General features: G+C 65.5%; 3 protein-coding genes across 6 annotated transcripts in view; all 3 read right to left on the bottom strand.

Annotated features, from left to right (window-relative positions):
• The window catches only part of LOC132321122 (myosin-6), an 18,708-nt gene extending 6,305 nt beyond the window's left edge, over positions 1 to 12,403 (bottom strand). Inside the window, exons 1-25 of the mRNA XM_059834689.1 lie at positions 12,212 to 12,403; positions 10,137 to 10,280; positions 9,066 to 9,222; positions 8,885 to 8,912; positions 8,688 to 8,796; positions 8,512 to 8,604; positions 8,349 to 8,412; positions 7,194 to 7,292; positions 6,936 to 7,039; positions 5,653 to 5,791; positions 5,296 to 5,564; positions 4,159 to 4,329; positions 3,735 to 4,044; positions 3,564 to 3,637; positions 3,359 to 3,446; positions 3,165 to 3,282; positions 2,951 to 3,074; positions 2,725 to 2,861; positions 2,505 to 2,631; positions 2,258 to 2,386; positions 1,926 to 2,168; positions 1,619 to 1,795; positions 1,372 to 1,517; positions 1,197 to 1,287; positions 77 to 466 (exon numbers count right to left, since the gene is read on the bottom strand). Of these exons, the coding sequence (XP_059690672.1) occupies positions 77 to 466; positions 1,197 to 1,287; positions 1,372 to 1,517; positions 1,619 to 1,795; positions 1,926 to 2,168; positions 2,258 to 2,386; positions 2,505 to 2,631; positions 2,725 to 2,861; positions 2,951 to 3,074; positions 3,165 to 3,282; positions 3,359 to 3,446; positions 3,564 to 3,637; positions 3,735 to 4,044; positions 4,159 to 4,329; positions 5,296 to 5,564; positions 5,653 to 5,791; positions 6,936 to 7,039; positions 7,194 to 7,292; positions 8,349 to 8,412; positions 8,512 to 8,604; positions 8,688 to 8,796; positions 8,885 to 8,912; positions 9,066 to 9,222; positions 10,137 to 10,280; positions 12,212 to 12,403 (3,723 nt within the window). The remainder of the gene's footprint in view (positions 1 to 76; positions 467 to 1,196; positions 1,288 to 1,371; positions 1,518 to 1,618; positions 1,796 to 1,925; positions 2,169 to 2,257; positions 2,387 to 2,504; positions 2,632 to 2,724; positions 2,862 to 2,950; positions 3,075 to 3,164; positions 3,283 to 3,358; positions 3,447 to 3,563; positions 3,638 to 3,734; positions 4,045 to 4,158; positions 4,330 to 5,295; positions 5,565 to 5,652; positions 5,792 to 6,935; positions 7,040 to 7,193; positions 7,293 to 8,348; positions 8,413 to 8,511; positions 8,605 to 8,687; positions 8,797 to 8,884; positions 8,913 to 9,065; positions 9,223 to 10,136; positions 10,281 to 12,211) is intronic.
• A 3,661-nt stretch (positions 12,404 to 16,064) lies between these two features.
• Positions 16,065 to 35,753, bottom strand: LOC132321123 (myosin-6-like). Of its 4 annotated transcripts, none has more exons than XM_059834690.1 (38): positions 35,562 to 35,753; positions 33,492 to 33,635; positions 32,483 to 32,639; positions 32,302 to 32,329; positions 32,090 to 32,198; positions 31,914 to 32,006; positions 31,749 to 31,812; positions 31,135 to 31,233; positions 30,877 to 30,980; positions 29,317 to 29,455; positions 28,960 to 29,228; positions 27,977 to 28,147; positions 27,553 to 27,862; positions 27,382 to 27,455; positions 27,177 to 27,264; positions 26,983 to 27,100; positions 26,769 to 26,892; positions 26,543 to 26,679; positions 26,323 to 26,449; positions 26,076 to 26,204; positions 25,744 to 25,986; positions 25,437 to 25,613; positions 25,190 to 25,335; positions 25,015 to 25,105; positions 23,934 to 24,323; positions 23,717 to 23,843; positions 23,518 to 23,636; positions 22,237 to 22,433; positions 21,786 to 21,969; positions 21,535 to 21,700; positions 21,329 to 21,453; positions 20,938 to 21,246; positions 20,600 to 20,803; positions 20,296 to 20,421; positions 19,912 to 20,187; positions 16,402 to 16,497; positions 16,183 to 16,317; positions 16,065 to 16,085 (listed from the first exon to the last, which is right to left on the bottom strand). In XM_059834690.1, the coding sequence occupies exons 1-38, from the start codon at positions 35,751 to 35,753 to the stop codon at positions 16,065 to 16,067; spliced, it is 5,808 nt and encodes a 1,935-aa protein (XP_059690673.1). The 4 variants fall into 4 exon arrangements, with proteins under 4 accessions (XP_059690673.1, XP_059690674.1, XP_059690675.1 ...); XM_059834691.1 differs by having other exon boundaries at positions 16,065 to 16,082; XM_059834692.1 differs by having other exon boundaries at positions 27,382 to 27,443.
• A 3,404-nt stretch (positions 35,754 to 39,157) lies between these two features.
• LOC104255027 (myosin-7-like) lies at positions 39,158 to 58,280 on the bottom strand. The gene is given in 52 exon segments (XM_059834695.1): positions 39,158 to 39,178; positions 39,286 to 39,336; positions 39,339 to 39,422; positions 39,509 to 39,529; positions 39,531 to 39,605; positions 42,505 to 42,563; positions 42,566 to 42,779; positions 42,888 to 43,013; positions 43,191 to 43,394; positions 43,529 to 43,837; positions 43,920 to 44,044; positions 44,125 to 44,289; positions 44,360 to 44,401; positions 44,404 to 44,549; positions 44,815 to 45,011; positions 46,184 to 46,302; positions 46,406 to 46,532; positions 46,623 to 46,831; positions 46,834 to 47,011; positions 47,721 to 47,811; positions 47,922 to 48,067; positions 48,170 to 48,346; positions 49,095 to 49,337; positions 49,408 to 49,475; positions 49,478 to 49,535; positions 49,653 to 49,693; positions 49,696 to 49,778; positions 49,863 to 49,977; positions 49,980 to 49,998; positions 50,087 to 50,210; positions 50,301 to 50,424; positions 50,566 to 50,647; positions 50,751 to 50,818; positions 50,902 to 51,211; positions 51,325 to 51,495; positions 52,104 to 52,169; positions 52,171 to 52,242; positions 52,244 to 52,255; positions 52,360 to 52,448; positions 52,451 to 52,477; positions 52,577 to 52,715; positions 52,790 to 52,893; positions 53,013 to 53,114; positions 54,380 to 54,443; positions 54,560 to 54,652; positions 55,791 to 55,902; positions 56,172 to 56,191; positions 56,274 to 56,281; positions 56,332 to 56,486; positions 56,844 to 56,892; positions 56,895 to 57,006; positions 58,080 to 58,280. Coding segments are annotated over 52 exon segments (5,817 nt in total).
• Positions 58,281 to 65,998: the final 7,718 nt, after the last annotated feature.

Raw genomic sequence — 65,998 nt, 5'->3', positions numbered from 1 at the left:
GGGCGGAGGGGAGGGGTGAAGCGGGGGGCGGAGGGGCGCGGCGGGGGCGCGGCGTCCCCCCGCGGCCTCCTCCCACCTTGGCCTTGATCAGCTGCTCCGTGCTGGAGCCCAGGTCGTCCAGCTCCAGCTTGAGCTCGCTCTTCTCCTTCTCCAGCTTCTGCTTGACGCGCTGCAGGTTGTCGAGCTGCTCGCTGAGCTCGGCCACGCTGTCGGCGTGCTTCTTGCGCAGCGCGGCGGCCGTGGCCTCGTGCTGCAGCGTGGCCTCCTCCAGGTCCCGCCGCATCTTCTGGAACTCCGCCTCCCGCTTCTTGTTGAGCTCGATCTGCACCGAGGTGGCGCCGCCCGCCTCCTCCAGCCGCTCGCTGATCTCCTCCAGCTCCCGCGACAGGTCCGAGCGCAGCTTCTCCACCTTGGCCCTGCCCGTCCGCTCCGCCTCCAGCTCCTCCTCCAGCTCCTCGATCCGCGCCTGCGGGCGGGGACGGGGATGGGGACAGGGACACTGTCATCGGCCTTGGCTCCACCCAACTCATCCGCCCAACTCCACCCGGCCAGCGGGAGGCTCTTCAACCCAACTGGTTGGAGACTCTTCCACCCAACCGGCTTCAGGGTCTTCAACCCAACTCATCCCAACCAGCTGGAGACTCTTCAACCCAACCCAACTGGTGGGAGACTCTGCAACTCAACCCAACGCAACCGGCTGGAGGCTCTTCAACCCAACTGGTTGGAGACTCTTCCACCCAACCGGCTGCAGACTCTTCAACCCAACTCGTCCCAACCAGCTGGAGACTCTTCAACTCAACTCAGTCCAACCCAACCAGCTGCAGACTCTTCAACCCAACTGGTTGGAGACTCTTCCACCCAACCGGCTTCAGGCTCTTCAACCCAACTCATCCCAACCAGCTGGAGACTCTTCCACTCAACTCAGTCCAACCCAACCGGCTGCAGACTCTTCAACCCAACTCATGCCAACCAGCTGGAGGCTCTTCAACTCAACTCAGTCCAACCCAACCAGCTGGAGACTCTTCAACCCAACCAGCGAGAGACTCTGCAACCCAACTGGTTGGAGACTCTTCCACCCAACCGGCTTCAGGCTCTTCAACCCAACTCATCCCAACCAGCTGGAGACTCTTCAACCCAACCCAACTGGCTGGAGGATCTTCAGCCCAGCCCACCTGGGCGGAGACCCGATCCCTCACCTGCAGCTCTTTCAGCTTCTTCTGGAGCTGCAGGGCCAGCGCCTGCTCGTCCTCCATCTTGCTGTTCTGCTGGTGGATCTCAAAGTCTTTCCTGCAGAGGAAGGCGGAGAGCGCTGAGGTCGCTGCCTGCGCCCCCCCGGGGCGGGGCGGACCGGGGAGGGAGGTCCAGCCTCACTTCTTGAGCTTCTCCTCCAGCTGCTGCTTGTCGTTCTCCAGGTCCATGATGTTCTCCTGGGTCAGCTTCAAGTCGCCTTCCAGCTTCCTCTTGGCCCGTTCCAGGTCCATCCGGATCTTCTTCTCCTGCTCCAGGGAGCCTTCGAGCTGCGTGGGAAGGCAGAAACGGGGCGAAACCTCAGGTGCGCACCATCTCCGCCCCAGGAAGCTCCTGGGCAGTGCCCGTGGTGGGACCGGCCCGCACTCACGTCGTCCACTTGCTGTTCCAGCTTGACCTTGGCCTTCGTCAGGGTGTTGACCTTGTCTTCCTCCGCCTGCAGGTCGTCCAGCGTTTGCTGGTGAGCTTCTTGCAGGGCCTTCTTCTCCTTCGTCAGCTTGGCGATGGTCTCGTCCAGCCCGGCCATCTCCTCCGTGAGGTTCTTGACCTGCCGAGGAGCAACGTCAGCCCTCCGGCTCAGTGCCAGAGGTGGCCTTGGGCTCTCCTCCACCCGACCCAAGCAGGCCAAGTTGCCTCGAGTCCCCCAGCCTGCGGTCGAGGCCTCTCCCCACCCTCACCTTGTTCTCGGTGGCGTGTTTCTCCTTCTCCACCTTGGCCAGAGTCAGCTCCAGGTCGTCGATGTCCTTCTTCAGCTCCGAGCACTCGTCCTCCAGCTTCCTCTTCTTGGCCGTCAGCTCGGCGTTCATCTCCTCCTCGTCCTCCAGCCGCTCCGTCAGCTCCTTCACCTTGGCCTCCAGCTGGATCTTGTTCTTGATCAGCTGGTCGCAGCGCTCCTCCGCGTCGTTGAGGTTGTCCTGCTCCTGTGTCGGGGCGGCGGGTGAAGCGGGGTGGCCCCGGGAGGGGCGGCGGTCACCCCCTTGCCGTGGGTTTGGGGGGCGGCCTCACTCACGGCCTGCACTTGGAGCTGGAGGTCGTTCTTCTCCTGCAGCAGCGAGACCATCTTCTCCTCCAGCTCCTTCCGCCGGGCCTCCGACTTCTCCAGGGCCTCCTTCAGCCGCCCGAACTCCTCCTTCATGGTCTGCGCCCGCGCCGGGAGACCAACAGCCACGTCCGATCCCCTCCGTCCGTCAACCCCGCCCGCCCCACGCCATCGGGCGCCCCGCCCCGCCCCGCCCCGCCCCGGCGCCTCCTCCCACCTGCATCTCCTTCTCGGTCTCGGCGCTCTTCAGCAAGGGCTTGATCTTGAAGTAGAGCTTCATCCAGGGCCAGTTCTTCACCCCCATGAAGGCCCGGATGTTCCACTGGATCACCAGCAGCGCGTCCCTACGGCGGCGGGGACAGGGACGCTGCCACCCCACGGAGCTGGTGACCCACAGGAGGTCCCTGCCCCGGGAGAAGGACCCGTCCCCCTCTCACCGGCGCTCCAGGATCTTCTTGAACTCGAGGCGCATGAGCTGCCCCCGGGCCTGAGCCTGGATGCGGGTGATGATGCGGGAGAGGCGCTCGTCCCGCATCTCCTCCAGCAGCCCCAGCAGCCCGGCCTTGAAGAAGACCTGGGGGAGGAAGGAGGTGGGTGAGGAGGGGGCGGCGGGAAGGACGGACGCGCGGGCGGCGGGAGCAGGAGGAGACGCCGCGCCCTCACCTTGGTGTGCCCGAACTTGTACTGGTTGTGGTCGATGTCGAGGGAGCCCAGGAGCTTCTCGGCGCCCTTGCGGCTGTCGATGAACTGCCCCTCGGGGATGGCCGCCGGGTTGAGGATGCGGTAGCTGGGGGCCGGAGGGGAGGGGCCGCCCCAGGGTCAGCCCCGCCGGGGTTGCCCGCCCCCTGCCCGCCCCTTCCCCTCCCTCCCCGCCTACCGCTGGCGGAAGTCCCCGTAGAGGATGCGGTTGGGGAAGCCCTTGCGGCAGATGCGGATGCCCTCCAGCACCCCGTTGCAGCGGAGCTGGTGCATCACCAGGGGGTTGTCCATCTCGCCTGCGGGGCGGGGCAGAGGGGCGGGGTCAGCCAGCAGCCACGCCCCCGCCCCCCCCGGTCCCCGCCCGCTCCTCACCCGGCGCCTTCCGCTCGTTGGGGATGAGGCAGCGGACGAAGTGGGGGTGGGTGGTCTTGAGGTTGGCCATCAGCTTGTTGAGGTTCTCCTGGCGAGGGGGGAGGAGAGAAGGGGCTGAGCAATGGGGCCGGCCGGGGGGCGGTCCTGCGTGCGGGGGGCGGTCCTGCCTCTGCCCCACGGCGGGGCCGCCGGGTAGCTCCCTCACCCGGTGCAGGGCCGAGACGGTCTGGAAGGAGGAACCTTTCTTCTTGGCCCCTTTGCCCTTCCCTCCGTCACCGCCTGGGGAAGAGAGGGGCGGGTGAGGCGGGAGAGGAGGCCGCTCGTGGGGGCACGCGTCTTCTCCACCCGCCCGTCCCTCCCGCACCCCTCCACCCACCGGCCTCCGCCCCGGCGTAGTTGGAGAAGAGGTTGGCCAAGAGCTTGAGGGCCGACTTCTGGTAGAGCCCCACCACCGTCTCGTTGAGGGGGTCCTTGTTCTTCTCCAGCCAACCCAGGATGTTGTAGTCCACCGTGCCGGCGTAGTGGGTGAGCGAGAAGTGGGCCTCCGCCTTCCCCTTGATGTTTCGGGGCTTCCCGAAGTTGGCCGACTTGCCCAGGTGATTATCGAAGAGCTTGGCCTTGAAGGTCATGTCCGAGGCCTTGGGGAACATGCACTCCTCCTCCAGGATGGACATGATCCCCATGGGCTGGGGAGGAGAAGACCTCGTTGGCCGCGGAGGACACCGGGCGCGAGCCCCGGCGCGCTCCGGGTGGGAGGATCCTTCTCCCGGAGCCCCCGCGGCCCCCGGGGGAGGCGGCACCTTCTCGATGAGGTCGATGCAGGCCTGGAGGTCCATGCCGAAGTCGATGAACTCCCACTCGATCCCCTCCTTCTTGTACTCCTCCTGCTCCAGCACGAACATGTGGTGGTTGAAGAACTGCTGCAGCTTCTCGTTGGTGAAGTTGATGCAGAGCTGCTCGAAGCTGTTGAACTGGGGAGGGAGAGCGGGGACGGCCGGCGGGGTCAACAGTGGGGTCAACAGAACGCCCAATGGGATCAACGGGGTCAAATCAATGCCCAATGGGGTCAACAGGATGCCCAATGGGATCAATGGGGTCAACAGAACACCCAATGGGATCAATGGGGTCAACAGAATGCCCAATGGGATCAACGGGGTCAACTCAATGCCCAATGGGTTCAACGGAACACCCAGTGGGATCAACGGGGTCAACTCAACACCCAATGGGGTCAAGAGAACAGCCCCATGGGACGAAGGGGGTCAACGTAAAGCTCCATGGGGTCAACTCAACGCCCAATGGGGTCAAGAGAACAGCCCCATGGGACAAAGGGGGTCAACATAAAGCTCCATGGGGTCAACTCAACACCCAGTGGGGTCAACAGAACGCCCAATGGGGTCAACGGGGTCAACTCAACGCCCAGTGGGATCAAGAGAACAGCCCCATGGGATGACGGGAGTCAGCGTGAAGCTCCATGGGGTCAACTCAATGCCCAGTGGGGTCAACAGAATGCCCAATGGGATCAACGGGTGCAACTCAATGCCCAATGGGGTCAACAGGATGCCCAATGGGATCAATGGGGTCAACAGAACGCCCAATGGGATCAACGGGGTCAACTCAACACCCAGTGGGGTCAAGAGAACAGCCCCATGGGATGACGGGAGTCAGCGTGAAGCTCCATGGGGTCAACTCAATGCCCAGTGGGGTCAACGGAGTCCCCTCCACACCCGGGGGGTCAACAGGACGCCCCATGAGATCGGGGGGGGCCGCCTCGACACCCCCGGTGCTGGACGCCGCACCCGCCGAGGCCCGCGTCCCACCCCCGGCCAACGCGCCGCTTTCGGAGGCCGCGGCGGCACCCAGCAGGAGCAAGCCCACCCCGAGAGCACCGGGGCGCCCCCCTCCGCCTCCACCGCCGCCGCCGCCCCCTCCGGCCTCACGTCGAAGATCTCGAAGCCGGCGATGTCCAGCACGCCGATGAAGTACTGACGGGGCTGCTTGGTCTCCAGCGAGTTGTTGATGCGGGTCACCATCCAGTTGAACATCTTCTCGTAGACGGCCTTGGCCAAGGCCCCGATGGAGTAGTAGACCTGCCGGACGTTCTGCCCCTTGGTGACGTACTCGTTGCCCACCTTCACCCGGGGGTGGCACAGCCCCTTGAGGAGGTCGGCCGAGTTCAGCCCCATCAGGTAGGCCGACTTGTCGGCATCTGCCGAGCGGGAGGAGAAGCCCCGCGGTCAGGCTCGGGGGGACGCCGGTGACACCCCCCTTCAACCCGCCGCGCCCCCCCGACCCGCCTTCGGTGCCGTCCGGCTCCGCCTGCTCCTCCCGTTGCTTCTGCTTGAACTTCATGTTGCCGAAGTGCATGATGGCGCCCGTCAGCTTGTAGACGCCGGCCTTCTCCTCGGCGGTGAAGCCCAGGACGTCGAAGGCGCTCTGTGGGGCAAAGCCGTGGGTCGAGGTCCCCGGGGAGCGCCGGTGGGGCGGGCGGAGGGAGGGGGGGCGGAGGGGGCATGGCCGCCGCCGGGCCGAGGGCGCGTCCGGCTGCTGGCCGCCGTCCGTGTGGCCCTCGGCCCTTCCTCGTCCTCAGCCTGTCCGTCCGGCCGAGGGCTCCTCCATCCATCCGAGGACCCTTCTCCATCCAGGGGCTCATCCATCCACTCATCCATCCTCCTGAGGACCTTCATCCACCCACGGACTCATCTCTCCATGGATCCATCCATCCATCCATCCATCCATCCTTTTGAGGACCTTCATCCATCCATGGACTCATCCATCCTTCTGAGGACCCTCGTCCATCCATGGACTCACCCATCTATGGATTCATCCATCCATCCATCCATCCATCCTCCTGAGGACCTTCATCCATCCATGGACTCATCTATCCATGGATTCATCCATCCATCCATCCATCCATCCTCCTGAGGACCTTCATCCATCCATGGACTCATCTATCCATGGACTCATCTATCCATGGATTCATCCATCCTTCTGAGGACCTTCATCCATCCATGGACTCATCTATCCATGGATTCATCCATCCATCCATCCATCCATCCATCCTCCTGAGGGCCTTCATCCATCCATGGACTCGTCCATCCATCCTTCTGAGGACTCATCCGTCCATCCATGGACTGATCCATCCTTCTGAAGACCTTTGTCCATCCATGGACTCATCTATCCATGGATCCATCCATCCATCCATGGACTCTATCCATGGATCCATCCATCCATCCATCCATCCATCCATCCATCCATGGACTCTATCCATGGATTCATCCATCCGTCCGTCCATCCATCCATCCATCCATCCATCCACGGACTCTATCCATGGATCCATCCATCCATCCATCCATCCATCCATCCTTCTGAAGACCTTCATCCCCCCACGGACTCATCCCCCCCCGGATCCATCCCTCCTCCTGAGGACCCTCACCCCCCCACGGACTCCTCGCCCCCCCGAGGACTCGCCCCCCCGCCTCCGCCTCCCCCCTCCCCTCCGCCCACCTCCTGCCCCGCCCCCCGGCGCCCCGCCCTCCCCTCGGCCCCGGGCCCTCCCCCCGCCCGCCCCCCCGCCTACGTCGGTGGCCAGCAGCTCCTCCGCGTCGTCGATGGAGGCCACGGTCACCTCTCCTTGGGAGACGTAGCCGTAGTCGTAGGGGTTGTTGGTGACCAGCAGCATCTCTGCTCCGCGGCGGCCGAGGACGGAGACACACAGGGAGCGTTGCCGGCGGCCCCACGGCCCCGGATCCTCCGCAGCCGCCCCCGGGAGGAGCGGCCGAGCGGAGGGAGGAGAAGAGCGGCGGCCGAGGGCGGCGCCGCCCCCCGCCCGACTCACCCAGCAGCTCCGGCTTCTTGTTGGAGAGGATCTGGTAGAAGATGTGGTAGTTCCTCTCGGCCTTCAGCTGGAAGATGACGCGGGACTTCTCCAGGAGGTCTGGGGAGGGAGAGGAGGGGGAGGTTGGGGTGGGGAGGGGGAGGTTGGGGTGGGGAGATGGAGGTTGGGGTGGGGAGGGGGAGGTTGGGGTGGGGAGATGGAGGTTGGGATGGGGAGATGGAGGTTGGGGTGGGGAGATGGAGGTTGGGATGGGTATGAGGAGGTTGGGGTGGGGAGATGGAGGTTGGGGTGGGGAGATGGAGGTTGGGATGGGGAGATGGGGGTTGGGATGGGGATGAGGAGGTTGGGGTGGGTATGAGGAGGTTGGGGTGGGGAGATGGAGGTTGGGGTGGGGAGATGGAGGTTGGGATGAGATGATGGAAGTTGGGATGGGGAGATGGAGGTTGGGATGAGGAGATGGAGGTTGGGATGGGGAGATGGAGGTTGGGATGGGGAGATGGAGGTTGGGATGGGGAGGGGGAGGTTGGGATGAGGAGATGGAGGTTGGGATGGGGAGATGGAGGTTGGGATGGGGAGGGGGAGGTTGGGATGGGGAGGGGGAGGTTGGGGTGGGGAGATGGAGGTTGGGATGAGGAGATGGAGGTTGGGATGGGGAGATGGAGGTTGGGATGGGGAGATGGAGGTTGGGATGAGGAGGTTGGGATGGGGAGATGGAGGTTGGGATGGGGAGATGGAGGTTGGGATGGGGATGAGGAGGTTGGGATGAGGAGATGGAGGTTGGGATGGGGAGATGGAGGTTGGGATGGGGATGAGGAGGTTGGGATGAGGAGATGGAGGTTGGGATGAGGAGATGGAGGTTGGGATGGGGAGATGGAGGTTGGGATGGGGATGAGGAGGTTGGGATGGGGAGATGGAGGTTGGGATGGGGAGATGGAGGTTGGGATGGGGATGAGGAGGTTGGGATGGGGAGATGGAGGTTGGGGTGGGGAGATGGAGGTTGGGATGGGGATGAGGAGGTTGGGATGGGGAGATGGAGGTTGGGATGGGGATGAGGAGGTTGGGATGGGGAGATGGAGGTTGGGGTGGGGAGATGGAGGTTGGGATGGGGATGAGGAGGTTGGGATGAGGAGATGGAGGAGCCCTCCCCCCACTCACAGGTCTCGATGTCGGCCGACGCCAACTTCCCGGTGGCCCCGAAGTGGATCCGGATGAACTTCCCCTGGGAGAGCGGTGGTGTGAGGCGGAGGCGGCCGCCCCCCCCGGCAGGCCCCGCCCCCCCCCGGCCGGCCCCGCCCCCCGGCCCCGCCCCCGCACTCACGAATCGGGAGGAGTTGTCGTTGCGGACGGTCTTGGCGTTGCCGAAGGCCTCCAAGGCGGGGTTGGCCTGGATGATTTGGTCCTCCAGGGTGCCCTGGGGGGGCGGGACAAGGTGTGGGGCGGGGCCGGGCGTGGCCAGCGCCGGCAGGGGCTGTGTGGGCGTGGCCGGGGTCCCACCTTGCTGCTATTGGCCGCCTCCTTCTTGCGGTCGCCGATGGCGGCGATGCTGGCGAAGTACTGGATGACCCTCTTGGTGTTGACCGTCTTCCCCGCCCCGGATTCTCCGCTGGGGGGTGAGGGGGCGGAGAACATCATGGCGGCTCCTCCGCCCCACACCCGCGCGGGGGGCGGGGCCCGGGGGGGCGGGGACTTACGTGATGAGGATGGACTGGTTCTCTCGGTCTGTGGGGGAAGAGAGGGGTCGGGGGGAGGGAGCTGGGGGAGCTCTTGGGGGTCTCGGGGTTCTCCGCCCCCCAAGTGGGGCCCGGGCCCAGGTCAGGCCCCGCTCTGTGGGGTGGGCTCTCCCAGGTGGGGGTCCCCGGGGGCGGTCCCTACCCGTCAGCATGTTCTGGTAGGCGTTGTCGGAGATGGAGAAGATGTGGGGCGGAGCTTCGCTCCGCTTCTTGCCCCGGTAGGCGGCCACCACCTCGGCGTTGTAGACGGGCAACCACTTGTAGGGGTTGACGGTGACGCAGAAGAGCCCCGAGTAGGTCTGGAGAAGGGGCGGGTGGGGGTCAGGGCCACCCCACCGGGAGGGGACGTCCCGGTTCCGGGTGGCCCAAGGGGGCGGGTGAAGGGACGTCCCGGTTCCGGGTGGCTCAAGGGGTCGGGGGGTGGGACAACTGGGGTGTAGGTGGCCCCAGAGGGCTGGAGAAGGGACATCCAGGTTCTAGATGGCCCAAGGGGTCTGGGACATCTTGGGTCATGGTGGCCCAAGGGGGCTGGAGATGGGACATCTCAGGTCTGGGTGGCCCAAGGGGTCCAGGGATGGGACATCTTGGTTCTAGGTGGCCCAAGGGGTCTGGAGATGGGTCATCTTGGTTCTAGGTGGCCCAAGGGGGCTGGAGATGGGACATCTCAGGTCTGGGTGGCCCAAGGGGTCCAGGGATGGGACATCTTGGTTCTAGGTGGCCCAAGGGGGCTGGAGATGGGTCATCCAGGTTCTAGGTGGCCCAAGGGGTCCAGGGATGGGACATCTTGGTTCTGGGTGGCCCAAGGGGGCTGGAGATGGGTCATCCAGGTTCTAGGTGGCCCAAGGGGTCTGGTGAAGCGACATCCAGGTTCTAGGTGGCCTAATGGGTCTGGGGGTGGGACGTCCAGGTTCTAGGTGGCCCAAGGGGGCTGGAGAAGGGCTGTCCGCGTTCTGGGTGGCCCAAGGGGTCTGGGGCCGGGACCCCGTGGGTCTGGGTGCCCCCCGGGGTGGGACCTCGTGGCTCTGGGTGCCCCCCGGGCTCCGGAGAAGCCAGAGCGGGTTCCAGGTGCCCCACAGCCTCCGGGGAAGGCCCCCGGAGTTCTGGGTAGCCCAAGAGCTTTGGGGCAGGGTGAGCGTCTCCCGTCGGCCCCACAGGCTGTGGGGCAGGCCCCGCCCAGTGGCGGGCGGCCCCAGGGGCTTGTGGGAAGGCTCACGTAGATCATCCAGGCGGCGTAGCGCTCCTTCAGGTTGTAGAGGACGGCGGGCTCGTGGAGGAAGGTCAGCATGGCCATGTCCTCCATCTTGTCGAACTTGGGGGGGTTCTGGGGGTGGACGTCGGCCTCCTTCACCGTCACCGTCTGGGGGGCGGGAGGGGACAGCGGGGGGGTTGGGGGGCGCCCCACGGCTCGGGGGGGGCGCCCCGGGGGAGGGGGGGAGCGCCCCCGGGGGTGGGGGTTCGCTCGTGGAGGGAGGGGTCTCCTGTGGGGTGAGGGGTGTCCTATGGGTCGGGGGGTCTCTTGTGGGTTGGGGGTGTCCTATGGGTTGGGGGGGGTCCTATGGGTCGGGGGGTGCCCCATGGTTTGGGGGTCTCCTATGGGTCGGGGGGTGCCCCATGGGTTGGGGGGTCCTATGGGTCGGGGGGTGCCCCATGGGTTGGGGGGTCCTATGGGTCGGGGGTGCCCCATGGTTTGGGGATCTCCTATGGGTCAGGGGGTGCCCCATGGGTCGGGGGGTGTCCAATGGGTCGGGGGGTGCCCCATGGGTTGGGGGTCTCCTATGGGTCGGGGGGTGACCCATGGGTTGGGGGTCTCCTATGGGTCGGGCGGTGCCCCATGGGTTGGGGGTCTCCTATGGGTCAGGGGGTGCCCCATGGGTTGGGTGGTCCTATGGGTCGGGGGGTGCCCCATGGGTTGGGGGGTCCTATGGGTCGGGGGTGCCACATGGTTTGGGGATCTCCTATGGGTCAGGGGGTGCCCCATGGGTTGGGGGGTCCTATGGGTCGGGGGTGCCCCATGGTTTGGGGGTCTCCTATGGGTCAGGGGGTGCCCCATGGGTTGGGGGGTCCTATGGGTTGGGGGTGCTCCATGGTTTGGGGGTCTCCTATGGGTCGGGGGGTGCCCCATGGGTTGGGTTCAGGGGTGTGGGTGTGTGTCTCCCAAGAGTTTGGAGGGCGCCCCCCATGGTTCAGGAGGTCCCCTTACCATGGCTTGGGGGCAGGGCGCCCCCTATGGGCCCGCTTGCCCCATCGCTGCCCCCGTGCACCCCAAACCTTCCACCCCACCCCCACCGCCCCCCACCCGCCCCCATTAACCCTCTGCCCCCCACGTCCCCATCGCCCCCATTAACCCTCTGCCCCCCACGTCCCCATCACCCCCATTAACCCTCTGCCCCCCACGTCCCCATCGCCCCCATTAACCCTCTGCCCCCCACGTCCCCATCACCCCCATTAACCCTCTGCCCCCCACATCCCCATCGCCCCCATCAACCCTCTGCCCCCCACGTCCCCCCCACCCCATTAACCCTTTGCCCCCCACGTCCCCCCACCCCATTAACCCTCTGCCCCCCACATCCCCATCGCCCCCATTAACCCTCTGCCCCCCACGTCCCCATCACCCCCATTAACCCTCTGCCCCCCACATCCCCATCGCCCCCATCAACCCTCTGCCCCCCACGTCCCCCCCACCCCATTAACCCTTTGCCCCCCACATCCCCCCCACCCCCATTAACCCTCTGCCCCCCACGACCCCCCCACCCCCATCAACCCTCTGCCCCCCACGTCCCCCCCACCCCCATCAACCCTCTGCCCCCCACGTCCCCCCCACCCCATTAACCCTCTGCCCCCCACATCCCCCCCACCCCATTAACCCTCTGCCCCCCACGTCCCCATCACCCCCATTAACCCTCTGCCCCCCACTTCCCCCCCACCCCATTAACCCTCTGCCCCCCACGTCCCCCCCACCCCCATCAACCCTCTGCCCCCCACTTCCCCCCCACCCCATTAACCCTTTGCCCCCCACATCCCCCCCACCCCATTAACCCTCTGCCCCCCACGTCCCCCCCACCCCCATCAACCCTCTGCCCCCCACGTCCCCATCACCCCCATTAACCCTCTGCCCCCCACATCCCCCCCACCCCCATTAACCCTCTGCCCCCCACGTCCCCCCCACCCCCATCAACCCTCTGCCCCCCACGTCCCCATCGCCCCCATTAACCCTCTGCCCCCCACGTCCCCACTGTCCCCATCGACCCTCTGCCCCCCCCGCCCCCCGGCCCCCCCCCGGCCCCCCACCTCTCCCAGCTCGGTCTGGACGGTGACGTCCCCCCCCTGGCGCCCCAACACCCGTCCCCGGACGAACTCCTGCCGGGGGTGGGGGACGAAGCACTCGCTGCGGGGGTCGAAGGGCCGCGTCTGCGCCGCCAACCGCTCCCGCTCCCCCGGCCGCAGGTACGGGGCCGCCGCCCCCAGCGCCGCCTCCCCCATCCTGCCCCACGGCGGGGACCCCCGTCACCTGGGGGGCCCCCGGGAGGCCGCCCCACGGCCGGGCGGGGGGCCCCGGAGCCGTGGCGGGGGGCCCGGAGGCAGGCGTCGAGCCCCATAGGCATGCGTCGAGCCCCGTAGACATGCGTTGGGGCCCCATAGACGTGTGTGGAGCCCCATAGACATGCGTGGAGCCCTATAGCCGCACGTGGAGCCCTATAGCCGCGCGTGGAGCCCTATAGACGGGTGTTGGGGCCCCATAGCCACATGTGGAGACCCATAGATGTGCGTGGAGCCCCATAGACATGCGTGGAGCCCTATAGCCGCACGTGGAGCCCCATAGACGGGCGTTGGGGCCCCATAGCCGCGCGTGGAGCCCCATAGACATGCGTGGAGCCCTATAGCCGCACGTGGAGCCCCATAGACATGCGTGGAGCCCTATAGCCGCACGTGGAGCCCTATAGCTGAGTGTGGAGGCCCCATAGACGGGCGTTGGGGCCCCATAGCCACATGTGGAGACCCATAGATGTGCGTGGAGCCCCATAGACATGCGTTGGGGCCCCATAGCCATGCGTGGAGCCCTATAGCCGCGCGTGGAGCCCCATAGACGTGTGTTGGGGCCCCATAGATGTGCGTGGAGCCCCATAGACATGTGTGGAGCCCTATAGCTGAGCGTGGAGCCCCATAGCCACACGTGGAGCCCCATAGCCACACCCAACCCCATGCAGGGAGCCCCATAGCGATGGCCGGACCCTATAGCGACACATGCACCCCTATAGCAGCTCCCCACCACCACCACCGAAGCGCCCAGCCCCACGGCTGCCCCACGGCGCCGCCCTCACCTGGAGTGTGTGGGTCTGGCAGATAAGATGAAGGAAGCTGGGGGGGGCGTGGGGCGGGTGAGGAGCTGTGCCCCATAGATCCCTGTGCCCCATGGATCCCCTGTGCCCCATAGACCCCCCCCAGGTGCCTCACTGACCCCTTGGGTGCCCCACAGACCCCCTGGGTGCCCCATGGATCCCCTGTCCCCCATAGACCCCCCCGGGTGCCTCATAGCCTCCCAGTGCCCCACAGACCCCTCTGGTGCCCCTCAGAGCCCTTGGGTGCCCCATAGCTCCCCTGCCCCCCATAGAGCCCCTGCGCTCCATAGTCCCCCTGTGTGCCCCATAGACCCCCTGTGCCCCATAGCCCCACCAGATCCCTCTTCCCCACAGATCCCCTCTGCCCCATATCCCCTCTGTACCCTAGAGCCTCCCTGTGCCCCCCATAGCTCCCTGTGTGCCCCATAGCCCCGAGACCCCTTGTGTGCCCCATAACCCCCCTGTACCCCATAGCCCCCTGTGTGCCCCATAGACCCCCGTAGCCTCCCGGTGCCCCATAGCCCCCAGTGCACCCCATACCCCCCCGGTGTGCCCCATAGACCCCCTGTGACCCAGAGCCCCCCTGCACACCCCATAGCCCCCCTCTGCCCCCCATAGCCCTCCGTGCCCCCCACATCCACCCCACATCCCCCCACTGCCCCCCACACCCACCCTCTCTCTCTCTGCCCCACGCCGGCACCTACGGCAGCCCCACAGCCCCACGGCCTTTATAGGGCGCCGTGGGGTGGGAGGGGGGGAGGAGCATTCCTGGGGAGGGGGCGGCTGACGAGGGAGTTCGGGGGGGGCAGCCCCCCCTTCCCCAGCCCCACGGCGTCTCTCCCGGGACCCAGGCGCCCGGGCCCCACATATCCACCCCACAGGATGAGCTATGGGGCAGAGCAAGGCTTGGCTGGAGCCCTTGTAGGGGTGGGATGTGGGGTGTCTATGGGGCCAGACCCCCGTGTCCCTTGTGTGGGGGGTGTCTATGGGGCCGGACCCCCGGGTCCCTTGTGTGGGGGGTGTCTATGGGGCCGGACCCCCATGTCCCTTGAGTGTGGGGTGTCTATGGGGCAGGACCCCCGGGTCCCTTGTGTGTGGGGTGTCTATGGTGCAGGACCCCCGTGTCCCTTGTGTGTGGGGTGTCTATGGGGCAGGACCCCCGGGTCCCTTGTGTGGGGGGTATCTATTGGGCCGGACCCCCGTGTCCCTTGTGTGGGGGGTGTCTATGGGGCCGGACCCCCGGGTCCCTTGTGTGGGGGGTGTCTATGGGGCAGGACCCCCGGGTCCCTTGTGTGTGGGGTGTCTATGGGGCAGGACCCCCGGGTCCCTTGTGTGGGGGGTGTCTATGGGGCAGGACCCCCGGGTCCCTGGCCAATGTCCCGTCACCGTGGGGTGGTGACAGCTCGTCCTCGCCAGGTCTATATCGGGACATGGGGGGCGGGGGGTGCGTTCCCTCGCCGTGGGGCCGGCCGTGGGGCTGGCGGGGGAGCTGGCGGCCGTCCCTGAACACGGCGGCCACTTTGTCATCGGGGAGGTGACAAGTGTCCCCGCGAGGTGACACATTCCCGCGGGCGGGGGAGAGGGCCAGCCGGCTCCCCACCCCCCATTGTGCCCCACGGATCCCCCCTCTGCCCCCCAGAGCCCCATAGAGCCCCTATAGACACCCCGCAGAGCCCCATAGAGCCCCCCAGAGCCCCCCAGAGCCCCCCAGAACCCCATAGAGCCCCTATAGACATCCCGCAGAGCCCCATAGAGCCCCCCAGAGCCCCCCAGAGCCCCTATAGACACACCCCAGAGCCCCACAGAGCCCTACAGTGCCCCATAGAACACTGCAGAGCCCCATAGAGCCCCCCAGAGGCCCATAGAGCCCCTATAGAGCCCCGCAGAGCCCCGCAGAGCCCCATAGAGCCCCACAGAGCCCCTATAGACGCCCCACAGAGCCCCATAGAGCTCCTATAGACACCGCCCAGAGCCCCTACAGACACCCCCCCGAGCCCCATAGAGCCCCTCAGAGCCTCTATAGACACCCCACAGAGCCCCATAGAGCCCCTATAGACAGTCCCCAGAGCCCCCCAGAGCCCCTATAGACACCCCCCTCAGCCCCATAGAGCCCCTCAGAGCCTCTATAGACACCCCCCAGAGCCCCATAGAGCCCCATAGAGCCCCTCTGGGGTCCCCCCGGGGGGGTCGGTCAGTGGCGCCAGGAGTGGGGGAGGGGTGGGGGGACAGATAGGGGGTGGGGGATGGGGAGGACTGTGGGGGAGGGGTGGGGGTCGTGGGGGGAAGTGGGGGGATGTGGCGCGTCTCTCCCCATAGGAGGCTGTGGGGACAGGGTGGGGCAGGCGGTGGCTGAGGTGTGCCGTGGGGCAGGTTGAGGTTGTGGGGCCCTGGGGGGCAGGTCGTGCTGCGCTGTGGGGCAGGTTGAGGTTGTGGGGCCCTGTGGGGCAGGTCGTGCTGCGCCGTGGGGCAGGTTGAGGTGCACCAGGGGCAGGTTGCAGAGCTCCATAGGGCAGGTTGTGGTGCACTGTGGGGCAGATTGAGGTTGTGGGGCACTGTGGGTCACGTCATGTTGCGCCGTGGGGTGCTGGTCGGCCATCTTGTGTGGGGTCCGGCCATCCCGTGGCCGCGCACCGTGAGGCCGTTGGCAGCACGCCGTGGGGCACCCCCCGCCCCCCAGACACAGCCCCACACAATCCGCTGCTGCTCGATGCCTTTTATTGACCCACTGCAGTTGGGGGGCTGGGGGAGGGCGGTGTGTGGGGCACAGTTGGGGGTCCAGGGGGGCGGTTTGGGGGTCCGGAGTGTCACTCCTCGTTGAGTCCCTTCTGCTGGAGGAAGAGAAGACGGGCGCGTGAGCGCGGGGCAGCTGTGGGACGGCCGTGGGGCAGCCGTGGGGCGGCCGTGGGGCGGGGGGAGTCCCACCTTGGCGCCCATGTCGCGGCTCTTGGCCCGCAGCTTGTTGACCTGGGACTCGGCCATGTCAGCGCGCTCCTCCGCCTCGTCCAGCTCGTGCTGCGCCTTGCGGAACTTGGCCAGGTTGGTGTTGGCCTGTTCCTCCTGGGGGGGACAGAGGGAGGGAGGGACACGGCCTCAGTGGGGCTGCCCCCCAAGCGCCCCGCCCCGTGCCGCCCCACGGCTCACCGCCTCCTCCGCCTGCCGCTTGTAGGCCTTGACCTTCAGCTGGAGCTTGTCCACCAGCTCCTGCAGCCGCAGCAGGTTCTTGCGGTCCTCCTCCGCCTGTGGGGGAGAGACGTGTGGGGCAGGACCGGACCCGCCCCGCTGTGGGTCAGCCCCCCGGCAGTGGGGGAGAGCTGTGCCGCCAGGTCACCCCCTTGGGCCACCCACGGCCCTGTGGCCACCAGGTCAACCTCCTGGGTCACCCCTGTCCCTGTGGCCACCAAGTCAACCTCCTGGGTCACCTCTGTCCCTGTGGCCACCAGGTCAACCTCCTGGGTCACCCCTGTCCCCATGGCCACCAGGTCAACCTGTGGGTCACCCCTGTCCCTGTGGCCACCAGGTCAACCTTCTTGGTCACCCTTCTCCCTGTGGCCACCAGGTCAACCTGTGGGTCACCCCTGTCCCCGTGGCCACCAGGTCAACCTGTGGGTCACCCCTGTCCCCGTGGCCACCAGGTCAACCTGGGTCACACCATCCCTGTGGCCACCAGGTCAACCCTTTGGGTCACCCCTGTCCCCGTGGCCACCAGGTCAACCTGTGGGTCACCCCTGTCCCTGTGGCCACCAGGTCAACCTGTGGGTCACCCCTGTCCCCGTGGCCACCAAGTCAACCTGTGGGTCACCCCTGTCCCCGTGGCCACCAAGTCAACCCCTTGGGTCACTCACGGCCCCGTGGCCACCAGGTCAACCCTCTTGGTCACCCCTGTCCCTGTGGCCACCAGGTCAACCTCCTGGGTCACCCCTGTCCCCATGGCCACCAAGTCAACCCTCTGGGTCACCCCCATCCCCGTGGCCACCAGGTCAACCTGTGGGTCACCCCTGTCCCCGTGGCCACCAAGTCAACCCTCTGGGTCACCCACGTCCCCATGGCCACCAGGTCAACCTGTGGGTCACCCCCGTCCCTGTGGCCACCAGGTCAACCTCCTGGGTCACCCCTGTCCCTGTGGCCACCAAGTCAACCTCCTGGGTCACCCCTGTCCCTGTGGCCACCAGGTCAACCTCCTGGGTCACCCCTGTCCCTGTGGCCACCAGGTCAACCTGGGTCACACCATCCCTGTGGCCACCAGGTCAACCCTTTGGGTCACCCCTGTCCCCGTGGCCACCAGGTCAACCTGTGGGTCACCCCTGTCCCTGTGGCCACCAGGTCAACCTGTGGGTCACCCCTGTCCCCGTGGCCACCAAGTCAACCTGTGGGTCACCCCTGTCCCCGTGGCCACCAAGTCAACCCCTTGGGTCACTCACGGCCCCGTGGCCACCAGGTCAACCCTCTTGGTCACCCCTGTCCCTGTGGCCACCAGGTCAACCTCCTGGGTCACCCCTGTCCCTGTGGCCACCAAGTCAACCTCCTGGGTCACCTCTGTCCCTGTGGCCACCAGGTCAACCTCCTGGGTCACCCCTGTCCCCATGGCCACCAGGTCAACCTGTGGGTCACCCCTGTCCCCATGGCCACCAGGTCAACCCTCTGGGTCACCACTGTCCCCGTGGCCACCAGGTCAACCTGTGGGTCACCCCTGTCCCCGTGGCCACCAGGTCAACCTGTGGGTCACCCCTGTCCCCGTGGCCACCAGGTCAACCTGGGTCACACCATCCCTGTGGCCACCAGGTCAACCCTTTGGGTCACTCACGGCCCCGTGGCCACCAGGTCAACCTGTGGGTCACCCCTGTCCCTGTGGCCACCAGGTCAACCTGTGGGTCACCCCTGTCCCCGTGGCCACCAAGTCAACCTGTGGGTCACCCCTGTCCCCGTGGCCACCAAGTCAACCCCTTGGGTCACTCACGGCCCCGTGGCCACCAGGTCAACCCTCTTGGTCACCCCTGTCCCTGTGGCCACCAGGTCAACCTCCTGGGTCACCCCTGTCCCCATGGCCACCAAGTCAACCCTCTGGGTCACCCCCATCCCCGTGGCCACCAGGTCAACCTGTGGGTCACCCCTGTCCCCGTGGCCACCAAGTCAACCCTCTGGGTCACCCACGTCCCCATGGCCACCAGGTCAACCTGTGGGTCACCCCCGTCCCTGTGGCCACCAGGTCAACCTCCTGGGTCACCCCTGTCCCTGTGGCCACCAAGTCAACCTCCTGGGTCACCCCTGTCCCTGTGGCCACCAGGTCAACCTCCTGGGTCACCCCTGTCCCTGTGGCCACCAGGTCAACCTGGGTCACACCATCCCTGTGGCCACCAGGTCAACCCTTTGGGTCACCCCTGTCCCCGTGGCCACCAGGTCAACCTGTGGGTCACCCCTGTCCCTGTGGCCACCAGGTCAACCTGTGGGTCACCCCTGTCCCCGTGGCCACCAAGTCAACCTGTGGGTCACCCCTGTCCCCGTGGCCACCAAGTCAACCCCTTGGGTCACTCACGGCCCCGTGGCCACCAGGTCAACCCTCTTGGTCACCCCTGTCCCTGTGGCCACCAGGTCAACCTCCTGGGTCACCCCTGTCCCTGTGGCCACCAAGTCAACCTCCTGGGTCACCTCTGTCCCTGTGGCCACCAGGTCAACCTCCTGGGTCACCCCTGTCCCCATGGCCACCAGGTCAACCTGTGGGTCACCCCTGTCCCCATGGCCACCAGGTCAACCCTCTGGGTCACCACTGTCCCCGTGGCCACCAGGTCAACCTGTGGGTCACCCCTGTCCCCGTGGCCACCAGGTCAACCTGTGGGTCACCCCTGTCCCCGTGGCCACCAGGTCAACCTGGGTCACACCATCCCTGTGGCCACCAGGTCAACCCTTTGGGTCACTCACGGCCCCGTGGCCACCAGGTCAACCTGTGGGTCACCCCTGTCCCTGTGGCCACCAGGTCAACCTGTGGGTCACCCCTGTCCCCGTGGCCACCAAGTCAACCTGTGGGTCACCCCTGTCCCCGTGGCCACCAAGTCAACCCCTTGGGTCACTCACGGCCCCGTGGCCACCAGGTCAACCCTCTTGGTCACCCCTGTCCCTGTGGCCACCAGGTCAACCTCCTGGGTCACCCCTGTCCCCATGGCCACCAAGTCAACCCTCTGGGTCACCCCCATCCCCGTGGCCACCAGGTCAACCTGTGGGTCACCCCTGTCCCCGTGGCCACCAAGTCAACCCTCTGGGTCACCCACGTCCCCATGGCCACCAGGTCAACCTGTGGGTCACCCCCGTCCCTGTGGCCACCAGGTCAACCTCCTGGGTCACCCCTGTCCCCGTGGCCACCAAGTCAACCTGTGGCTCACCCCTGTCCCCGTGGCCACCAAGTCAACCCCTTGGGTCACTCACGGCCCCATGGCCACCAGGTCAACCTGTGCATCATCCTTGTCCCCATGGCCACCAGGTCAACCCTCTTGGTCACCCCTGTCCCCATGGCCACCAAGTCAACCCTCTGGGTCACCCCCGTCCCCGTGGCCACCAGGTCAACCTCCTGGGTCACCCCCGTCCCCGTGGCCCCCGGCTCTGCCGACTTCGAGGCCGCGCCCCGGCTCCGGACGAAGCGGGGCCGGGCTGCGGCCGCCCCACCTGGTAGCTGAGCTCCTTGACGCGCCGCTCGGACTTGCGGAGGCCCTTGACGCTCTCGGCGTTGCGCTTCTGCTCGGCCTCCAGCTCGTTCTCCAGCTCCCGCACGCGGGCCTCCAGCTTCTGCAGCTGCTTCTTGCCCCCCTTGAGGGCCAGCTGCTCGGCCTCGTCCAGCCGCAGCTGCAGGTCCTTGATGGTCTGCTCCATGTTCTTCTTCATCCGCTCCAGGTGGGCGCTGGTGTCCTGCTCCTTCTTCAGCTCCTCCGCCATCATGGCCGCCTGCCCCAGGAGAGGAGCCCTCAGCGCCGGAGGGCGGCCCCGGCCGGCTCTGCGCCCGCCGCCGCCGGCGGAAGGCGCCCCGGCTGCCGCTCCCGCCGCGGCACTCACGTCGGTGATGGCCTTCTTGGCCTTCTCCTCGGCGTTCCGGCACTCCTGGACGGCCTCTTCCACCTCCGCCTGCAGCTGGGAGACGTCGGCCTCCATCTTCTTCTTCTGGTTGATGAGGCTGGTGTTCTGGGGAGGGAGGCGGGGGTCTCGGGAGGCGGCCGTGGGGCCTTCCTCCTCCCCGCGAGCCCTCCCGCCGCCTCCGCGGGCTCCGCAGGGAGGAGATCCCCGGCGGCTCCGTCCCGCCGCCTCTCCCGGCGGCGGCGGCGGAGGCGAGCTCTCCCCGGGGCGGGACGCGCGGCCTCACCTGCGAGTGGAGGAGCTGGACCCTCTCGCTGGCCTCGAGCAGCTCCTGCTCGGCCAACTTGCGGGCCCTCTCGCTCTGCTCCACCACCGCCCGCAGCTCCTCCAGCTCCGACTGCAGCAGGTTGGTCCTGCGCTCCACGAGGGCGACGTTCTCCTTCAGGTCCTCGTTGGCCCGCGCCACGTCGTCCAGCTGCAGCTGGGTGTCCTGCGGGGCAGCGCGGGGGGCAGAGGGCGAGCGGGGAGGGCGGGGAAGGGGGCGGGCGCCCACCCGACGGCCACCGCGGGGCGGTGGGCACGGCCACCCCCCGGCCTCTGGCGGGGCGGAGCCCCGGCGGGTACCTTGAGGCAGCCCTGCAAGGTCTTGACTTGCTTCTGGGCCTCGGCCGCCGCCCGGTTGGCGTGGCTGAGCTGGATCTCCATCTCGTTGAGGTCGCCCTCCATCTTCTTCTTCAGCCGCAGGGCCTCGTTGCGGCTCCGGGTCTCGGCGTCCAGCGAGGTCTGCAGCGAGTCCACCACCCGCAGGTGGTTGCGCTTGGCCTGCTCCGTCTCCTCCTCCTTCTCGGCCAGCTTGCGCTCGTAGTCCGCCTTGACCTGGTTGAACTCCAGCTGGGCCCGCAGGATCTTCCCCTCCTCGTGCTCCAGAGAGGCCTGGGGGGGACGGAGGGGACGCTGAGGCCCCCGGCGGGGGCCGGGAGAAGGCGGGGCCGCGTGGGGCCGCGCCCCGGCTCACCTCGGCCTCCTCCAGCGCGGCTTGCAGCTCCAGCTTCTCGGCGTCCAGCTGCTTCCGGACCTTCTCCAGCTCGTGGACGGTCTTGTGGCCGGCGCCCAGCTGCTCCGTCAGGTCCGCGATCTCCTCTGCGCGGGCGCGAGTCCCTCAGGCCCCGCGGCGGGGGGCGGGGAGCCGCGGGGCGGGCGGGGGGAGGCCCCCGGCCTCACCTTGCAGGTTCTTGGTCTCCCTCTTGAAGGTCTCCAGGTGCTCGAGCGACTCCTCGTAGGCGTTCTTCAGCTTGAAGAGCTCGGTGCTGAGGGACCTGGCCTCCTTCTGCGACGCCTCCAGCTCCGTCTGCGACTCCTCGAACTTCTGCTTCCACTCGGACAAGACCTGGGGCCGGGGCAGCGGTCACCCCCGCTCCGCGCGGCCCCCTCCCCTCCCCTCCCCTCCCCTGCCCGCCCGCCCGCCCGCCCACCTTGTCGAAGTTCCTCTGCTTCTTGTCCAGGGCGGCGGCGGCCGCGTTCGACCGCTCCAGGTCCGCCATCAGGTCCTCGATCTCGTTCTGCAGCCGGTGCTTGGTCTTCTCCAGGGAGGAGCACTTGGCGTTGACCGCCTCCACCGCCTCCTCGGCCTCCTGCAGCCGCTGGGCCAGCTTCTTCCTGCCGCACGTGGGGGAGAAACCGACGTCTGACCCGGCAGCCCCCGTCCGTGGGTCGCCCCCAAGACGGAGGCGTTTGAGGGCGAGACGGTGGTAGCACTCCGGAGGGTCTAGGTTACTCAACGCAGGTTCTAGGTCCCCAAACGGGGCTCTAGCTCTAGCAAGCGTGAGGAAGGCCACCGTCCTGGGTGGGAGGTGGGGAGCGGCAAGGCCGCGGGGGTCCCACCAGCCGTGGGAGAGCCCCGGCCTCCCTGGGGAGACGACTCACTTGGCCTCCTCCAGCTCCTCGGTGCGCTGGATGGCGTCCGTCTCGTACTTGGTCCTCCACTGCGCCACCTCGGAGTTGGCCTTGGAGAGCGACCGCTGGAGCTCGGCCTTGGCCTCCGTCTCCTCCTCGTACTGCTCCCGCAGCAGGTCGCAGTCGTGCCGGGCCGACTGCAGGGCGTGGGCCAGCGCGTTCTTGGCCTGGGGGGGGCGAGGAGAAGGTGGCACCGGGGGGTCCGTGTCACCCGGAGCCGTCTGGGGGTTCTCCAATGCAGTATGAGCCGGTCTTGATCGCCCCAGCCCAACCAGACCTTCTGCAGAGCAACCCAACCTCCTCTAGACCAACCCAACCTCCTCAAGACCAACCCAACCTCCTCTAGAGCAACCCAACCTCCTCAAGACCGACCCAACCTCCTCAAGACCAACCCAACCTCCTCTAGAGCAACCGAACCTTCCTTGGACCTCCTCAAGACCAACTCAACCTCGTCTAGACCAACCCAACCTCCTCAAGACCAACCCAACCTTCCTTGGACCTCCTCTAGACCAACCCAACCTCCTCAAGACCAACCCAACCTTCTCTAGACCAACCCAACCTCCTCAAGACCAACCCAACCTCCTCTAGACCAACCCAACCTTCTCTAGACCAACCCAACCTCCTCTAGACCAACCCAACCTCCTCAAGACCAACCCAACCTTCCTTGGACCTCCTCTAGACCAACCCAACCTTTTCTAGACCAACCCAACCTCCTCAAGACCGACCCAACCTCCTCAAGACCGACCCAACCTCCTCTAGATCAACCCAACTTCCTTGGACCTCCTCAAGACCAACCCGACCTCCTCAAGACCAACCCAACCTCCTCTTGACCAACCCAACCTCCTCAAGACCAACCCAACCTTCCTTGGACCTCCTCTAGACCAACCCAACCTCCTCAAGACCAACCCAACCTTCTCTAGACCAACCCAACCTCCTCAAGACCGACCCAACCTCCTCAAGACCAACCCAACCTCCTCAAGACCGACCCAACCTCCTCTAGATCAACCCAACTTCCTTGGACCTCCTCAAGACCAACCCAACCTTCCTTAGACCCTCTGTAGACCAACCCAACCATCCTTAGACCCACCCAACCCACCTCAAGCACCCGCAGAGGGACCCACCCCCAGAAGGACCCACCCGTAGAGGGACCCGCCCATGCTACCACCATGAGGCGAAGGAGACCCCGTCTCGTGGCCCTCCTGGAGCCCCCCCAGAGCGCCGCGCTCTTCTCCGCCCCCCCACGCCCCTCACCTTCATCTCCTCCTCCAGCTGCCTCTTCAGGTCCTCCAGCTGCTGGGTGTAGGACTGCTTGCCCCTGGTGAGCTGGGAGATGAGGGCCTCCTTCTCCTCCAGCTGGCGGGACAGCTCTCCTGCGGAGGTACGGGGGGTCTTTAGGTGGGGCGGGGGCCGAAGAGGTGGGGCGGGGCGCGCCGTGGGGCGGGGCTCCCACCGTTCTCGGTCTGGAGCTTGGCCCGCTGGGTGCTGGTGTCGTTGAGGAGTCGCTGGGTCTCCTCCAGCTTCGCCCGGTGCTCGGCCGCCTGGTCCTCCAGGGCGCGGGAGACCTTCTCCATGCCCACCTGGGAGGAGCGGAGGGCGGAGGGGAGGGGTGAAGCGGGGGGCGGAGGGGCGCGGCGGGGGCGCGGCGTCCCCCCGCGGCCTCCTCCCACCTTGGCCTTGATCAGCTGCTCCGTGCTGGAGCCCAGGTCGTCCAGCTCCAGCTTGAGCTCGCTCTTCTCCTTCTCCAGCTTCTGCTTGACGCGCTGCAGGTTGTCGAGCTGCTCGCTGAGCTCGGCCACGCTGTCGGCGTGCTTCTTGCGCAGCGCGGCGGCCGTGGCCTCGTGCTGCAGCGTGGCCTCCTCCAGGTCCCACCGCATCTTCTGGAACTCCGCCTCCCGCTTCTTGTTGAGCTCGATCTGCACCGAGGTGGCGCCGCCCGCCTCCTCCAGCCGCTCGCTGATCTCCTCCAGCTCCCGCGACAGGTCCGAGCGCAGCTTCTCCACCTTGGCCCTGCCCGTCCGCTCCGCCTCCAGCTCCTCCTCCAGCTCCTCGATCCGCGCCTGCGGGCGGGGACGGGGATGGGGACAGGGACACTGTCATCGGCCTTGGCTCCACCCAACTCATCCGCCCAACTCCACCCGGCTGGCTGGAGGCTCTTCAACCCAACTGGTTGGAGACTCTTCAACCCAACCGGCTTCAGGGTCTTCAACCCAACTCATCCCAACCAGCTGGAGACTCTTCAACCCAACTCAACCCAACCAGCTGGAGACTCTTCAACCCAACCCAACTGGTGGGAGACTCTGCAACTCAACCCAACGCAACCGGCTGGAGGCTCTTCAACCCAACTGGTTGGAGACTCTTCAACCCAACCGGCTGCAGACTCTTCAACCCAACTCATGCCAACCAGCTGGAGACTCTTCAACTCAACTCAGTCCAACCCAACCAGCTGGAGACTCTTCAACCCAACCAGCGAGAGACTCTGCAACCCAACTGGTTGGAGACTCTTCCACCCAACTGGCTGCAGACTCTTCAACCCAACTCATCCCAACCAGCTGGAGACTCTTCCACTCAACTCAGTCCAACCCAACCGGCTGCAAACTCTTCAACCCAACTGGTTGGAGACTCTTCCACCCAACCGGCTTCAGGCTCTTCAACCCAACTCATCCCAACCAGCTGGAGACTCTTCAACCCAACCCAACCGGCTGGAGGATCTTCAGCCCAGCCCACCTGGGCGGAGACCCGATCCCTCACCTGCAGCTCTTTCAGCTTCTTCTGGAGCTGCAGGGCCAGCGCCTGCTCGTCCTCCATCTTGCTGTTCTGCTGGTGGATCTCAAAGTCTTTCCTGCAGAGGAAGGCGGAGAGCGCTGAGGTCGCTGCCTGCGCCCCCCCGGGGCGGGGCGGACCGGGGAGGGAGGTCCAGCCTCACTTCTTGAGCTTCTCCTCCAGCTGCTGCTTGTCGTTCTCCAGGTCCATGATGTTCTCCTGGGTCAGCTTCAAGTCGCCTTCCAGCTTCCTCTTGGCCCGTTCCAGGTCCATCCGGATCTTCTTCTCCTGCTCCAGGGAGCCTTCGAGCTGCGTGGGAAGGCAGAAACGGGGCGAAACCTCAGGTGTGCACCATCTCCGCCCCAGGAAGCTCCTGGGCAGTGCCCGTGGTGGGACCGGCCCGCACTCACGTCGTCCACTTGCTGTTCCAGCTTGACCTTGGCCTTCGTCAGGGTGTTGACCTTGTCTTCCTCCGCCTGCAGGTCGTCCAGCGTTTGCTGGTGAGCTTCTTGCAGGGCCTTCTTCTCCTTCGTCAGCTTGGCGATGGTCTCGTCCAGCCCGGCCATCTCCTCCGTGAGGTTCTTGACCTGCCGAGGAGCAACGTCAGCCCTCCGGCTCAGTGCCAGAGGTGGCCTTGGGCTCTCCTCCACCCGACCCAAGCAGGCCAAGTTGCCTCGAGTCCCCCAGCCTGCGGTCGAGGCCTCTCCCCACCCTCACCTTGTTCTCGGTGGCGTGTTTCTCCTTCTCCACCTTGGCCAGAGTCAGCTCCAGGTCGTCGATGTCCTTCTTCAGCTCCGAGCACTCGTCCTCCAGCTTCCTCTTCTTGGCCGTCAGCTCGGCGTTCATCTCCTCCTCGTCCTCCAGCCGCTCCGTCAGCTCCTTCACCTTGGCCTCCAGCTGGATCTTGTTCTTGATCAGCTGGTCGCAGCGCTCCTCCGCGTCGTTGAGGTTGTCCTGCTCCTGTGTCGGGGCGGCGGGTGAAGCGGGGTGGCCCCGGGAGGGGCGGCGGTCACCCCCTTGCCGTGGGTTTGGGGGGCGGCCTCACTCACGGCCTGCACTTGGAGCTGGAGGTCGTTCTTCTCCTGCAGCATGGAGACCATCTTCTCCTCCAGCTCCTTCCGCCGGGCCTCCGACTTCTCCAGGGCCTCCTTCAGCCGCCCGAACTCCTCCTTCATGGTCTGCGCCCGCGCCGGGAGACCAACAGCCACGTCCGATCCCCTCCGTCCGTCAACCCCGCCCGCCCCACGCCATCGGGCGCCCCGCCCCGCCCCGCCCCGCCCCGGCGCCTCCTCCCACCTGCATCTCCTTCTCGGTCTCGGCGCTCTTCAGCAAGGGCTTGATCTTGAAGTAGAGCTTCATCCAGGGCCAGTTCTTCACCCCCATGAAGGCCCGGATGTTCCACTGGATCACCAGCAGCGCGTCCCTACGGCGGCGGGGACAGGGACGCTGCCACCCCACGGAGCTGGTGACCCACAGGAGGTCCCTGCCCCGGGAGAAGGACCCGTCCCCCTCTCACCGGCGCTCCAGGATCTTCTTGAACTCGAGGCGCATGAGCTGCCCCCGGGCCTGAGCCTGGATGCGGGTGATGATGCGGGAGAGGCGCTCGTCCCGCATCTCCTCCAGCAGCCCCAGCAGCCCGGCCTTGAAGAAGACCTGGGGGAGGAAGGAGGTGGGTGAGGAGGGGGCGGCGGGAAGGACGGACGCGCGGGCGGCGGGAGCAGGAGGAGACGCCGCGCCCTCACCTTGGTGTGCCCGAACTTGTACTGGTTGTGGTCGATGTCGAGGGAGCCCAGGAGCTTCTCGGCGCCCTTGCGGCTGTCGATGAACTGCCCCTCGGGGATGGCCGCCGGGTTGAGGATGCGGTAGCTGGGGGCCGGAGGGGAGGGGCCGCCCCAGGGTCAGCCCCGCCGGGGTTGCCCGCCCCCTGCCCGCCCCTTCCCCTCCCTCCCCGCCTACCGCTGGCGGAAGTCCCCGTAGAGGATGCGGTTGGGGAAGCCCTTGCGGCAGATGCGGATGCCCTCCAGCACCCCGTTGCAGCGGAGCTGGTGCATCACCAGGGGGTTGTCCATCTCGCCTGCGGGGCGGGGCAGAGGGGCGGGGTCAGCCAGCAGCCACGCCCCCGCCCCCCCCGGTCCCCGCCCGCTCCTCACCCGGCGCCTTCCGCTCGTTGGGGATGAGGCAGCGGACGAAGTGGGGGTGGGTGGTCTTGAGGTTGGCCATCAGCTTGTTGAGGTTCTCCTGGCGAGGGGGGAGGAGAGAAGGGGCTGAGCAATGGGGCCGGCCGGGGGGCGGTCCTGCGTGCGGGGGGCGGTCCTGCCTCTGCCCCACGGCGGGGCCGCCGGGTAGCTCCCTCACCCGGTGCAGGGCCGAGACGGTCTGGAAGGAGGAACCTTTCTTCTTGGCCCCTTTGCCCTTCCCTCCGTCACCGCCTGGGGAAGAGAGGGGCGGGTGAGGCGGGAGAGGAGGCCGCTCGTGGGGGCACGCGTCTTCTCCACCCGCCCGTCCCTCCCGCACCCCTCCACCCACCGGCCTCCGCCCCGGCGTAGTTGGAGAAGAGGTTGGCCAAGAGCTTGAGGGCCGACTTCTGGTAGAGCCCCACCACCGTCTCGTTGAGGGGGTCCTTGTTCTTCTCCAGCCAACCCAGGATGTTGTAGTCCACCGTGCCGGCGTAGTGGGTGAGCGAGAAGTGGGCCTCCGCCTTCCCCTTGATGTTGCGCGGCTTCCCGAAGTTGGCCGACTTGCCCAGGTGATTATCGAAGAGCTTGGCCTTGAAGGTCATGTCCGAGGCCTTGGGGAACATGCACTCCTCCTCCAGGATGGACATGATCCCCATGGGCTGGGGAGGAGAAGACCTCGTTGGCCGCGGAGGACACCGGGCGCGAGCCCCGGCGCGCTCCGGGTGGGAGGATCCTTCTCCCGGAGCCCCCGCGGCCCCCGGGGGAGGCGGCACCTTCTCGATGAGGTCGATGCAGGCCTGGAGGTCCATGCCGAAGTCGATGAACTCCCACTCGATCCCCTCCTTCTTGTACTCCTCCTGCTCCAGCACGAACATGTGGTGGTTGAAGAACTGCTGCAGCTTCTCGTTGGTGAAGTTGATGCAGAGCTGCTCGAAGCTGTTGAACTGGGGAGGGAGAGCGGGGACGGCCGGCGGGGTCAACAGTGGGGTCAACAGAACGCCCAATGGGATCAACGGGGTCAAATCAATGCCCAATGGGGTCAACAGGATGCCCAATGGGATCAATGGGGTCAACAGAACACCCAATGGGATCAACGGGGTCAACAGAATGCCCAATGGGATCAACGGGGTCAACTCAATGCCCAATGGGTTCAACGGAACACCCAGTGGGATCAACGGGGTCAACTCAACACCCAATGGGGTCAAGAGAACAGCCCCATGGGACGAAGGGGGTCAACGTAAAGCTCCATGGGGTCAACTCAACGCCCAATGGGGTCAAGAGAACAGCCCCATGGGACAAAGGGGGTCAACATAAAGCTCCATGGGGTCAACTCAACACCCAGTGGGGTCAACAGAACGCCCAATGGGGTCAACGGGTGCAACTCAATGCCCAGTGGGGTCAACAGAACGCCCAATGGGATCAATGGGGTCAACTCAACGCCCAGTGGGATCAAGAGAACAGCCCCATGGGATGACGGGAGTCAGCGTGAAGCTCCATGGGGTCAACTCAATGCCCAGTGGGGTCAACGGAGTCCCCTCCACACCCGGGGGGTCAACAGGACGCCCCATGAGATTGGGGGGGGCCGCCTCGACACCCCCGGGGCTGGACGCCGCGCCCGCCGAGGCCCGCGTCCCACCGCCGGCCAACGCGCCGCTTTCGGAGGCCGCGGCGACACCCAGCAGGAGCAAGCCCACCCCGAGAGCACCGGGGCGCCCCCCTCCGCCTCCACCGCCGCCGCCGCCCCCTCCGGCCTCACGTCGAAGATCTCGAAGCCGGCGATGTCCAGCACGCCGATGAAGTACTGACGGGGCTGCTTGGTCTCCAGCGAGTTGTTGATGCGGGTCACCATCCAGTTGAACATCTTCTCGTAGACGGCCTTGGCCAAGGCCCCGATGGAGTAGTAGACCTGCCGGACGTTCTGCCCCTTGGTGACGTACTCGTTGCCCACCTTCACCCGGGGGTGGCACAGCCCCTTGAGGAGGTCGGCCGAGTTCAGCCCCATCAGGTAGGCCGACTTGTCGGCATCTGCCGAGCGGGAGGAGAAGCCCCGCGGTCAGGCTCGGGGGGACACCGGTGACACCCCCCTTCAACCCGCCGCGCCCCCCCGACCCGCCTTCGGTGCCGTCCGGCTCCGCCTGCTCCTCCCGTTGCTTCTGCTTGAACTTCATGTTGCCGAAGTGCATGATGGCGCCCGTCAGCTTGTAGACGCCGGCCTTCTCCTCGGCGGTGAAGCCCAGGACGTCGAAGGCGCTCTGTGGGGCAAAGCCGTGGGTCGAGGTCCCCGGGGAGCGCCGGTGGGGCGGGCGGAGGGAGGGGGGGCGGAGGGGGCATCGCCGCCGCCGGGCCGAGGGCGCGTCCGGCTGCTGGCCGCCGTCCGTGTGGCCCTCGGCCCTTCCTCGTCCTCAGCCTGTCCGGCCGGCCAAGGGCTCCTCCATCCATCCGAGGACCCTTCTCCATCCAGGGGCTCATCCATCCACTCATCCATCCTCCTGAGGACCTTCATCCACCCACAGACTCATCTCTCCATGGATCCATCCATCCATCCATCCATCCATCCATCCTTTTGAGGACCTTCATCCATCCATGGACTCATCCATCCTTCTGAGGACCCTCGTCCATCCATGGACTCACCCATCTATGGATTCATCCATCCTTCTGAGGACCTTCATCCATCCATGGACTTATCTCTCCATGGATCCATCCACCCTCCCAAGGACCATCGTCCCCCCATGGACTCAACTATCCATGGATTCATCCATCCATCCTCCTGAGGACCTTCATCCATCCATGGACTCATCTATCCATGGATTCATCCATCCATCCATCCATCCATCCTCCTGAGGACCTTCATCCATCCATGGACTCATCTATCCATGGACTCATCTATCCATGGATTCATCCATCCTTCTGAGGACCTTCATCCATCCATGGACTCATCTATCCATGGACTCATCTATCCATCCATCCATCCATCCATCCATCCTCCTGAGGACCTTCATCCATCCATGGACTCGTCCATCCATCCTTCTGAGGACTCATCCGTCCATCCATGGACTGATCCATCCTTCTGAAGACCTTCGTCCATCCATGGACTCATCTATCCATGGATCCATCCATCCATCCATGGACTCTATCCATGGATCCATCCATCCATCCATCCATCCATCCTTCTGAGGACCTTCATCCATCCATGGACTCATCTATCCATGGATTCATCCATCCATCCATCCATCCATCCATCCTCCTGAGGACTCATCCATCCATCCATGGACTGATCCATCCTTCTGAAGACCTTCGTCCATCCATGGACTCCTCTATCCATCCATCCATCCATCCATGGACTCTATCCATGGATTCATCCATCCGTCCATCCATCCATCCATCCATCCATCCATCCATCCATCCATCCACGGACTCTATCCATGGATCCATCCATCCATCCATCCATCCATCCATCCTTCTGAAGACCTTCATCCCCCCACGGACTCATCCCCCCCCGGATCCATCCCTCCTCCTGAGGACCCTCACCCCCCCACGGACTCCTCGCCCCCCCGAGGACTCGCCCCCCCCGCCTCCGCCTCCCCCCTCCCCTCCGCCCACCTCCTGCCCCGCCCCCCGGCGCCCCGCCCTCCCCTCGGCCCCGGGCCCTCCCCCCGCCCGCCCCCCCGCCTACGTCGGTGGCCAGCAGCTCCTCCGCGTCGTCGATGGAGGCCACGGTCACCTCTCCTTGGGAGACGTAGCCGTAGTCGTAGGGGTTGTTGGTGACCAGCAGCATCTCTGCTCCGCGGCGGCCGAGGACGGAGACACACAGGGAGCGTTGCCGGCGGCCCCACGGCCCCGGATCCTCCGCAGCCGCCCCCGGGAGGAGCGGCCGAGCGGAGGGAGGAGAAGAGCGGCGGCCGAGGGCGGCGCCGCCCCCCGCCCGACTCACCCAGCAGCTCCGGCTTCTTGTTGGAGAGGATCTGGTAGAAGATGTGGTAGTTCCTCTCGGCCTTCAGCTGGAAGATGACGCGGGACTTCTCCAGGAGGTCTGGGGAGGGAGAGGAGGGGGAGGTTGGGGTGGGGAGGGGGAGGTTGGGATGAGGAGATGGAGGTTGGGATGGGGAGATGGAGGTTGGGATGAGGAGGTTGGGATGGGGAGATGGAGGTTGGGATGGGAGATGGAGGTTGGGATGAGGAGATGGAGGTTGGGATGGGGATGAGGAGGTTGGGATGAGGAGATGGAGGTTGGGATGGGGAGGGGGAGGTTGGGGTGGGGAGATGGAGGTTGGGATGGGGATGAGGAGGTTGGGATGGGGAGATGGAGGTTGGGATGAGGAGATGGAGGTTGGGGTGGGGATGAGGAGGTTGGGATGGGGATGAGGAGGTTGGGATGAGGAGATGGAGGTTGGGATGGGGATGAGGAGGTTGGGATGAGGAGATGGAGGTTGGGATGGGGAGATGGAGGTTGGGATGGGGAGATGGAGGTTGGGATGGGGATGAGGAGGTTGGGATGAGGAGATGGAGGTTGGGATGAGGAGATGGAGGAGCTCTCCCCCCACTCACAGGTCTCGATGTCGGCCGACGCCAACTTCCCGGTGGCCCCGAAGTGGATCCGGATGAACTTCCCCTGGGAGAGCGGCGGCGTGAGGCGGAGGCAGCCGCGCCCCCCCGGCAGGCCCCGCCCCCCCCCGGCAGGCCCCGCCCCCCCGGCCCCGCCCCCGCACTCACGAATCGGGAGGAGTTGTCGTTGCGGACGGTCTTGGCGTTGCCGAAGGCCTCCAAGGCGGGGTTGGCCTGGATGATTTGGTCCTCCAGGGTGCCCTGGGGGGGCGGGACAAGGTGTGGGGCGGGGCCGGGCGTGGCCAGCGCCGGCGGGGGCTGTGTGGGCGTGGCCGGGGTCCCACCTTGCTGCTATTGGCCGCCTCCTTCTTGCGGTCGCCGATGGCGGCGATGCTGGCGAAGTACTGGATGACCCTCTTGGTGTTGACCGTCTTCCCCGCCCCGGATTCTCCGCTGGGGGGTGAGGGGGCGGAGAACATCATGGCGGCTCCTCCGCCCCACCCCCGCGCGGGGGGCGGGGCCCGGGGGGGCGGGGCCCGGGGGGGCGGGGACTTACGTGATGAGGATGGACTGGTTCTCTCGGTCTGTGGGGGAAGAGAGGGGTCGGGGGGAGGGAGCTGGGGGAGCTCTTGGGGGTCTCGGGGTTCTCCGCCCCCCAAGTGGGGCGCGGGCCCAGGTCAGGCCCCGCTCTGTGGGGTGGGCTCTCCCAGGTGGGGGTCCCCGGGGGCGGTCCCTACCCGTCAGCATGTTCTGGTAGGCGTTGTCGGAGATGGAGAAGATGTGGGGCGGAGCTTCGCTCCGCTTCTTGCCCCGGTAGGCGGCCACCACCTCGGCGTTGTAGACGGGCAACCACTTGTAGGGGTTGACGGTGACGCAGAAGAGCCCCGAGTAGGTCTGGAGAAGGGGCGGGTGGGGGTCAGGGCCACCCCACCGGGAGGGGACGTCCCGGTTCCGGGTGGCCCAAGGGGGCGGGTGAAGGGACGTCCCGGTTCCGGGTGGCTCAAGGGGGCGGGGGGTGGGACAACTGGGGTGTAGGTGGCCCCAGAGGGCTGGAGAAGGGACATCAAGGTTCTAGATGGCCCAAGGGGTCTGGGACATCTTGGGTCATGGTGGCCCAAGGGGGCTGGAGATGGGACATCTCAGGTCTGGGTGGCCCAAGGGAACTTGAGAAGGGACATCGTGGTTCTAGGTGGCCCAAGGGGGCTGGAGATGGGTCATCTTGGTTCTAGGTGGCCCAAGGGGTCCAGGGATGGGACATCGTGGTTCTAGGTGGCCCAAGGGGGCTGGAGATGGGTCATCCATGTTCTAGGTGGCCCAAGGGGTCCAGGGATTGGACATCGTGGCTCTAGGTGGCCCAAGGGGTCTGGAGAAGCAACATCCGGGTTCTAGGTGGCCCAAGGGGTCCAGGGATGGGACATCTTGGCTCTAGGTGGCCTAACGGGTCTGGGGGTGGGACGTCCAGGTTCTAGGTGGCCCAAGGGGGCTGGAGAAGGGCTGTCCGCGTTCTGGGTGGCCCAAGGGGTCTGGGTGCCCCCCGGGGTGGGACCTCGTGGCTCTGGGTGCCCCCCGGGCTCCGGAGAAGCCAGAGCGGGTTCCAGGTGCCCCACAGCCTCCGGGGAAGGCCCCCGGAGTTCTGGGTAGCCCAAGAGCTTTGGGGCAGGGTGAGCGTCTCCCGTCGGCCCCACAGGCTGTGGGGCAGGCCCCGCCCAGTGGCGGGCGGCCCCAGGGGCTTGTGGGAAGGCTCACGTAGATCATCCAGGCGGCGTAGCGCTCCTTCAGGTTGTAGAGGACGGCGGGCTCGTGGAGGAAGGTCAGCATGGCCATGTCCTCCATCTTGTCGAACTTGGGGGGGTTCTGGGGGTGGACGTCGGCCTCCTTCACCGTCACCGTCTGGGGGGCGGGAGGGGACAGCGGGGGGGTTGGGGGGCGCCCCACGGCTCGGGGGGGGCGCCCCGGGGGAGGGGGGGCGCCCCCAGGGGTGGGGGTTCGCTCGTGGGGGGAGGGGTCTCCTGTGGGGTGAGGGGTGTCCTATGGGTCGGGGGGTCTCTTGTGGGTCGGGGGGTGTCCTATGGGTTGGGGGGGGTCCTATGGGTCAGGGGGTGCCCCATGGGTTGGGGGTGTCCAATGGGTCGGGGGGTGCCCCATAGGTTGGGGGGGTCCTATGGGTCAGGGGGTGCCCCATGGGTTGGGGGTCTCCTATGGGTCGGGGGGTGCCCCATGGGTTGGGGGGTCCTATGGGTCGGGGGTGCCCCATGGTTTGGGGGTCTCCTATGGGTCAGGGGGTGCCCCATGGGTTGGGGGGTCCTATGGGTTGGGGGTGCCCCATGGTTTGGGGGTCTCCTATGGGTCAGGGGGTGCCCCATGGGTCGGGGGGTGTCCAATGGGTTGGGGGGTGCCCCATGGTTTGGGGGTCTCCTATGGGTCCGGGGGTGCCCCATGGGTTGGGTTCAGGGGTGTGGGTGTGTGTCTCCCAAGAGTTTGGAGGGCGCCCCCCATGGTTCAGGAGGTCCCCTTACCATGGCTTGGGGGCAGGGCGCCCCCTATGGGCCCGCTTGCCCCATCGCTGCCCCCGTGCACCCCCAAACCTTCCACCCCACCCCCACCGCCCCCCACCCGCCCCCATTAACCCTCTGCCCCCCACGTCCCCATCACCCCCATTAACCCTCTGCCCCCCACGTCCCCCCACCCCCATTAACCCTCTGCCCCCCACGTCCCCATCGCCCCCATTAACCCTCTGCCCCCCACGTCCCCATCACCCCCATTAACCCTCTGCCCCCCACATCCCCATCACCCCCATTAACCCTCTGCCCCCCACGTCCCCCCACCCCCATTAACCCTCTGCCCCCCACGTCCCCATCGCCCCCATTAACCCTCTGCCCCCCACGTCCCCCCACCCCATTAACCCTCTGCCCCCCACGTCCCCATCGCCCCCATTAACCCTCTGCCTCCCACGTCCCCCCACCCCATTAACCCTCTGCCCCCCACGTCCCCATCACCCCCATCAACCCTCTGCCCCCCACGTCCCCCCCACCCCCATCAACCCTCTGCCCCCCACGTCCCCACTGTCCCCATCGACCCTCTGCCCCCCACATCCCCATCGCCCCCATCAACCCTCTGCCCCCCACATCCCCCCCACCCCCATTAACCCTCTGCCCCCCACGTCCCCACTGTCCCCATCGACCCTCTGCCCCCCACATCCCCATCGCCCCCATCAACCCTCTGCCCCCCACATCCCCCCCACCCCCATTAACCCTCTGCCCCCCACGTCCCCACTGTCCCCATCGACCCTCTGCCCCCCACGTCCCCATCGCCCCCCATTAACCCTCTGCCCCCCACGTCCCCCCCACCCCATTAACCCTCTGCCCCCCACGTCCCCCCCTCCCCCATTAACCCTCTGCCCCCCACGTCCCCATCGCCCCCATTAACCCTCTGCCCCCCACGTCCCCATCGCCCCCATTAACCCTCTGCCCCCCATGTCCCCATCACCCCCATCAACCCTCTGCTCCCCACGTCCCCCCCACCCCCATTGACCCTCTGCCCCCCACATCCCCCCCACCCCCATTAACCCTCTGCCCCCCACGTCCCCATCACCCCCATTAACCCTCTGCCCCCCACGTCCCCATCACCCCCATTAACCCTCTGCCCCCCACGTCCCCATCACCCCATTAACCCTCTGCCCCCCACGTCCCCATCGCCCCCATTAACCCTCTGCCCCCCACATCCCCACCGCCCCCATCAACCCTCTGCCCCCCACGTCCCCACTGTCCCCATCGACCCTCTGCCCCCCCCGCCCCCCGGCCCCCCCCGGCCCCCCACCTCTCCCAGCTCGGTCTGGACGGTGACGTCCCCCCCCTGGCGCCCCAACACCCGTCCCCGGACGAACTCCTGCCGGGGGTGGGGGACGAAGCACTCGCTGCGGGGGTCGAAGGGCCGCGTCTGCGCCGCCAACCGCTCCCGCTCCCCCGGCCGCAGGTACGGGGCCGCCGCCCCCAGCGCCGCCTCCCCCATCCTGCCCCACGGCGGGGACCCCCGTCACCTGGGGGGCCCCCGGGAGGCCGCCCCACGGCCGGGCGGGGGGGCCCCGGAGCCGTGGCGGGGGGCCCGGAGGCAGGCGTCGAGCCCCATAGGCATGCGTCGAGCCCCGTAGACATGCGTTGGGGCCCCATAGACGCTGTGTGGAGCCCCCATAGACATGCGTGGAGCCCTATAGCCGCACGTGGAGCCCTATAGCCGTGCGTGGAGCCCTATAGACGGGTGTTGGGGCCCCATAGCCACATGTGGAGACCCATAGATGTGCGTGGAGCCCCATAGACATGCGTTGGGGGCCCCATAGCCATGCGTGGAGCCCTATAGCCGCGCGTGGAGCCCCATAGACGTGTGTTGGGGCCCCATAGCCGTGCGTGGAGCCCCATAGCCATGTGTGGAGCCCTATAGCTGAGCGTGGAGCCCCATAGCCACATGTGGAGCCCCATAGCCACACCCAACCCCATGCAGGGAGCCCCATAGCGATGGCCGGACCCTATAGCGACACATGCACCCCTATAGCAGCTCCCCACCACCACCACCGAAGCGCCCAGCCCCCACGGCTGCCCCCACGGCGCCGCCCTCACCTGGAGTGTGTGGGTCTGGCAGATAAGATGAAGGAAGCTGGGGGGGGCGTGGGGCGGGTGAGGAGCTGTGCCCCATAGATCCCTGTGCCCCATGGATCCCCTGTGCCCCCATAGACCCCTCCCGGGTGCCTCACTGACCCCTTGGGTGCCCCACAGACCCCCTGGGTGCCCCATGGATCCCCTGTCCCCCATAGACCCCCCCGGGTGCCTCATAGCCTCCCAGTGCCCCACAGACCCCTCTGGTGCCCCTCAGAGCCCTTGGGTGCCCCATAGCTCCCCTGCCCCCCATAGAGCCCCTGCGCTCCATAGTCCCCCTGTGTGCCCCATAGACCCCCTGTGCCCCATAGCCCCACCAGATCCCTCTTCCCCACAGATCCCCTCTGCCCCATATCCCCTCTGTACCCTAGAGCCTCCCTGTGCCCCCCATAGCTCCCTCTGTGCCCCATAGCCCCGAGACCCCTTGTGTGCCCCATAACCCCCCTGTACCCCATAGCCCCCTGTGTGCCCCATAGACCCCCCATAGCCTCCTGGTGCCCCATAGCCCCCAGTGCACCCCATAGCCCCCCGGTGTGCCCCATAGACCCCCTGTGACCCAGAGCCCCCCTGCACACCCCATAGCCCCCCTCTGCCCCCCATAGCCCCTCCGTGCCCCCCACATCCACCCCACATCCTCCCACTGCCCCCCACACCCACCCTCTCTCTCTCTGCCCCACGCCGGCACCTACGGCAGCCCCACAGCCCCACGGCCTTTATAGGGCGCCGTGGGGTGGGAGGGGGGGAGGAGCATTCCTCGGGGAGGGGGCGGCTGACGAGGGAGTTCGGGGGGGGCAGCCCCCCCTTCCCCAGCCCCACGGCGTCTCTCCCGGGACCCAGGCGCCCGGGCCCCACATATCCACCCCACAGGATGAGCTATGGGGCAGAGCAAGGCTTGGCTGGAGCCCTTGTAGGGGTGGGATGTGGGGTGTCTATGGGGCCGGACCCCCGGGTCCCTTGTGTGGGGGGTGTCTATGGGGCCGGACCCCCGGGTCCCTTGTGTGTGGGGTGTCTATGGGGCAGGACCCCCCGGGTCCCTTGTGTGGGGGGTCTATGGGGCCGGACCCCCCAGGTCCCTTGTGTGTGGGGGTGTCTATGGGGCAGGACCCCCGGGTCCCTTGTGGGGGGGGGTGTCTATGGGGCCGGACCCCCGGGTCCCTTGTGTGGGGGTTGTCTATGGGGCCGGACCCCCGGCTCCCTTGTCTGTGGGGGGTGTCTATTGGGCCGGACCCCCCATGTCCCTTGTGTGTGGAGTGCCTATGGGGGCAGGACCCCCGGGTCCCTTGTGTGTGGGGTGTCTATGGTGCAGGACCCCCCGGGTCCCTTGTGTGTGGGGTATCTATGGGGCAGGACCCCCGGGTCCCCTTGTGTGGGAGGTATCTATGGGGCAGGACCCCCCGGGTCCCTTGTATGTGGGGTGTCTATGGGGCAGGACCCCCGGGTCCCTTGTGTGTGGGTGTCTATGGGGCAGGACCCCCGGGTCCCTTGTGTGTGGGGTGTCTATGGGGCAGGACCCCCGGGTCCCTGCGCAATGTCCCGTCACCGTGGGGTGGTGACAGCTCGTCCTCGCCAGGTCTATATCGGGGACATGGGGGGCGGGGGGTGCGTTCCCTCGCCGTGGGGCCGGCCGTGGGGCTGGCGGGGGAGCTGGCGGCCGTCCCTGAACACGGCGGCCCACTTTGTCATCGGGGAGGTGACAAGTGTCCCCACGAGGTGACACATTCCCGCGGGCGGGGGAGAGGGCCAGCCGGCTCCCCACCCCCCATTGTGCCCCACGGATCCCCCCTCTGCCCCCCAGAGCCCCCCAGAGCCCCATAGAGCCCCTATAGACACCCCGCAGAGCCCCATAGAGCCCCCCAGAGCCCCCCAGAGCCCCTATAGACACACCCCAGAGCCCCACAGAGCCCTACAGTGCCCCATAGAACACTGCAGAGCCCCATAGAGCCCCCCAGAGCCCCATAGAGCCCCTATAGAGCCCCGCAGAGCCTCTATAGACACCCCCCAGAGCCCCATAGAGCCCCTATAGACAGTCCCCAGAGCCCCCCAGAGCACCTATAGACACCCCCCCTCAGCCCCATAGAGCCCCTCAGAGCCCCTATAGGACACCCCCCCAGAGCCCCATAGAGCCCCTCTCGGGGTCCCCCCGGGGGGTCGGTCAGTGGCGCCAGGAGTGGGGGAGGGGTGGGGGGACAGATAGGGGGTGGGGGATGGGGAGGACTGTGGGGGAGGGGTGGGGGGTCGTGGGGGGAGGTGGGGGGATGTGGCGCATCTCTCCCCACAGGAGGCTGTGGGGACAGGGTGGGGCAAGCGGTGGCTGAGGTGTGCCGTGGGGCAGGTTGAGGTTGTGGGGCCCTGGGGGGCAGGTCGTGCTGCGCCGTGGGGCAGGTTGAGGTTGTGGGGCCCTGGGGGGCAGGTCGTGCTGCGCCGTGGGGCAGGTTGAGGTGCACCAGGGGCAGGTTGCAGAGCTCCATAGGCAGGTTGTGGTGCACTGTGGGGCAGATTGAGGTTGTGGGGCACTGTGGGTCACGTCATGTTGCGCTGTGGGGCGCTGGTCGGCCATCTTGTGTGGGGTCCAGCCATCCCGTGGTTGCGCACCGTGGGGCCGTTGGCGGCACGCCGTGGGGCACCCCCCGCCCCCCACGACACAGCCCCACACAATCCGCTGCTGCTCGATGCCTTTTATTGACCCACTGCAGTTGGGGGGCTGGGGGAGGGCGGTGTGTGGGGCACAGTTGGGGGTCCAGGGGGGCGGTTTGGGGGTCCGGAGCGTCACTCCTCGTTGAGTCCCTTCTGCTGGAGGAAGAGAAGACCGGGTGCGTGAGCCGCGCTGAGTGGGGCGGCCCGTGGGGCAGCCGTGGGGCGGCCGTGGGGCGGCCGTGGGGCGGGGGGAGTCCCACCTTGGCGCCCATGTCGCGGCTCTTGGCCCGCAGCTTGTTGACCTGGGACTCTCGGCCATGTCGGCGCGCTCCTCCGCCTCGTCCAGCTCGTGCTGCGCCTTGCGGAACTTGGCCAGGTTGGTGTTGGCCTGTTCCTCCTGGGGGGGGACAGAGGGAGGGAGGGACACGGCCTCAGTGGGGCTTGCCCCCCAAGCGCCCCGCCCCGTGCCGCCCCACGGCTCACCGCCTCCTCCGCCTGCCGCTTTGTAGGCCTTGACCTTCAGCTGGAGCTTGTCCACCAGCTCCTGCAGCCGCAGCAGGTTCTTGCGGTCCTCCTCCGCCTGTGGGGAGAGACGTGTGGGGCAGGACCGGACCCGCCCCGCTGTGGGTCAGCCCCCCGGCAGTGGGGGGAGAGCTGTGCCGCCAGGTCACCCCCTTGGGCCACCCACGGCCCTGTGGCCACCAGGTCAACCTCCTGGGTCACCCCTGTCCCCTGTGGCCACCAAGTCAACCTCCTGGGTCACCTCTGTCCCTGTGGCCACCAGGTCAACCTCCTGGGTCACCCCTGTCCCCATGGCCACCAGGTCAACCTGTGGGTCACCCCCTGTCCCTGTGGCCACCCAGGTCAACCTTCTTGGTCACCCTTCTCCCTGTGGCCACCAGGTCAACCTGTGGGTCACCCCTGTCCCCGTGGCCACCAGGTCAACCTGTGGAGTCACCACCTGTCCCCCGTGGCCACCAGGTCAACCTGGGGTCACACCATCCCTGTGGCCAACCAGGTCAAACCCTTTGGGTCACCCCTGTCCCCGTGGCCACCAGGTCAACCTGTGGGTCACCCCTGTCCCTGTGGCCACCAGGTCAACCTGTGGGTCACCTCTGTCCCCGTGGCCACCAAGTCAACCTGCTGGGTCACCCCTGTCCCCGTGGCCACCAAGTCAACCCCTTGGGGTCACTCCACGGCCCCGTGGCCACCAGGTCAACCCTCTTGGTCACCCCTCTGTCCCTGTGGCCACCAGGTCAACCTCCTGGGTCACCCCCTGTCCCCATGGCCACCAAGTCAACCCTCTGGGTCACCCCCATCCCCCGTGGCCACCAGGTCAACCTGTGGGTCACCCCTGTCCCCGTGGCCACCAAGTCAACCCTCTGGGTCACCCACGTCCCCATGGCCACCAGGTCAACCTGTGGGTCACCCCCGTCCCTGTGGCCACCAGGTCAACCTCCTGGGTCACCCCCTGTCCCTGTGGCCACCAAGTCAACCTCCTGGGTCACCCCTGTCCCTGTGGCCACCAGGTCAACCTCCTGGGTCACCCCCTGTCCCTGTGGCCACCAGGTCAACCTGGGTCACGCCATCCCTGTGGCCACCAGGTCAACCCTTTGGGTCACCCCTGTCCCCGTGGCCACCAGGTCAACCTGTGGGTCACCCCTGTCCCTGTGGCCACCAGGTCAACCTGTGGGTCACCCCTGTCCCCGTGGCCACCAATCAACCTGTGGGTCACCCCTGTCCCTGTGGCCACCAGGTCAACCTGTGGGTCACCCCTGTCCCCGTGGCCACCAAGTCAACCTGTGGGTCACCCCTGTCCCCGTGGCCACCAAGTCAACCCCTTGGGTCACTCACGGCCCCGTGGCCACCAGGTCAACCCTCTTGGTCACCCCTGTCCCTGTGGCCACCAGGTCAACCTCCTGGGTCACCCCTGTCCCTGTGGCCACCAAGTCAACCTCCTGGGTCACCTCTGTCCCTGTGGCCACCAGGTCAACCTCCTGGGTCACCCCTGTCCCCATGGCCACCAGGTCAACCTGTGGGTCACCCCTGTCCCCATGGCCACCAGGTCAACCCTCTGGGTCACCACTGTCCCCGTGGCCACCAGGTCAACCTGTGGGTCACCCCTGTCCCCGTGGCCACCAGGTCAACCTGTGGGTCACCCCTGTCCCCGTGGCCACCAGGTCAACCTGGGGGTCTACACCATCCCTGTGGCCACCAGGTCAACCCTTTGGGTCACTCACGGCCCCGTGGCCACCAGGTCAACCTGTGGGTCACCCCTGTCCCTGTGGCCACCAGGTCAACCTGTGGGTCACCCCTGTCCCCGTGGCCACCAAGTCAACCTGTGGGTCACCCCTGTCCCCGTGGCCACCAAGTCAACCCCTTGGGTCACTCACGGCCCCGTGGCCACCAGGTCAACCCTCTTGGTCACCCCTGTCCCTGTGGCCACCAGGTCAACCTCCTGGGTCACCCCTGTCCCCATGGCCACCAAGTCAACCCTCTGGGTCACCCCCATCCCCGTGGCCACCAGGTCAACCTGTGGGTCACCCCTGTCCCCGTGGCCACCAAGTCAACCCTCTGGGTCACCCACGTCCCCATGGCCACCAGGTCAACCTGTGGGTCACCCCCGTCCCTGTGGCCACCAGGTCAACCTCCTGGGTCACCCCTGTCCCTGTGGCCACCAAGTCAACCTCCTGGGTCACCCCTGTCCCTGTGGCCACCAGGTCAACCTCCTGGGTCACCCCTGTCCCTGTGGCCACCAGGTCAACCTGTGGGTCACCCCTGTCCCTGTGGCCACCAGGTCAACCTGTGGGTCACCCCTGTCCCCGTGGCCACCAAGTCAACCTGTGGGTCACCCCTGTCCCCGTGGCCACCAAGTCAACCCCTTGGGTCACTCACGGCCCCGTGGCCACCAGGTCAACCCTCTTGGTCACCCCTGTCCCTGTGGCCACCAGGTCAACCTCCTGGGTCACCCCTGTCCCCATGGCCACCAAGTCAACCCTCTGGGTCACCCCCATCCCCGTGGCCACCAGGTCAACCTGTGGGTCACCCCTGTCCCCGTGGCCACCAAGTCAACCCTCTGGGTCACCCACGTCCCCATGGCCACCAGGTCAACCTGTGGGTCACCCCCGTCCCTGTGGCCACCAGGTCAACCTCCTGGGTCACCCCTGTCCCCGTGGCCACCAAGTCAACCTGTGGCTCACCCCTGTCCCCGTGGCCACCAAGTCAACCCCTTGGGTCACTCACGGCCCCATGGCCACCAGGTCAACCTGTGCATCATCCTTGTCCCCATGGCCACCAGGTCAACCTCTTGGTCACCCCTGTCCCCATGGCCACCAAGTCAACCCTCTGGGTCACCCCCGTCCCCGTGGCCACCAGGTCAACCTCCTGGGTCACCCCCGTCCCCGTGGCCCCCGGCTCTGCCGACTTCGAGGCCGCGCCCCGGCTCCGGACGAAGCGGGGCCGGGCTGCGGCCGCCCCACCTGGTAGCTGAGCTCCTTGACGCGCCGCTCGGACTTGCGGAGGCCCTTGACGCTCTCGCGTTGCGCTTCTGCTCGGCCTCCAGCTCGTTCTCCAGCTCCCGCACGCGGGCCTCCAGCTTCTGCAGCTGCTTCTTGCCCCCCTTGAGGGCCAGCTGCTCGGCCTCGTCCAGCCGCAGCTGCAGGTCCTTGATGGTCTGCTCCATGTTCTTCTTCATCCGCTCCAGGTGGGCGCTGGTGTCCTGCTCCTTCTTCAGCTCCTCCGCCATCATGGCCGCCTGCCCCAGGAGAGGAGCCCTCAGCGCCGGAGGGCGGCCCCGGCCGGCTCTGCGCCCGCCGCCGCCGGCGGAAGGCGCCCCGGCTGCCGCTCCCGCCGCGGCACTCACGTCGGTGATGGCCTTCTTGGCCTTCTCCTCGGCGTTCCGGCACTCCTGGACGGCCTCTTCCACCTCCGCCTGCAGCTGGGAGACGTCGGCCTCCATCTTCTTCTTCTGGTTGATGAGGCTGGTGTTCTGGGGAGGGAGGCGGGGTCTCGGGAGGCGGCCGTGGGGCCTTCCTCCTCCCCGCGAGCCCTCCCGCCGCCTCCGCGGGCTCCGCAGGGAGGAGATCCCCGGCGGCTCCGTCCCGCCGCCTCTCCCGGCGGCGGCGGCGGAGGCGAGCTCTCCCCGGGGCGGGACGCGCGGCCTCACCTGCGAGTGGAGGAGCTGGACCCTCTCGCTGGCCTCGAGCAGCTCCTGCTCGGCCAACTTGCGGGCCCTCTCGCTCTGCTCCACCACCGCCCGCAGCTCCTCCAGCTCCGACTGCAGCAGGTTGGTCCTGCGCTCCACGAGGGCGACGTTCTCCTTCAGGTCCTCGTTGGCCCGCGCCACGTCGTCCAGCTGCAGCTGGGTGTCCTGCGGGGCAGCGCGGGGGGCAGAGGGCGAGCGGGGAGGGCGGGGAAGGGGGCGGGCGCCCACCCGACGGCCACCGCGGGGCGGTGGGCACGGCCACCCCCCGGCCTCTGGCGGGGCGGAGCCCCGGCGGGTACCTTGAGGCAGCCCTGCAAGGTCTTGACTTGCTTCTGGGCCTCGGCCGCCGCCCGGTTGGCGTGGCTGAGCTGGATCTCCATCTCGTTGAGGTCGCCCTCCATCTTCTTCTTCAGCCGCAGGGCCTCGTTGCGGCTCCGGGTCTCGGCGTCCAGCGAGGTCTGCAGCGAGTCCACCACCCGCAGGTGGTTGCGCTTGGCCTGCTCCGTCTCCTCCTCCTTCTCGGCCAGCTTGCGCTCGTAGTCCGCCTTGACCTGGTTGAACTCCAGCTGGGCCCGCAGGATCTTCCCCTCCTCGTGCTCCAGAGAGGCCTGGGGGGGACGGAGGGGACGCTGAGGCCCCCGGCGGGGGCCGGGAGAAGGCGGGGCCGCGTGGGGCCGCGCCCCGGCTCACCTCGGCCTCCTCCAGCGCGGCTTGCAGCTCCAGCTTCTCGGCGTCCAGCTGCTTCCGGACCTTCTCCAGCTCGTGGACGGTCTTGTGGCCGGCGCCCAGCTGCTCCGTCAGGTCCGCGATCTCCTCTGCGCGGGCGCGAGTCCCTCAGGCCCCGCGGCGGGGGGCGGGGAGCCGCGGGGCGGGCGGGGGAGGCCCCCGGCCTCACCTTGCAGGTTCTTGGTCTCCCTCTTGAAGGTCTCCAGGTGCTCGAGCGACTCCTCGTAGGCGTTCTTCAGCTTGAAGAGCTCGGTGCTGAGGGACCTGGCCTCCTTCTGCGACGCCTCCAGCTCCGTCTGCGACTCCTCGAACTTCTGCTTCCACTCGGACAAGACTGGGGCCGGGGCAGCAGTCACCCCGCTCCGCGCGGCCCCCTCCCTCCCCTCCCCTGCCCGCCCGCCCGCCCACCTTGTCGAAGTTCCTCTGCTTCTTGTCCAGGGCGGCGCGGCCGCGTTCGACCGCTCCAGGTCCGCCATCAGGTCCTCGATCTCGTTCTGCAGCCGGTGCTTGGTCTTCTCCAGGGAGGAGCACTTGGCGTTGACCGCCTCCACCGCCTCCTCGGCCTCCTGCAGCCGCTGGGCCAGCCGCTTCTTCCTGCCGCACGTGGGGGAACGACGTCTGACCCGGCAGCCCCCGCGTCCGTGGGTCGCCCCCAAGACAGAGGCGTTTGAGGGCGAGACGGTAGTAGCGCTCCGGAGGGTCTAGGTTACTCAACGCAGGTTCTAGGTCCCCAAACGGGGCTCTAGCTCTAGCAAGCGTGAGGAAGGCCACCGTCCTGGGTGGGAGGTGGGGAGCGGCAAGGCCGCGGGGGTCCCACCAGCCGTGGGAGAGCCCCGGCCTCCCTGGGGAGACGACTCACTTGGCCTCCTCCAGCTCCTCGGTGCGCTGGATGGCGTCCGTCTCGTACTTGGTCCTCCACTGCGCCACCTCGGAGTTGGCCTTGGAGAGCGACCGCTGGAGCTCGGCCTTGGCCTCCGTCTCCTCCTCGTACTGCTCCCGCAGCAGGTCGCAGTCGTGCCGGGCCGACTGCAGGGCGTGGGCCAGCGCGTTCTTGGCCTGGGGGGGGCGAGGAGAAGGTGGCACCGGGGGGTCCGTGTCACCCGGAGCCGTCTGGGGGTTCTCCAATGCAGTATGAGCCGGTCTTGATCGCCCCAGCCCAACCAGACCTTCCGCAGAGCAACCCAACCTCCTCTAGAGCAACCCAACCTTCCTTGGACCTCCTCAAGACCGACCCAACCTCCTCTAGAGCAACCCAACCTTCCTTGGACCTCCTCTAGACCAACCCAACCTCCTCAAGACCAACCCAGCCTCCTCTAGAGCAACCCAACCTTCTCTAGACCAACCCAACCTCCTCAAGATCAACCCAACCTCCTCTAGAGCAACCCAACCTTCCTTGGACCTCCTCAAGACCAACCCAACCTCCTCAAGACCGACCGAACCTTCCTTGGACCTCCTCTAGACCAACCCAACCTCCTCAAGACCAACCCAACCTCGTCAAGACCAACCCAACCTTCCTTGGACCTCCTCAAGACCAACCCAACCTCCTCAAGACCAACCCAACCTCGTCAAGACCAACCCAACCTTCCTTGGACCTCCTCTAGACCAACCCAACCTCCTCAAGACCAACCCAACCTCGTCAAGACCAACCCAACCTTCCTTGGACCTCCTCAAGACCAACCCAACCTCCTCAAGACCAACCCAACCTCCTCAAGACCAACCCAACCTTCCTTGGACCTCCTCAAGACCGACCCAACCTCCTCTAGAGCAACCCAACCTTCCTTGGACCTCCTCTAGACCAACCCGACCTCCTCTAGACCAAGCCAACCTTCCTTGGACCTCCTCAAGACCAACCCGACCTCCTCAAGACCAACCCAACCTTCTCTAGACCAACCCAACCTCCTCAAGACCAACCCAACCTCCTCTAGAGTAACCCAACCTCCTCAAGACCAACCCAACCTTCCTTGGACCTCTTCTAGACCAACCCAACTTCCTCAAGACCAACCCAACCTCCTCTAGTCCAACCCAACCACCCTCCTTGCTACCAACCAACCCTACTCAACCACCCTGAGACCCACCAAACTTCCTGAGGACCCTCAACTCGTTTTCTCCCGCCGCTGGGGCAGGCTCCGGCTGTGCCCCTCACTCCCAAACCAACCTCACCCTTGAGCTTGGGGGCGTCTTTCACCCCCCAACCTTCAGCCCCACCGCCCTCCCCACCGCAGCCCTACCTTGGCTTCTTCCTCCAGCTGCCTCTTGAGGTCCTCCAGCTGCTGGGTGTAGGTGAGTTTCCCTCGCGTCAGCTGGTTGATGAAGGCTTCCTTCTCCTCCAGCTGCCTGGAGAGCTCACCTGCGGGGCGGAAAGGGGGACAATCGCTCGACGGAGAGACCCCCAAAGCCGCCCCGCTGGGCACGGGGTGGGCGGTTGGGTTGGGGAAGAGCAAGGCCCTCACCGTTCTCCGTCTGGAGCTTGGCTCGTTGGGTGGTGAGGTCGTTGACCATGCGTTGAGCCTCCTCGGACTTGGTCCGGTGCTCGTTCATCTGGTCTTCCATGGTGCGGCACATCTTCTCCAGGTTGGCCTGGAGGCAGGAAGGGCGGGGAGGTGAAAGGAGGACGCGGGGAGAGCGATGGAAGGGTTGTCCCTTCGTGGTCGGAGACCCGTCTCCCACCTTGGCCTTGATCAGCTGCTCCGTGTTGGAGCCCAGGTCGTCCAGCTCCAGCTTGAGCTCGCTCTTCTCCTTCTCCAGCTTCTGCTTGACGCGCTGCAGGTTGTCGAGCTGCTCGCTGAGCTCGGCCACGCTGTCGGCGTGCTTCTTGCGCAGCGCGGCGGCCGTGGCCTCGTGCTGCAGCGTGGCCTCCTCCAGGTCCCGCCGCATCTCTGGAACTCCGCCTCCCGCTTCTTGTTGAGCTCGATCTGCACCGAGGTGGCGCCGCCCGCCTCCTCCAGCCGCTCGCTGATCTCCTCCAGCTCCCGCGACAGGTCCGAGCGCAGCTTCTCCACCTTGGCCCTGCCTGTCCGCTCCGCCTCCAGCTCCTCCTCCAGCTCCTCGATCCGCGCCTGCGGGCGGGACGGGGACACTGTCATCGGCCTTGGCTCCACCCAACTCATCCGCCCAACTCCACCCGTCTGGCTGGAGACTCTTCAACCCAACTCAACCCAACCAGATGGAGACCATTCAACTCAACTCAGTCCAACCCAACCAGCTGGAGACTCTCCAACCCAACCCAACCCAACTCAACTGGCTGGAGACCCTTCAAACTCAACCGGTTTTGAGCTCATGCGTCTCTCCTCAACCCAGTCAAGATTTGAGCTCTCCGGATCAACCCGACCTTCCCTGAGAGACTCCGTCCTATCAGATCACCCGGAGACTCTTCAACTCAACCAGTCTTGAGGACCTTCAGCTCGACCAACTCTTGAGCTGCCTGGATCAGACAGCTCGGCACAACCTTCTCCGAGGACACCCGAGTCGGCGTGATCCACCCCAGCCGGTCTCCTCACCTCAGCTGATCCCACCCAAGCAACCCCACCAGCCTTGAGGCCTCCAGAGCCATCGGTTCAGCTCACCCCACCCCAGAAGACAACTTTGGAGCCCAGGGGCATTTCTAGGAGATGGATGACAGGGAGGTTCTAGATCAAGGGACACGCCATGAGCTCCAGCCTCAGGGGGGTGGCACGTGGGTCTAGGTCCTTCTCAAAAGGTGGAAGAAGAAAAGGGGGAGGACCAGCTCCTCCTCCCGGTTGCCCCACGAGCTCAACCCCACCTCACCTGAAGCTCCTTCAGCTTCTTCTGGAGCTGGGCTGCCACTGCTTGCTCATCCTCGATTCTGGCATTGAGCGCGTTGAGCTCAAAGTCTTTCCTGGGGCGCGGGGGAGAAACGCCGCCCGTCACGCTCCCGGGTTCTCGGCCGAGGGCGGGATTATGGGTGCGGGATGACAGGGTGGGAGGGGGAGGTGGGCGCGGCCCTACTTTTTCAGCCTCTCCTCCAGCTGCTGCTTGTCGTTCTCCAGGTCCATGATGTTCTCCTGGGTCAGCTTCAAGTCGCCTTCCAGCTTCCTCTTGGCCCGTTCCAGGTCCATCCGGATCTTCTTCTCCTGCTCCAGGGAGCCTTCGAGCTGCGTGGGAAGGCAGAAAACGGGGCGAAACCTCAGGTGTGCACCATCTCCGCCCCAGGAAGCTCCTGGGCAGTGCCCGTGGTGGGACCGGCCCGCACTCACGTCGTCCACTTGCTGTTCCAGCTTGACCTTGGCCTTCGTCAGGGTGTTGACCTTGTCTTCCTCCGCCTGCAGGTCGTCCAGCGTTTGCTGGTGAGCTTCTTGCAGGGCCTTCTTCTCCTTCGTCAGCTTGGCGATGATCTCGTCCAGCCCGGCCATCTCCTCCGTGAGGTTCTTGACCTGCGGAAGGAGCAACGTCCGGCTCGGTGCCAGAGGTAGGACATGAGACAGGAGGTTGCTCTTGCTCTTGGTCAAGCTGGAGATGCAGGAGAACCCAACTGGCCTTGGGTCCTCTCCACCCAACCCAACCGGCCTTGGGTCTTCTCCACCCAACCCAACCGGCCTTGGGTCCTCTCCACCCAACCCAACTGGCCTTGGGTCTTCTCCACCCAACCCAACCGGCCTTGGGTCCTCTCCACCCAACCCAACCGGCCTTGGGGTCTTCTCCGCCCAACCCCACCGGCCTTGGGTCTTCTCCGCCCAACCCAACCGGCCTTGGGTCCTCTCCACCCAACCCAACTGGCCTTGGGTCCTCTCCACCCAACCCAACCGGCCTTGGGTCTTCTCCGCCCAACCCCACCGGCCTTGGGTCTTCTCCGCCCAACCCAACCGGCCTTGGGTCCTCTCCACCCAACCCAACTGGCCTTGGGTCCTCTCCACCCAACCCAACCGGCCTTGGGTCTTCTCCACCCAACCCAACCGGCCTTGGGTCTTCTCCACCCAACCCAACTGGTCTTGGGTCCTCTCCACCCAACCCAACTGGCCTTGGGTCTTCTCCGCCCAACCCCACTGGCCTTGGGTCTTCTCCACCCAACCCAACTGGTCTTGGGTCCTCTCCACCCAACCCAACCGGCCTTGGGTCTTCTCAAACCAGTTCAGGTTGGGTTGAGTCAATTGGCTTTGGGTCGAGGCCTCTCCCCACCCTCACCTTGTTCTCGGTGGCGTGTTTCTCCTTCTCCACCTTGGCCAAAGACAACTCCAGGTCGTCGATGTCCTTCTTCAGCTCCGAGCACTCGTCCTCCAGCTTCCTCTTCTTGGCCGTCAGCTCGGCGTTCATCTCCTCCTCGTCCTCCAGCCGCTCCGTCAGCTCCTTCACCTTGGCCTCCAGCTGGATCTTGTTCTTGATCAGCTGGTCGCAGCGCTCCTCCGCGTCGGCGAGGTTGTCTTGCTCCTGGAAGGGGGAAGTGGGTGGGAGGGTGAAGGACGGAGGAGGGAGGAGCTGGGGCATCTCCGGCACTCACGGCCTGCACTTGGAGCTGGAGGTCGTTCTTCTCCTGCAGCATGGAGACCATCTTCTCCTCCAGCTCCTCCGCCGGGCCTCCGACTTCTCCAGGGCCTCCTTCAGCCGCCCGAACTCCTCCTTCATGGTCTGCGGGAGGCACAAGGTCCCCTGTGAGTCTCGCCTCTTCCTCCGTCTGCCGCGTACCCCTCCGTCTCCCCGGCCGCCCACCCGCCATCCGGCCCATCCTCTCCGTCCCTGCCCCACCTGCATCTCCTTCTCGGTCTCGGCGCTCTTCAGCAAGGGCTGATCTTGAAGTAGAGCTTCATCCAGGGCCAGTTCTTCACCCCCATGAAGGCCCGGATGTTCCACTGGATCACCAGCAGCGAGTCCCTGGATGGGGGCACAGCAAGATGTGGGTCACCAGGGGCCTCCGCCCCCACGTGGACCCACCACCACCTCCACCCCACCACCCACCGGCGCTCCAGGATCTTCTTGAACTCCTGCCGGGAGAGGAAACCGCGGGCTTGGGCCTGCAAGCGGGTCATGATCCGGGCCAGGCGCTCGTCCCGCATCTCCTCCAGCAGCCCAGCAGCCCGGCCTTGAAGAAGACCTGGGGGAGGAAGGAGGTGGGTGAGGAGGGGCGGCGGGAAGGACGGACGCGCGGGCGGCGGGAGCAGGAGGAGACGCCGCGCCCTCACCTTGGTGTGCCCGAACTTGTACTGGTTGTGGTCGATGTCGAGGGAGCCCAGGAGCTTCTCGGCGCCCTTGCGGCTGTCGATGAACTGCCCCTCGGGGATGGCCGCCGGGTTGAGGATGCGGTAGCTGGGGGCCGGAGGGGAGGGGCCGCCCCAGGGTCAGCCCCGCCGGGGTTGCCCGCCCCCTGCCCGCCCCTTCCCCTCCCTCCCCGCCTACCGCTGGCGGAAGTCCCCGTAGAGGATGCGGTTGGGGAAGCCCTTGCGGCAGATGCGGATGCCCTCCAGCACCCCGTTGCAGCGGAGCTGGTGCATCACCAGGGGGTTGTCCATCACGCCTGGAGGGTGGGTCAGCACGACCGGCGGGTCAAGGCCTGCCCCACGGCGCTGCTCCCCACCGCCGCCATCAGCCGGGGACCACCGCCCTCCCGGGGTTTGGACCCCACCCCCTCGGATCGACCCCTGGGGATCGGCTCACCGGGGAGACTTGGTCTCGTTGGGGATGATGCAGCGGACGAAGTGGGGGTGGGTGGACCGCAGGTTGGTCATCAGCTTGTTGAGGTTCTCCTGGGGGATGGAGGAGGAGATGACGGAGGGAATGAAGACCCCCACCTGCCCCACCACGGGTTACCACCCCCTGGGGTCCACCGTGTAAACCCCGGACCCTCACCCGGTGCAGGGCGGAGACCGTCTGGAAGGAGGAACCTTTCTTCTTGGCCCCTTTCCCCTTCTCCACGGCTGTCGGAGAAGAAGAAAGGATGGAACGGGTCAAGGGTGGGGTGGGGAGAACCCCGGACCCTCGGGAAGGGGGTGCCCCTTACGCGCATCCGCCCCGGCGTAGTTGGCGAAGAGGTTGGCCAAGAGCTTGAGGGCCGACTTCTGGTAGAGCCCCACCACCGTCTCGTTGAGGGGGTCTTTGTTCTTCTGCAGCCACCCGATGATGTTGTAGTCCACCGTGCCGGCGTAGTGGATGAGGGCGAAGTGGGCCTCCGGCTTCCCCTTGATGTTTCGGGGCTTCCCGAAGTTGGCCGACTTGCCCAGGTGATTATCGAAGAGCTTGGCCTTGAAGGTCATGTCCGTGGCCTTGGGGAACATGCACTCCTCCTCCAGGATGGACATGATCCCCATGGGCTGGGGAGGAGAAGACCTCGTTGGCCGCGGAGGACACCGGGCGCGAGCCCCGGCGCGCTCCGGGTGGGAGGATCCTTCTCCGGAGCCCCCGCGGCCCCCGGGGGAGGCGGCACCTTCTCGATGAGGTCGATGCAGGCCTGGAGGTCCATGCCGAAGTCGATGAACTCCCACTCGATCCCCTCCTTCTTGTACTCCTCCTGCTCCAGCACGAACATGTGGTGGTTGAAGAACTGCTGCAGCTTCTCGTTGGTGAAGTTGATGCAGAGCTGCTCGAAGCTGTTGAACTGGGGAGGGAGAGCGGGACGGCCGGCGGGGTCAACGGCACGGCCGGCGGGGTCAACTGAACATCCAATGGGGTCAACGGGGTCAACAGAACACCCAATGGGGTCAAGAGAATGCCCAATGGGATCAACGGGGTCAACAGAACACCCAATGGGTCAAGAGAATGCCCAATGGGGTCAACAGAATGCCCAATGGGACCAACGGGGTCAACCAACACCCAACAGGGTCAAGAGAACACCCAGTGGGGTCAATGGGGTCAACAGAACACCAATGGGGTCAACAGAACGCCCAATGGGATCAATGGGGTCAACAGAACATAGAATGGGGTCAACACAACGCCTAATGGGGTCAATGGGGTCAACTCAACACCCAACGGGGTCAACAGAACACCCAGTGGGACCAACGGGGTCAATTGAACATCCAATGTGGTCAACGCAATGCCCAACGGGATCAACGGGGTCAACTCGACACCCAAGAGTGTCAACGCAACGCCCAATGGTATCGACAGGGTCAACCGAACGTGGAACGGGGTCAACGCAACGCCCAACGGGGTCAACGAGTCAACCCGACACCCAACGGGGCCAAGACAACGGGGTCAAGCGGGCCTCACGTCGAAGATCTCGAAGCCGGCGATGTCCAGCACGCCGATGAAGTACTGACGGGGCTGCTTGGTCTCCCAGCGAGTTGTTGATGCGGGTCACCATCCAGTTGAACATCTTCTCGTAGACGGCCTTGGCCAAGGCCCCCGACGGCGTAAATCACCTGGGGGGAGGGATGTCCCGCCGGTGAGAGGGGCGGGGCGGCTCCGGGTGGTTTCCTTGTGTGCCGCCGGCGGAATGAGGAGGTTTTGGGGACGTCCTCCTCACCTGTTGGACGTTCTGCCCCTTGGTGACGTACTCGTTGCCCACCTTCACCCGGGGGTGGCACAGCCCCTTGAGGAGGTCGGCCGAGTTCAGCCCATCAGATAGGCCGACTTGTCCGCCTCTGAGGAGCGGGAGGAGAAGAGGTGACGCCGGGGAACCGGCGGCTTCACCGCCCCACCACCACCCTTCCCGCCCCCTTCACCGCCCGGTTGGACCCCACCTTCGGTGCCGTCCGGCTCCGCCTGCTCCTCCCGTTGCTTCTGCTTGAACTTCATGTTGCCGAAGTGCATGATGGCGCCCGTCAGCTTGTAGATGAGTTCTTCTCCTCGGCGGTGAAGCCCAGGACGGTCGAAAGCGCTCTGTGGGGCAAAACCGTGGGTCAGGGGTCTCCCCGGTGCGCCCCCACCCACCGCCTGGTGGCCCCACAGCTCACGTCCGTGGCCAGGAGCTCCTCCCCGTCGTCGATGGACGGCACCGTGGTCTCTCCTTGGGAGATGAAGGCGTAGTCGTAGGGGTTGTTGGTCACCAGCATCATGTCTGCGAGGAGAAGACGGGGTTGGGAGAGGGGGGCGGGAAAAGGGGCGGGGTCAGGTGGCCACGGGCGGGGCGGGAAAAGGGGCGGGGTCAGGCAGCCACGGGCGGGGCGGGAGGGGGACTCACCAGCAGCTCCGGCTTCTTGTTGGAGAGGATCTGGTAGTAGATGTGGTAGTTCCTCTCGGCCTTCAGCTGGAAGATGACGCGGGACTTCTCCAGGAGGTCTGGGAGGGAGAGGAGGGGGAGGTTGGGGTGGGGAGATGGAGGTTGGGATGAGATGATGGAAGTTGGGATGGGGAGATGGAGGTTGGGGTGGGGAGATGGAGGATGATGAGATGGAGGATGAGGAGATGGACATAGAGGGTCAGATGGATGTGGGATGAGGAGATGGGCGTGGAGATGAATGGAGACGTGGGAGATGGAGACGTGGGAAGATGAAGACATGGGGAGATGGATGAGGAGATGGAGACAGGAGATGGAGACGTGGGAGATGGAGACATGGGGAGATGGAGACAGGAGATGGAGACGTGGGGCGATGGATGAGGAGATGGAGACAGGAGATGGATGGAGACATGGGGAGATGGAGACAGGAGATGGAGACGTGGGGCGATGGAGACATGGGTGATGGAGACGTGGGGCGATGGATGAGGAGATGGAGACAGGAGATGGACGGAGACGTGGGGAGATGGAGACGTGGGGCGATGGATTGAGACATGGGGAGATGGAGACAGGAGATGGAGACGTGGGGAGATGGAGATGTGGGAGATGGAGACAGGAGATTGATGGAGATGTGGGGAGATGGAGACATGGGGAGATGGATGGAGACGTGGGGCGATGGATGAGGAGATGGATGGAGACGTGGGGAGATGGAGACGTGGGGCGATGGATGAGGAGATGGAGACAGGAGATGGATGGAGACATGGGAGATGGAGACGTGGGGCGATGGATGAGGAGATGGAGACAGGAGATGGACGGAGACGTGGGGAGATGGAGACGTGGGGCGATGGATTGAGACATGGGGAGATGGAGACAGGAGATGGAGACGTGGGGAGATGGAGATGTGGGGAGATGGAGACAGGAGATTGATGGAGATGTGGGGAGATGGAGACATGGGGAGATGGATGGAGACGTGGGGCGATGGATGAGGAGATGGATGGAGACGTGGGGAGATGGAGACGTGGGGCGATGGATGAGGAGATGGAGACAGGAGATGGATGGAGACATGGGGAGATGGAGACGTGGGGCGATGGATCGAGACGTGGGGAGATGGAGACAGGAGATGGATGAGGAGACGGAGACGTGGGGAGACGGAGACGTGGGAGACGGAGACGTGGGGAGACGGGTGAGGACAGGAGGGGGGCGGAGGGCCCAAGGGGTGGCGGGGGAGGGTCGGATGGCAGGTGGGGTGGGGGGGGGGTGGGGGGCGGGGCCGGGGGCGGGGCGGGTGGACACCCCCCCCCCCCCGCTGGAGCCCTCCCCCCCCACTCACAGGTCTCGATGTCGGCCGACGCCAACTTCCCGGTGGCCCCGAAATGGATCCGGATGAACTTCCCCTGGGAGAGCGGCGGCGTGAGGCGGAGGCGGCCGCCCCCCCCGGCAGGCCCCGCCCCCCCCGGCAGGCCCCGCCCCCCCCGGCAGGCCCCGCCCCCCGGCCCCGCCCCGCACTCACGAATCGGGAGGAGTTGTCGTTGCGGACGGTCTTGGCGTTGCCGAAGGCCTCCAAGGCGGGGTTGGCCTGGATGATTTGGTCCTCCAGGGTGCCCTGGGGGGGCGGGACAAGGTGTGGGGCGGGGCTGGGCGTGGTCAGTGCTCGGGGGGGCGGGGCAAGGGGGGGTGGAGGGGGGGGGTGGGTGGGCAGAGGGGTCCGTGAAGGTCATGTGGGTGGGTGGGTGGTTGGGTGGTTGGGTGGGTGGGTGGTTGGGTGGGTGGTTGGGTGGGTGGGTCAGTGGTTGGGTGGGTGGTTGGGTGGGTGGGTGGGTGGGTGGGTCAGTGGTTGGGTGGGTGGTTGGGTGGGTGGTTGGTGGTTGGTTGGGTGGTTGGGTGGGTGGTTGGGTGGGTGGTTGGGTGGGTCACTGGTTGGGTGGGTGGTTGGTTGGTTGGGTGGTTGGTTGACTGGGTGGTTGGTTGGGTGGTTGGTTGGGTGGGTGGTTGGTTGGGTGGGTGGTTGGTTGAGTGGGTGGTTGGTTGGGCGGTTGGGTGGGTGGTTGGGTGGTTGGGTGGTGGGTGGGTGGTTGGGTGGGTGGGTCAGTGGTTGGGTGGGTGGTTGGTTGGGTGGGTGGTTGGTTGAGTGGGTGGTTGGTTGGGCGGTTGGGTCATTGTGCGGTTGGGTGGGTGGTTGGGTGGGTGGGTGGGTGGGTGGTTGGTGTTTGTGTGGTTGGGTGGTTGGGTGGGTGGGTCAGTGTTTGGGTGGGTGGTTGGGTCGTTGGGCGGTTGGGTGGTTGGGTGGGTGGGTGGTTGGTTGACTGGGTGTTGGTTGGGTGGGTGGTTGGGTGGGTGGTTGGGCGGTTGGGTGGGTGGTTGGGTGGGTGGGTCAGTGGTTGGGTGGGTGGTTGGGTGGGTGGGTGGGTGGGGTGGGTGGTTGGGTGGGTGGTTGGGTGGTTGGTTGGGTGGTGGGTGGTGGTGGTTGGTTGGTTGGGTGGGTGGTTGGGTGGGTGGTTGGGTGGGTGGTTGGGTGGTTGGGTGGGTGGTTGGGTGGTTGGGCGGTTGGGTGGTTGGGTGGGTGGTTGGGTGGTTGAGTGGTTGGGTGGGTGGCTGGGTGGCTGGGTCAGTGGTTGGGTGGGTGGTTGGGTGGGTGGTTGGGTGCATGGTTGGGCGGTTGGGTGGTTGGGTAGTTGGGTGGGTCAGTGGTTGGGTGGAAGAGCGGTGCCCCCCCCAGGGCGTGTCCCCCCCGGCCCCCTCACCTTTCCCGGGGCCCCCGTCTCCTTCTTGCCGCGGTCGCCGATGGCGGCGATGACAGCGAAGTACTGGATGACCCTCTTGGTGTTGACCGTCTTCCCCGCCCCGGATTCTCCGCTGGGGGCAGCCAATGAGAGCGAGGCCTAGGTGCTGGGGGGGCGGGGCTATGGTGCTGGGGCGGGGCCTCACCGGGAAGGGGGCGGGGCTCGCAGCAGATGGACCACAGACCTCCCCAGGCAAGCCCAGGTGGTGAGAAAGGGTTGGCCGTACCGGTGGGCGTGGCTCTGGGGTGGGGGATAGGGGAGGGGCTATGCAGCAGGTGGGCGTGGCAGGGCTGTGGGCGGGGCTAAGGCACTATTTGGCGGGGTGGGGGGGGTATCACTCACGTGATGAGGATGGACTGGTTCTCCCCGATCTGGTGGGGCGAGGAGGACGAGCGTTAGGGTCGGAACCCACCTTGGCTCTGCCCCCACCGCCTCCCGCCCCACATCGTCATCTCCCGCCCCCCAAAACCGCGGTCGGGGGGTCCCCGGGGGCGGTCCCTACCCGTCAGCATGTTCTGGTAGGCGTTGTCGGAGATGGAGAAGATGTGGGGCGGAGCTTCGCTCCGCTTCTTGCCCCGGTAGGCGGCCACCACCTCGGCGTTGTAGACGGGCAACCACTTGTAGGGGTTGACGGTGACGCAGAAGAGCCCGAGTAGTCTGGAGAAGGGGCGGGTGGGGGTCAGGGCCACCCCACCAGGAGGGGACATCCCGGTTCCAGGTGGCCCAAGGGGGGCTCGAGAAGGGGCATCCAGGTTCTAGGTGGCCCAAGGGGTCCAGGGATGGGACATCGTGGCTCTAGGTGGCCCCAAGGGGGCTGGAGAAGGGACATCCAGGTTCTAGGTGGCCCAAGGGGGTCTGGGACATCTTGGGTCGTGGTGGCCCAAGGGGGCTGGAGACAGAACGCCCCAGTTCTGGGTGGCCCAAGGGGTCTAGAGAAGCAAGGACATGTTGGCTCTAGGTGGCCCAGGGGGTCTGGAGAAGGCGTGTCCCGGTTCCAGGTGGGGTCTGGAGAACCTGAGGGGCTCCCGACTCACGTAGATCATCCAGGCGGCGTAGCGCTCCTCAGGTTGTAGAGGACGGCGGGCTCGTGGAGGAAGGTCAACATGGCCATGTCCTCGATCTTGTCGAACTTGGGGGGGTTCTGCTGCATGATCTGGTCCTCCTTCACCGTCACCGTCTGCTCGAGGAGGGGAGGGCGCCGTGGGGCGGGGGGGGCGGGCAGGGAGATGCCCCGCTTGGCCCCTCCCATAGGGCTGGGAGCTGGGGGTCTGGGTGTCCCTCGGGTTCTAGAGAAGGTGGGGTGGGCTCTGGGTGACCAGAAACTGGGGTGGGGTCTGGGTGTCCCTCGGGTTCTTGGGGGGGGGGTGGGGTTCTAGGTGTCCCTTAGGTTCTGGAGGAGGTGGGGTGGGATCTGGGTGACCAACGGGTGCTGGAGAAGCTGGGACGGGTCTGGGTGTCCCTTGGGCTCTCGAGAAGCTGGGGTGGGTTCTAGGTGTCCCTTGGATTCTAGGCGTCCCACAGGTTCTAGAGAAGCTGGGACAGGGTCTGGGTGTCCCTCGGGTTCTTGAGATGGGGATGTGGTTCTAGGTGTCCCTTGGGTCCTTGAGAAGGTGGGGTGGGGTCTGGGTGACCAATGGGTGCTGGAGAAGCTGGGGTGGGTTCTAGGTGTCCCTTGGGTTCTTGAGAAGCTGGGGTGGGATCTGGGTGACCAATGGGTGCTGGAGAAGCTGGGGCAGGTTCTAGGTGTCCCGTGGGTTCTGGAGGAGGTGGGGTGGGGTCTGGGTGACCAATGGGTGCTGGAGAAGCTGGGGCGGGTTCTAGGTGTCCCTTGGGTTCTTGAGAAGCTGGGGTGGGATCTGGGTGACCAATGGGTGCTGGAGAAGCTGGGGCAGGTTCTAGGTGTCCCTTGGGTTCTTGAGAAGCTGGGGTGGGATCTGGGTGACCAACGGGTGCTGGAGAAGCTGGGGCGGGTTCTAGGTGTCCCTTGGGTTTCTTGAGAAGCTGGGGTGGGATCTGGGTGACCAATGGGTGCTGGAGAAGCTGGGGCAGGTTCTAGGTGTCCCTTGGGTTCTTGAGAAGCTGGGGTGGGATCTGGGTGACCAACGGGTGCTGGAGAAGCTGGGGCGGGGTCTGGGCATCCCTCAGGCTCTCGGGACCGAGCTGGGTTCTAGGTGTCCCTCGGGTTCTGGAGACGCTGGGGCGGGTTCTAGGTGTCCCGCGGGTTCTAGGTGCGGGGGGGGCCGGCCCCACCTTGCCGTGCTCGGTCTGGGCGGTGACGGCGGGGCCCTCGCGGCCGACGATGGTGGCCTTGACGAACTCCTCCTTCTCGTCGGGGACGAAGATGTCCTTCTTCAGGTCGAAGGGGCGGGTCTGGGCGGCCAGGCGCTCCTTCTCCGACTTCCGCAGGTAGGGGGCGGCCTCCCCGAACTCGGCCATCTCCGCGTCGGGCATGGCGGCGCTGGGCGGGGCGGGGGGCTCAGCCCTCCCAGTTCCGCCCCAGTTCCGCCCCAGTTCCCCCCAGTTGGCCCCAACCCAAGTCCTTCCTTGGTGGTCCCACCATCTCCTGTTCTTCTCCAGTGCTCCCAGTTCCTCCCAGTTGGCCCAGTTCCTCCAGTTGACTCATCCCCATCCCAAATCCCTCCCCAGTCATCCCAGTTCCTTCCCAGTGCTCCCAGTTCCCCCCAGTTGGCCCCAACCCAAGTCCTTCCTTGGTGGTCCCACCACCTCCCGTTCTTCTCCAGTGCTCCAGTTCCTCCAAGGTGCTCCCAGTTCCTCCCAGTTGGCCCAGTTCCTCCCAGTTGACTCATCCCCATCCCAAATCCCTCCCCAGTCATCCCAGTTCCTTCCCAGTTCTCCCAGTTCCCCCCAGTTGCCCCAACCCAAGTCCTTCCTTGGTGGTCCCACCACCTCCCGTTCTTCTCCAGTGCTCCCAGTTCCTCCAAGGTGCTCCCAGTTCCTCCCAGTTGGCCCAGTTCCTCCCAGTTGACTCATCCCCATCCCAAATCCCTCCCCAGTCATCCCAGTTCCTTCCCAGTGCTCCCAGTTCCCCCCAGTTGGCCCCAACCCAAGTCCTTCCTTGGTGGTCCCACCACCTCCGTTCTTCTCCAGTGCTCCCAGTTCCTCCAAGGTGCTCCCAGTTCCTCCCAGTTGGCCAGTTCCTCCCAGTTGACTCATCCCCACCCCAAATCCCTCCCCAGTCATCCCAGTTCCTTCCCAGTCATCCCAGTTCCTTCCCAGTTCTCCCAGTTCCTCCCAGTTGGCCCCAACCCAAGTCTCTCCTTGGTGGTCCCATCATCTCAAGTCCGTCCCCAGTGCCTCCCAGTCCCTCCCAGTTGCCCCAGTCCCCCCATAGACCCTCCCAGTCCCTCCCAGTCTCTTCCAGTCCCTCCCAGTTCCCCATAGTCCCTCCCAGTCTCATCCCGGTCCCTCCCAGTCCCTCCCAGTGCCTCCCAGTCACCCCAGAGACCCTCCCAGTCCCTCCCAGTCTCATCCCGGTCCCTCCCAGTGCCTCCCAGTTCCCTCCCAGTGCTCCCAGTGCCCAGCCCCACCTCTCTCTGTGGTCTCGGTGCGGGGGGACGGTGCTGACTCAGGGGTCTCTGGTCCTGGTCCGGGGCACAAAGACCCTCCCAGTATGTCCCAGTATGTCCCAGTATGTCCCAGCATCCCCCCACAGCCCCATCAGTACTTTCCAGTACCCCCCAGTATGTCCCAGTATCCTCCAGGACTTCTCCAGTGCCCTTCCCTCCCCGCCCAGCGCATCCCAGTTCCCTCCCAGTCCCTCCCAGTCTCATCCCAGTCCCTCCCAGTTCCCCCACAGTCCCTCCCAGTTTCCCTGTAGACCCTCCCAGTCCCTCCAGTTCCCCCCTAGACTCTCCCAGTCCCTCCCAGTCCCTCCCACTCCCACCCAGTTTCACTATAGACCCTCCCAGTCCCTCCCAGTCTCATCCCAGTCCCTCCCAGTTCCCCCTAGACCCTCCCAGTTTCCCTATAGACCCTCCCAGTTTCCCCCAGACTCTCCCAGTCCCTCCCAGTCCCTCCCAGTCCCCCCACAGTCCCTCCCACTCCCACCCAGTTTCCTATAGACCCTCCCAGTCCCTCCCAGTCTTGTCCCAGTCCATCCCAGTTCCTCCCTAGACCCTCCCAGTTCCCCCCAGACCCACCCAGTCCCATCCCAGTCCCTCCCAGTTCCCCCACAGTCCCTCCCAGTTCCCCTATAGACCCTCCCAGTCCTTCCCAGTCTCATCCCAGTCCCTCCCAGTCCCCCCACAGTCCCTCCACTTCCACCAGTTTCACTATAGACCCTCCCCATCCCTCCCAGTCTCATCCCAGTCCCTCCCAGTTCCCCCACAGTCTCTCCCAGTTCCCCCCTAGACCCTCCCAGTCCCTCCCAGTCTCATCCCAGTCCCTCCCAGTCTCACCCCAGACCCTCCCAGTTCCCCCCAGACCCTCCCAGTCTCATCCCAGTCCCTCCCAGTCTCACCCCAGTCCCCCCCAGTTCCCCCCAGACCCTCCCAGTCTCATCCCAGTCTCATCCCAGTCCCACCCAGTCCTTCCAGTTCCCCCCTAGACCATCCCAGTCCCTCCCAGTCCCCCCCTAGCCCCCTCCCAGTGCTCCCAGTGCCCCCACCCCACCTGCCCGTGGGTCTGCGGGTGCCCTCCGGGGGGACCCCCTTATATCCCCCCTCCCCCCCCCCGCCGCGTCACGGGGGGGGAGGGGCGGATGGGCCACCTGAAGGGCCCCCACCCCCCACCCCCCCGGGGACACGGTGACCCCCCTATGGATCTATAGGGGCGCCTCCCAGCCCCATAGGGCCTCCCCAGCCCTATAGAACCCCCCCAGCCCCATGGGACCCCTATAGGACCCCCCCAGCCCCATAGGACACCCCCAGCCCTATAGAACCCCCCTAGCCCCATAGGACGCCCCCCCCAGCCCCATAGGACCCCTATAGGACCCCCCCAGCCCCATAGGACCCCCCCAGCCCCATAGGACCCCTATAGGACCCCCCCCAGCCCCATAGGACTCCCCTCCAGCCCCATAGGACCCCTATAGGACACCCCCCAGCCCCACAGGATGCTCCCAGCCCCATAGGACCCCTATAGGACCCCCCCAGCCCCATGGGACCCCCCCCAGCCCCGATAGGACCCCTATAGGACCCCTCCAGCCCCATAGGACCCCCCCCCAGCCCTATAGGACCCCTATAGGACCCCCCCCCCCCAGTCCCATAGGACCCTCATGGGACCCCTATAGCTCTCCCCAGCCCCATAGGACCCCTATAGGACCCCCCCCCCAGACCCATAGGATCCCCATGGGACCCCTATAGGACTCCCCCAGCCCCATAGGACCCAGCCCATAGGACCTCTATAGGACCCCTATAGGACCCCTCCAGCCCCATAGGACCCCCCCAGACCCATAGGACTCCCATGGGACCCCTATAGGGCTCCCCCAGCCCCATAGGACCCCCCCAGCCCCATAGGACCCCTATAGGACCCCCCCCCAGACCCATAGGACCCCCATGGGACCCCTATAGGACCCCCCCAGCCCCATAGGACCCCCATGGGACATCCTCCCCCCCCTCCAGCCCCATAGGGGCCCCCTATAGCCCCCCCGGGGGTTATTATGGGATGGATGAGGCAAGACAAAAGGCGCGTCCGGAGGCCCTGGGTCCCCCGGGGTGGGGAGGGGACAGACAGACAAAGGACAGGTGGGGGCCGCCCCTCCCCCACCCCGGGGGGGAGCCCAGGCCTCCCCGCCCCTCCCCCACCCCTTTGTTCCCCCCCCCCCCTCCCCCACAATGGGATATTTTTGGGACCCCCCACCCCACCCCCCGACACCCGATCAGCTCGTGACGCCAATGGGGCCGTGGGGCAACCTTCGCTCCCGGCCATATATGGGGCTGGCCCTATAGATCGCCCCACACCCCCCTGTGCCCCATAACCCCCCTACCAACAGCCGGGGGGACCCCTTAGATACCCTTAGAGCCCCCCATAGGGGACCCGGGCCCCATAGATCCCCTCAGAGCCCCCCATAGGGGACCCGGGCCCCATAGATCCCCTCAGAGCCCCCCATAGGGACCCGGGCCCCATAGATCCCCTGATTTTCCCAATTTCCCCCCAAATTTCCCAATTTCCCCCCAATTTTCCTCGTTTTCCCCCCAATTCCCCCAAATTTCCTCCAATTTGCCCCCAATTTCTTCTCTTTTCCCACAATTTTCCCGATTTTCCCCTTCATTCCCCAATTTCCCCCCGATTTCCCCAAATTTCCCCCAATTTTTCTTCTTTTCCCCCAATTTTCCCGATTCCCCCCAAATTTCCTCCGGTTTTCCCCTTATTTTCCCCACATTTCCCCCAATTTAGTATTTTTTTGCGGATTTTCCCTCAATTTCCCCAAATATCCCCCAAAGTTTTCTTATTTTCCCCCCAATTTCCCCCAATTCTCCCCAAATTTCCCCAAATTGTTTCCCAAATTTTCCCCAATTTCCCCCCATTTCCCCAATTTCCCCCAATTTCCCCAAATTATTCCCATATTTTCCCCAATTTCCCTCAATTTCCCCCAATTCTTCCCAAATTTCCCCCAATTTCCCCCTTTTTCCCAAATGTTCCCCAATTCTCCCCAAATTTTCCCAAATTTCCCCAAATTCTCCCCAAATTCCCCCTTCCCCCCAATTTCCTCAATTCTTCCCAAATTTCCCCAATTTCCCCCCAATTTCCCCAAATTCTTCCCAAATTCCCCCAAATATCCCCCTTTTCCCCAAAATTTCCCTTAATCTTCCCAAATTCTCCCCAAATTCTCCCCTATTTCCCCTTTTCCCGAAATTTCCCCAATTCTCCACAATTTTTCCCCAATTCTCCCCCAATTTGCCCCATTTTTCCCCAAATTTCCCTCAATTCTCCCCCAATTTGCCCCAATTTTTCCCAAATTCTCCCCCAATTTGCCCCCAATTTTTCCCAAATTTCCCCAATCTCCCCAAAATTTCCCGCCAAAATGTCTTATTTCCCCCGATTTCGCCAATTTCCCCCGATTTCCCCTAATTCCAACTAATTTTCCCCAATTCCTGCCCCCGCCTTCCCTGCTTTTCGCCGATTTCCCCCGGTTTTTCCCCAATATCCCCCCCCTTCCCCCCAATTTCCCCCGTTTTGCCTTAATGGAGCCCTAATTCCCCCTAATTCCTATTTATTTCCCCTATTTTCCCCTAATTTCCCCCGATTTCCCCTAATTTTCCCAAATCTCCCCGAATTTTCCCCTAATTTTCCCAAATATCCCCGAATTTCCCCCAGATTTTCCCAAAATTTCCCCAATTTCCCCCAATTCTTCCCAATTTTTCCCCAATTTCCCCCTTTTCCCCAAAAATTCTCCCCATATTCCCCAAATTTCCCAATTTTCCCTAGTTTCCCCTAATTCTCCCCAAATTTCCCCCCAGTTTTCCCCAAATTCCTCCAAATGTCCTCAATTCTCCCCAAATTCTCCCCAGTTTCCCCCTTTCCCCCCAAAATCCCCAATTCTCCCCAAATTTCCCCCAAATCTCCCCAAATTTAAACCAAATTTCACCCAATTCTCCCCAAATTTCACCAATTCTCCCCAAATTTTCCCCTTTCCCCCCAAATTTCCCCTAATCCTCCCCAAATGTCACCCAATTTCCCCCAATTCCCCCTAATTTCCCAAATCTCCCCCAGATTTTCCCCAAATTTTCCCAAATTTCCCCAAATTATTTTCAAATTTTCCCCAATATTCCCCTTCCCTCGAAACTCTCCCCAATGTTCCCCAAAATTTCCCCAAATTCCCCTAATTCTCCCCAAATTTTCCCCAATTCTCCTCCAATTTTCCCCAATTCTCTCCAAAAATCCCTTAATTCTCCCCAAATTTCACCCAATTCCCCCAAATTTCCCCAAATTTCCCCAATTCTCCCCAAATTTCCCCCGATTTCCCCCTAATTTTCCCGAATCTCCCCGAATTTCCCCAATATCCCCCAATTCTTCCCAAATTTTCCCCAATTTCCTCTCTTTCCCCCAAAATTCTCCCCAATTTCCCCCAAATTTCCCCTAATTCTCCCAATTTCCCCCAAATTTCCCCCTTTTTCCCCAAATTTCCCCCAATTCTCCCCAAATTTCACCCAATTCCCCCAAATTTCTCCAAATTTCCCCAATTCGCTCCAAATTTCCCCTAATTTCCCCCGATTTTCCCCTAATTTTCCCAAATCTCCCCGAATTTCCCCCAAATTTTCCCCGATTTCCCCCTTTCCCCCTGAATTCTCCCCAAATTTTCCCCAAATTTCCCGTAATTCTCCCCAAATTTCCCCTAATTTTCCCAAATTTCCCCAAATTTTTCCCGATGTTTCCCCAATTCCCCCGATTTCCCCCCGGATTTCCCCCCAGGTGCTAATTAGGAGCCATTAATCTCCCCCGAGGGCCATTAGTATTAATTGGGAGCCATTAATCTGCGCCGAGGGCCATTAGTATTAATTGCGAGCCATTAATATTAAGTAGGAGCGGTTAATCGCCGCCGATCGCTGCTCATTGACGGTCGCCGGTGCTCATTAATAGCCGCTAATAGCGGTGCTCGTCGATATCCATCAGTATTCATTAATATTCATTAATATTCATTAATATTCATTAATATTCATCAATATCTATTAATATTCATTAATATTCGTTAGGACGGGGCCGTTGGCCGCCGGCAATACGGTGGCTCGTCCTGGGTGCTCATGAATATTCATCGCACGCCAGTAATCATTGGTTCGCCGGCGCTCATTAATATTAACGACTGCTAATTAATATTCAGGACCCCGAGTGGCGGCCGCCCGGCGCCAGTACCGCCCCCCGGCTTCACCCCGCCCTCTGCGCATGCGCGCCGCCCTTCCGCCCTTCCGTCCGCCCTCCCCGCCTCTGCGCATGCGCCAGCGAGGGGCGGGGCCGGCCGCCGCGCATGCGCCGCCGCGCCGCGCATGCGCGTCGCCTTCCCGCCATTTTCTATCTGCGGGGGGGAACCTCAGCGGCCGCGCGAGGGGACAGCGCCCGTTAACGCTCTTAATTAACACCCCCCCCGTTCATTGACGCCCCCCTCCGTTAATTAACTCCCCCCCTTTAATTAACCCCGCGGGGAAGCCCCTCCGGGCCCGCAGCCCCGCGCCGGGGGCGGTTTCTTCCTCAGGGGAGGGAGGAAAATGGCGGCCGCCACCGCGGGAGCGGTGAGGCCGCGGCGGGGGACGGAGCCGCGGCGGGGGGATGAGGTAAAAGCGGCTCCGAACGGGCTTCTTTGGGCGGGGGGGGCTCAGGGACCCCCCAAACAGGCGGGTGGGGGGTGCGGGCCTCGGGGAGACCCCCCCAGTTACTCGGCGGGGGGGGGGGGGGGCACAGGCCTTGGGGGCCCCCCCCCCCCAATTAGCGGCGTCCTACGTGGCGCGGGTGACCCCCCCCTTAACTCTGGGGGGGCCCCCAAGCTTTGGGGATCCCCCCTTAGTAGTTAGGGGGGGTGCTATGGGGACCCCCCAAAGACTTGGGGGGGTCTAAGCCTCAGGGATCCCCAAATAATTGCGGGGGGGGGTGTCTTAGGCCTGCAGGGACCCTCCCTCATAATTTGGGGGGGGCCCATAAGCCCTGTGGACCCCCCCGAGTGTTTGGGGGGGACCCCCCACCCTCCGCAGACCCCCACCCCAATACTTAGGGGGGTCCCGCCTGTCCCAGGGACACCCCCCCACACCCCAAAAGCGTTTTGGGGGGGTCCTGTGTGTTGTGGAGACCCCCCCCAAACACCCAAGGGGGCACCCAGGCCCCGCGGGTGGGTCCCACCTGCCCCATAACCCCCCCAAAACACTTGGGGGGGCCCGTAGCCCCCCCCCCAGGTGACCCCCTCCCCTTTTTCTTTTCCAGGCGACCCTACACAAACAAAGGGGCGTGGCCAGCACGGTGTTTCATCATCCCGTGGGGAAAAGGGGCGTGGTTTAGGGAGCCACGCCCCCTCCGCCGCGGGGCGGGCGGGTTCCCGGGGTCCTGTTTGTCCCCCCCCCCGCGGTGGGGGCTATAAGGGGTGTCCCCCGGCGGGGGGGACCCCAGGCGGAGCGGAGCGGCAGCGGAGATGCAGAAGGTTATCGGGCGCTTGGGGGGGTGAGTGGGGGCTACTTGGGGGGGGGACAGGGGCCGGGGGGGCGGCGTGGGGCTGCCTGGGGGGGGCTGTG

The sequence above is a fragment of the Gavia stellata genome, unplaced genomic scaffold (assembly GCF_030936135.1).
Source record: "Gavia stellata isolate bGavSte3 unplaced genomic scaffold, bGavSte3.hap2 HAP2_SCAFFOLD_324, whole genome shotgun sequence".
In the NCBI taxonomy this organism is placed as follows: domain Eukaryota; kingdom Metazoa; phylum Chordata; class Aves; order Gaviiformes; family Gaviidae; genus Gavia; species Gavia stellata.
The sequence above is the reverse complement of the archived record's forward strand: the minus strand, read 5'-3'. Positions and strand labels throughout refer to the sequence as shown.

Coding starts and splice junctions, on each gene's coding strand:
- LOC132321123 (XM_059834690.1), bottom strand. CDS start 35,753: ATGGGGGAGGCGGCGCTGGGGGCGGCGGCCCCGTACCTGCGGCCGGGG. Junction 33,636..35,561: donor TCCAGACCGAGCTGGGAGAG/GTGGGGGGCCGG, acceptor CCCGCCCCCCAG/ACGGTGACGGTGAAGGAGGC. Junction 28,148..28,959: donor CCGGCTTCGAGATCTTCGAC/GTGAGGCCGGAG, acceptor CTCCCTCCCCAG/TTCAACAGCTTCGAGCAGCT.